Below are 72,089 nucleotides of genomic sequence, written 5' to 3' on the forward strand. Positions count from 1 at the left end.
AGTGTCTTAGTAAGATTGTAAGCCCAATTGGTAAATTCCTTATGCTTGATAGGCCTACATCAAAAAGAGAAACTTTGATGTATGCCAGAATGTTGATTGAAGTAGGTGTAGACCAGACCTACCCTGAAAAGGTTCAGTTTAAGAATGAAAGAGGTATTGTTGTGGATCAAGAAGTGTATTATCCTTGGAAGCCTGTGATGTGTAAGAGTTGTAATGGATGTGGGCATGTCCAATATGATTGTGTTAGACAGCCAAGAGCTAAGAAAGTGTAGCAGAGGTGGGTTGTTAAACAAGCTCCTCAACTACAGACTGTCAATGTGGTGTCTACTGCTGAGACTGGGAAAAGTGATGGAAATGCAGATGGTGCTGGACAGATACAAGGGTCTATTAGCAAGGTAGATATGTTGGGGGGTATGAAGGATACTCCAATGAGGAATAGGTTTGATGTTCTCACTAATGCCACAATAGAGGAGTTGTTTTTATGAAGTGGACACAGGTCAGAAGGGTGAGATGCAGGGGTTAAAGGCTCTGCTGTCCATGGATAGAATCTTAGCCTGGAATCAGGGGGTTAAATAGGGTGGTAAAGAAACATAATGTGAGGAAATTCATTAGTACTCACATAAACACCCTGTTTGGCCCTCATGGAGACTAAGGTAAAGATTGTCAAAATGGGCACTCTTTACCAGAATCTATGTCCTGGGTGGTGTTTCACTATCAATAGCAGTATTATGGATCAGGGGAGAATAGTACTTAGGTGGCTTCCTGGTGCTTTCTCCATTAATGTTGTTGTTATGACAGACCAAATGATAAACTGTAGAGTGGAGCCCCAAGGTCAGTTAGCTTCATTTATGTGTACCTTTGTGTATGGCTCGAATGATAAGAAGGAGAGATGTGCCTTGCAGACATGAAGTAAAATGGAAGATTCTTTACTTGGACAAACAAACAGAAGGGGACTCATAGGGTGTTTTTCAAGATTGATAGAGCCATGGTTAATGAAGGGTGGAAAGACATGTATGAGAATGCTTCAGTGTTCTATTTACCTGAAAGGGAAGCCTGTCAGATTTTTCATGTGGACTACAACTCCTAGGTATAAAACACTTGTTGAAAGAGCTAGGCAACATCCAATTAGAGGATGTATGATGTATAGAATCACTTAGAGGCTGAAATTGTTGAAAAAGGAGTTGAGAATATTCAATAAGTAGGGTTTTTCGGATGTTCATGCTGCTGCCATTCAAGTTGAACAAAGGTTGTTAAATGCACAAACACAAATGCATGCAAGACCTGATGATAGTGAGTTGGTTAGTATTGAGAAGCAGGCCCATAGGATGTATAAGCATGCCCAAGACATTTACACTAGCTTATTAAAGCAGAAAGCAAATGAGAGATGGATAAGCCTTAGTGATGATAATACCAAGCTTTTTCATCAATCTATTAGAGCTAGGAGGAATACTAATAGAATATATACAATTCTTGATGAAAGGGGACAATGGATGAAGGAAGAGAAGGATGTTAAGGATGCCTTTGTCAGATATTATACATCCTTACTAGGAGAAACAGTGGTAAATAGATGTGGGGTGAAACCTCAAATTATTAGTGAAGGAAGCATTCTCACTGAGGCCTAACAACAACTGCTTCATTGCTCTTTTTCAACTGATGAAATTAAGCAAGCTTTATGGTCAATACCTAATGACAAGGCTCCAGGCCTTGATGGGTACAATAGTTTCTTCTATAAAGACAGTTGGAATGTAGTAGGAACGAAGGGATATTATTGCTGCTATCCAAGACTTCTTCAGCACAGAGAAGCTCTTGAAATCAATCAATGTAACCACTCTCACTCTTATTCTTAAGGTGAAGAGTCCTACCAGTGTAGGTGACTTTAGGCCCATCTCTTGCTGCTCGGTCTTCTATAAATGCATCACTAAGCTTATTTGTACTAGGCTTAAGCTTGTGCTTCCTGAACTGGCATCACAATAACAAGGAGCTTTTGTCTCAAATAGGAGTATATTACATAACACTCTCATATGTCAGGATATCATTAGGATGTATAGGAAAAGCCAAAAACAGAAGGGATTCTTACTAAAAATATACCTTCAAAAGGCCTATGACACAGTTTGTTGAGAATTCTTGGAGGAAATGATGATAGCTTTGAAGTTGCCTAGTGCCTTTGTGAAGCTGGTTATGACTTGTATCTCAACCGCAACCTTCACCCTGTTGCTCAATGGTACTCCCACTGGTTTTTTTTTTTCACTCCAAGAGGGGGCTCAGACAAGGGGACCCCATGTCCCCTCTCCTGTTTGTGTTGTGCATGGAGTACCTATCCATAACTATGCAATACATAGGCAAACAACCTGAATTCAAGTTTCACCCCAGATGCAAGAGCCTTGGTATTAACCACCTATGCTTGGCAGATGATCTGATCATGTTCAGCAAGGGGGAGTATAGATCCATCAACATGATCTTGCAAGGCATTGAATTATTAGCTGCAACAACTGGCCTAAGGGAAAATAAGAATAAATATGCATTCTACTGATGTGGTATGGATTAACAGGAGAGTCAAAGAGTAAGTGACATGTCAGGGTTTTCCCAAGGTAACTCTGCCCTTTAACTACCTTGGGATTCCTATGTCCACAAGGAAGTTATTTACTGCTGATTGTGAGAAGTTGGTGGAAAAGATGGTGGGTCGAATTAGGTTATGGAGCACTAGGCACATCTCTTATGCTGGCAGAATGCAGTTGGTAAATTCAGTCCTCCTTAGTATGTGTGTGTATTGGTCACAGGTGTTCTTGTTACCTAAAGTTGTACTTAAACAAGTAAACTCTATTTGTAGAGCTTTTTTGTGGACTGGCACTTGTAAGTTGTAACAATAGTAAAACAGGGTATGTGAGCTGGTCTGAGGTTGGCAAGCCAAAGAGTCATGGTGGTCTTGGGTTTAGAAACATATTGGTGTGGAATGCTGCAATGATGGGTAAGCAAGCATGGAGTATAGAAATGAAAACTGACAACCTATGGGTGAAGTGGGTGCATTGCACGTATATTTAAGACACTTAGTGGGATACCTATGAGGCTCCATAATCTGCTAGTTGGGCTCTAAAGCACATATGTAACGCCAAAAGTCAGATTTCAAGGAAGTTAGGAGTAGGATGGCTGAGTACTCATACTTATACAGCTGGAGGATCATGGAGTGAAGATGGACTGGTGTGTTGCAATGTGGGATCATCAAAATGTGGCTAAGCATTGTGTTATTAGTTGGTTGGCAATGATTCACAGATTGTAAACTAGGGAGAAGCTGAATACAATTGGGATATGTGCAACAACTCAATGTCCTATATGTGACAGCACCACAAAAACTCGTGAGCATCTTTTTTTTGAATGTGAGTTCAGTAGGCACTGCATACAACAGATTAAAAGGTGGCTGGGTATTCATCCATTAACCATGAACTATTCCCAACTGTTTATTTGGATCCACAGGAGATCAAAAGCTATCAAATTCAGGAGATAAGTGATGCATTCAAGCATAGTGGCTACTATCTGTGCTATGTGGCAAGAAAGAAACAATGCTGTGTGGAATATGCAGATTAGGAGTGTACAAAGTTGTATAGAACAGGTCAAGTATAATGTAAAGAAAAGAACTCAGGGTAGATTGCCAAAGAAACCAAAAGCTGCTGATGGCTTGTGGTTTGAAAGGCTGTAATATGACTATATTGGTGTGGTTAGGATTTGGAGTTTCCAAAGGCCTTTGGCTGTTGATGTTGAGCTATTAATATTCTTACTTACTTACCAAAAAACTTCACCTACTAGAGGAATTGTGATGTAAAGTTTGTATTATTAAAAAATAATCAAAAGTTTGTACTATTGCAACAAGACGGGCAAAAGTTTATATTATTGTAGTTAAAAAATCCTTATATCTATAGTGAACACTATTTTTTTAAATAAAAATTAATAATTAAAAACAATAACATGACATATTTAGATGGAGCTCTCTATAATATTCTAAGGTTATTTCTAAAATCGGACTCTAATTTTTTTCATCATCCAACATTCTAATATATATGTAACTTTTATCGCTATAGATTTTAGTTTTTGTTGAAACAATAAATTTTACTTAATAAATTTTGTTGCAACACTAAACTGTTTCGGTTCAGTGGAGTAATTAAGGCTGAGGTTTTGAAAGATAATATGTAATTCTTTAAATTGGACCTGTTATAAAATGCTAGCATTATCCAATGATACAAAAATTAAAATATTCCCAATTACGTAGCAAAAGTTATACACAAATTATATAAAATAATAATTTAAGTTGTTAATTCAACCCGAAATTCCATTTCGCTTATCCAAAACTCCTTATATGTATTTAAATCTATGTAGACTCTATTTTTGCAAAAAACCAAATTGATGACATGGCAATCCTACATGGCGCGCTTTATTCATAAGTTGTAAACTATACTGTATATGGTTCTTATTTCGGAGAACATTTCAAGCACTATCCAATGGTACAAAAATTATAATATTTCGAATTACGTAGCAAAAGTAATACACAAATTACATAATATAATAATTTAAGTTGTTCATTCAACACAAAACTCTAATTTTCGCTTATTCAAAGCTCATTATATGTATTTAAATTTGTGAAGAACTCTATTTAAGCATCTAAATTTACTTATTTGATTCTTACTTCCCTAAAAAGAAACCTAAACCACCCCTAGCACCACCCCTCCTCTACCCTTCTTCTTCCACCACCCCCAGCTAAACCATCCTGCCCCACTGCACCCATCCTTAGCAGGCAAGCCCCATTGTACCCCACCCCCTTGCTATTGCCTCCCACCAATTACTTAAATTTGCAATAAAAATCAACCAAAATCGTACCCAAAAATACATCATCATCATCCCATTACTTAATTAACGACCCATGTATCCCCATCCCAGCAAACAACTCACTAGAACAACACTTGATCAATGGCGGAAAAGTGTACATATCTGGAGCACCATAAGCATTGGCGGATCCAGCAAATGACCTACGTGGGTTCTAAATTGTTCGAACATAAATACTAAATTAATTTTTACTATCTGGAGTTACAGTTTTTAAAGAAAAGGAAAACTTTCAACAATTATACTTAATGAAACTTCCATTCTTGATTACATTACAAAGCAATAACTATATATCTATGATATGAAACATGAAACAAAATGAAATATTACCAACTACTACAAATATGAAATCTAAAATGGCTACTTAACAACAAATCAACACGATGACAACACTAATAAGCTCTTTGCATTCTAGGTGATATTGAGCTCTGTCACGATTTTTTTTTTTAAAAGTGATGTATAAAATTCTTTTATGTAAAAAATTAATATCCACACTTTTAGTTTATAACATGCACATTTAGAAATTATAAAAATATATAACATAAATCCTTCACATTTTAACATACTTCTCATTGCATATCATATAAATATATGAGTAGTGAATCAAGTGATCTACATTAATTCGGCACAATGAAATTTTGACTAATTTTACTTAGTACATGTTTAATTTATTGCTTTTGCAAGGGAAATTGGAAGAGAATGGAAATTAAACCACATTCACTACCTACTACTATTTTAGTACTTTGTGGGAAGGAAAGATTTTATATATTAGATAAAAATGAGAGCTAAAAAATAAAAGAAGATAAAGTGTAAAATATTTAGCATGTTACTTTGCTTGCCTTTCTCATTGACTTTTATCAAGTTCATATACATTATAATAGTTGGGTGTGAATAGAAAGCTATCCTCAAATAATATCCCTAAATACTAGCAACAATATCAAAGGAAATCCTAAATATGCTAAACATAAGGAAGAAGATGAGCGAGAAAAACATAAGACAAAGGGAGGATTAAAAAGAAAAAAAGACAATGAAATAAAGCCCCCTTCAAAGAATCGAACCTACGACTCATAAACAAATATGCACGCACAAGGTTACCACTGAGCCACAATGGCATATGCCTAATACTATACACTTGTTTTTTTTATAAAAAGGTTATTTATTTTCCAATTTCTTCCTGTTCTTTTTGGGATCCGCGTGGGTTTAGTTGAACCCAGTGAAGCCACGCTGGATCCGCAACTGACCATAAGACACTCTCATGGCGGAGAAAACCGATAGCGAATATATGAGAGACAAGTAACCACAATGACCCTTTAAAAGAGACTTCCAAGGGAAAGTATTAGGGTAAGAAATAGAGTAAAAAAACCCATGTAGCGTAGAGGAGTAGATATAAATTATAAAGAGATGGAGCAACGAGAAATGAAGCTGAAAATTAATTAGTTTATCATTATCAAGACCCTATTGTATGATATGAGCATGAATTTGGTTGAAACATCACTGAGTCTTACAAGATTTTAGAAGGGTGATGAATTGATGATTGATGACGATGTAAATTCGACCACGGGTTGATCTTGTAATTTCGCCAAAGAGCTCGAATTCGATCTTATATTCACATAACTCGATCAATTCCAGCCAGAATCCGAATTCAAGTTCAAATTGAAACGCAAACTCGGCTCAACACCAATACTTCATGCACCAAACGAGGTAAAGCTTGGGAAGTGGATTGGCAAAAAAAACACCTCGTTAGAATTTTTTTGGAGAGAGAAAAAGAAGCCATAGATGGCGTGGATTGAGGAGAGATAAGTGAACTCCTAGGGATTTTGGAGGTGATTGATGATGATGATGAAGCTAAGGAAAAGAGCAATTTGTATTTTTAGTTGATGAGTTGAAAATTTACAAAGATGGGCTTGACGAGGCAAGACACATGTGAGGAAACTGGGTTCAGTGAGATAGAGATGTTAGGGGTTGATTTTGGATGGGGGATAACTTGTGGCGGAGGTGGGGATCATTTTCGCAGGGTGGTTTAGGAGGTAGGCCTGGTGGGGGGTTGGTGCAAGGGGAGGGAAGTTTTGGCCTTTTGGGGGGGGGGGGGGTTGGGGTGGAGGATTACATTTTTTTTGTTTTATTTTTGAAAAATTGACAAAAATACAACTATGGACATTTCGTCATTTCCAATCCCAACTAAAGATTATCTCTGAGTAGTCCCAACTTGTGGGTATGTTTTACAAAAATGGCCCCAGTTGATTGGTGACCCATTTTACCCATTAATCTTTATTTTTACTTGGTTTAATAACTTCTCACTCCCCTTTCTCTCTCCTTAATACCTTCTCCCAGCAAACTCCCTCCTTCATCCCTACCACCCCCCTCCTTACTCACCACTCACTCATAACTCTCCATTCTTAGTCTTTTCTGACCTTGACCCTGTTACGCTGCCACCCTCACCTTCTGTCATGGTGCCACCCTAACAACCCCCTCCCCTGCCTCCCCGAACAAAGAATATCCAACTTTACTAGATGATAATTGATCATCAAAGAGATTAACAAGAAGAAATGGTCAATTTGATCTTTTTTTTTTGTTATTTAATTGTGTTTTTTCTTAATTTCAAACGATCATTATTATAATCAGGTAATATCCAACCTCCATTTTCTTTGATTTTGCACAAGTTTTCTTATATAGATTTTGATTTGATTTCAATTGAATCATCTGTTTTTATATGAATTTGTAGACTTCGAAATTGGGGAGTATGATTTTGATGACTTTGTTTTCCAATTTGAAAATTGAGATTTTGTTGATTTTTGGTGCTGTTGATTGTTCCTTTATTTTAGAATTTTAGGGATGAATTGTACAGGATAAGATGTAGATGATAAGAATGATTAGAAGAATCGGAAGATTTGATGCGTACTTTTGTGTGGCTTCGACTTTGGAGTTAGATGAAAGGTTTAATTTCATGCATCTTCTATCACGTCGACCCGGTTGCGCTGCCACTTGGACCACTGCCCTGTATTCTCGATACGCCACCTTGCCTCCCAGACAGCGCGGTCGTCTGCTATGTCACCCTCACCTTCTATTGTGCGCCCTCCTTGTCTGTTTCCTTTGTTTTCCTCCAAGAGTCAGGGTTGGGGGTGGTGGGAGTTTTGAGGGTGGGGGGTGAGAGGGGTGGATGCCTACTAGAGGAGAGAGAAAATCAAATTTGGGGGAAAAAATAAAATAAAATTCATTTTACCTGTTGTAGCAGGTCATTACCTTGCTGGGACCAAATTTGCAAAACTGATACACAGATGGGACTACCCAGAATAATCTTTAGTTGGGACTGAAAATGGAGAACGCCCATAGTTGGGATTGCACCTGTCAATTTTTCCTTTATTTTTTAATATAATTGATAATTGCTTTTGGAAAGGAAACAAGAGTCACCAATTAATTTTCAAACAGGTCAATCAGGTAATCGGTTGAAGCGGCCCGATTTGGGAAGACAAAGGTCATAACTCATAAAGTGGGAGTATTCCCATATTTTAAAAAGGTTGGATTGTTATGAGAATACCGATAAAAGGTGAGATTATTCCTATCAATATTTCCTTTTAAAAAATGATAATCGAAAAGACCATGTCTAGATCTCAACCCGCATGATCTATTTGTCTAGTATTTGTGGACAAGACACTTGAGCGTAGGGGGATAAGCTAAGCTGAATCCTTACCTCGTATTGCAGTTAGAGAATTTGACCTTGTGATCTTAAGATTACATGGTGAATCCCAAACCAACTAAGGACCTGTTCTCCCCAGCTTATTTTCAGTTTAGTTCAGCTCGGTTCAGTTCAGCTCAATTCAGTTCAATTCAGCTCAATTCCATCCTTTTATAACCATTTTATTAAATATTATTATTATATTGGTCTAATTTATTTTACTAATTACACTTAATATTATTTATTTATTTATTTATATACCATTGTTATTAAGTATTATTATTATTATTTCTATATATTATTTTATTTATTATAGCTTTACTCATTATTATTACTATTATTTTTAGGAGGAACATGGTTTAGGTCAAAAGCACAAATAATCCCATGTTCCCATAAACCAATCAAATCGAGTCAAAATGGTTTATGATGCAATTTTGCGCGATCTGACCTAATTGTTGTTTTTATTACTAAATATTAATATACTATTAAATCTAATTATTAAAATAGTAATATTAATTTACTTCTTACATATTATTGTTATTATATAATCATCATCAAGTATTAATATATTAATACAAATAACATGAAATAGTAATTATTAATTATCATTAATTATTATTATTAAATTATGATTATTAATATCATTTATTTATAACTATCATTTAAAAATATCCAAAATACTATTATTATTATTCATTATTATTACTTATCATTATAATAATTATTTAATATTGGTATTATTATTGTTTAAATATTATTTATATATTTGTTACATCCAATTTAATTCAATTCAGTTTAATTCAATTTAATTTAATTTAATTCAGTTCAGTTTAGCTTCAATCAGTTCAGTTCAATTCAGTTTAGCTGTTTTATGCTGAAGAGAACAGTCCCTAAATCAAGCAAGCTTGGTATATGAACTACACTCCTAGTTGTACAAGCTTAACTATACACTTCATATTCTTGTAATATACTGCCAAATTAAAAAATGCTATCATTATTTTAATTTATGAATTTTATTGTAGGGGTTACTACAATATCATACTTGGAATTTCATTTCATTAATGAGCTCTATATTGCTTTGCATAATTGTTCGATAGTAGTAAGATTCATTTTTGATAGAGTATAAAACTATTCCTAGGACCTCAACCATTAAATTAAGCTTTTAGTTGAGTTGGTTATTTGACAATCTTCTTCATAGCAAATTGACAAAATAATAGAAGGCAAAAGCTTAATTAGGTATTTTGTTATTAATCCAACAATCCGTCTTGTGTGGACCCGGTTCACATTAAAAATAGTGTGGATCAGGCCTAGACATGTGCCCCACTACAAACTAGTCACTCCCGTTTTCCAAAATCCGCGCGATTTTCTCTCTCTTCAATAAGATTCTCTCACTCAAAAATTTTAACAAAAACAGTTATTTAGAACAAACATACACTATATCATGTCAAAATTCACTATCATGTCAAACACTATAACGATCGATTATGATAATTTTGTGTAATATACAAATAAACTACACTATAACATTTCAAAATACACTATATTATGTCAAAACACACTATATCATGCAACACTATCATGTCAAAAAACACAGCAAAAATACTATCATGTCAAAATACACTATATCATTTCAAAATACAATATATCTTATCAATATACACTATAACATGCAACACTATGATGCCAAAAAACTCAGAAAACACTATGATTTTAAAATACACTATATCATTTTAAAATACACTATATTGTTTCAAAATACACTATATTATTTTAAAAATACACTATCAGGAGAGTGAAGTTATCAAAGGAGAGAGAAGTTATCAGGAGAGAGAAAAGAGCAGAAGACTGAATGCGGCAAAAACGGAAAGTTGTATAATTAAAACTCACGTGAGATGGATAAGGTGTGTACACTAAGATAGTGTACACCGGATTCATATTAGTTTTTTTATTAATCCAAAGAGAATATTTATGAAACATCCAAATAAAACTAATTAAGGTAGGAATAAGAAATATATCATAAACTAAATACAATACGATGAAACAAGCATCACATAATCCGAGTCCATGCCGTGAAAAGCCAAAGTTGGATATTGATCGTGATTTGCGAAGGGCCCGTTCGGTATTACTATGGTTTTCTATTTTTTGGTATTCAAAGTCATATGATATATGTCATGTAATGAATAATAAATTAGTCAAATTTAGTGGGAACATAATGATTTTGAAAACTGACAACTAAAAATATAAACCACTTTTTTTGATTTCCCGTTTTTGGTTTTTAGTTTTCTACAAAAATAAAACTGAAAACATAAAACGATAACGGACAGACCTAAGAAAAAAAAAATTACTTCCAAAAAGTCTTTAACTTAGAGAGGATAGATCTGGACATCTGGTTAATGTCTTGATAGAATAATGAGTTAAGCAAACAATAAGGACCCCAAGTTTGCTTTTTTTCACCGTTTGGGACCTGTCCTTTTTTTTTTACACCGTTTGGGACCCAAAACGGAATTCTGAGCATAAATGTTAACCTTGGTTAACTTGTGGGCCCAGTTGACAATTAAATAACTATGAAAACCCCAAAAACTATCATTTGTTGTTTTTCCCAAAAAAAAATTTGTCAGTTGAGAGACAAAAAAAAAAGGCGAAAGAAAAGAGGATTACCTGTACTTTGCGCCATTCCATCTTCCACTACACTCCCCTGTTCCAGAACTCTCTTTCATTTCTCTCAAAGGCGAAAAGAAGGGCTTAGAAGAAGAAGCTTCATCTCCAAAAAATTCGGCTTAAAATTGCTTATAACTTTGTGGTAATAATCTAAACTCTCTATTTTTTGTCTGTTTTAGCGAAATTCAGTGTTTTTGTTGGGTCAATTGGAGGGGTTTTGGATGTTGTAATTTTGGAAATTCAAAATTCTGAATTTTTTTTGTTCATGTTTGTTGTTTTTTTGTTCGGATTATACTTTGTGTGGTGGTTTTATTTTGTTTTGTATGTGTATCTGCTATAAATTATGATGAACACTTAGGGTTTGTTTGATTTTTGTTATGAAATGAAGTAACTACAACAGAGGGTATTAGGTTTATTTTTATGTAGTCATTATTTAACTTTAGATGTTATTTTTTAAAGGAAAAAATGGCTGAAGAAACTGAAACTCCCCACCCAGTGTTGTTCATGAGTGAGATAATGACTATGCATGTGTTCCCAAAGCTGAACAGACATGACAAGGGGGTAGTCTCACTTGTATGTAAGGATTGGAGGGACATGTGGAATTGGAAGTGGTGGATCCCTAAAAGGGCTGCAATTTGGGCTAACCGTTTTCGCAATTGGATATGCTGGGACATTATTCACAACAATTCTGCTTATTTGTATGATTGGTTGGCTGATTATGATGCTGATTTTTTTGCTGAAGATTATGAGTGATTGGTTCAAGTCCCCTGCTTGCAAGTAGTACATTTAGGCATTTTTTTTAGGTAATTTGGTTGTTGTAGGAGGGGTTTGGGTTGGTAGTATAGGGATTCTTGTTGTTTTTTGGTGATAGATATCCCTAATTTAGTGTATGTAATGTTAATATCAGAATGATTTGAAGTTGCACTTGATGATGGAAATGGATTCCTTTTGTAATTGTAAGAATCCATTTCCAAGACTAAGTGAATTGATATGTAATCTAACTTCTATTTGAATGGAATTACTTTATTGAAAATCTCATATTGTGTTAAATTATTACTTATTTTGTTCATTTGTTTTGTTAATTTGTAGTTTTGTGGACTGAAAACATGGAAATAAGTATGTGCATTGTGGTCCATCATGGTGGAAGATGGATGCATAAACCAGATTTGGCATATGAAGGGGGTGAGGTGAAGATTATAAATGATTTACCACCTGATCTAGATGTTAATTATCTTAGGTCCCTGATCAACTCTCTAGGACATAAGAATGTGATAAAGTTACACTATTGTGATCCATTTAGGGAACTATAGCTTGGTGTTAGATTCTTGGACTATGATAGTACAACTTTTGGCATGTTCTTAAGTTTATTGGAGAAGTGTAGGATGATTGATCTTTTCGCAGAGCATGAGGATCTTCCCACTGAAGTCATAAATGTTGATGAAAGTGACAAACATAATAGTGAGTTAATTGATTTGGATGAAAATGATGTAGTTTGGAATGCTTATGTGGAAACTTGTCATGTGTCGAAAGATGTTGATGAAAATGAGCAAAGGATGGATGATGCAAATATGAGTCAATCACTTACCTTAGGGTCTGTTGAATCTAATGATATAGACTATGATGATCAAGGAACTGACAATGAGGATGATGAAGTGATAGAGGCAAGGCACATCATTTTATTTGAAAAAAAGAAAGAAATGGCATACAATCAGGAGCTTCAGTCACTTGACAGAGTGGCTGAGAGGAAGGGTATAAGTGATGATCATGGCTCTGACTATGAAGGTGAGTCATCTGACTTTGATAGCCCTCCTAATTCAGAGGATGAGGGTGATTGTGGCCATCTTCTACCACCCCCTGCCCCTAAAAACAAGAAGAACAAGCATCCAACTACTAAGAAAGTTGGTTTGTTGCAGCAGGAATGCCCTTTCTTTTTGGGACAACAGTTTGAGAATGCAAATGAGTTTAGGGATGCAGTAACCAACTATTGTTTAAATGTTGGAAGAGACACATATTTTAGCAAAAATGATGCAAAGAAGGTAGGGGCTAGGTGCAAATCACAGAAGTGTCCTTTTATGTTTGGTGTTCACTTGAAAGGGGAAAAGGCCACCTAGTTGTTAAGACCCTGGTTCCCACACACAATTGTGGAAGATTAGCCACTGTGAAGAAAATTAGGGCAACTTGGATTGCTAAAACCTACCATCAGAAGTTCAAAATTAACCCTTACATGAAATGTCAGGAGATAGTAGATACATTGTGGGCTGAAAGAGGAATTAAAGCTTCATTGTGGCTTGCTCTTAAGGCCAGAAGAAAGGCACAAGCACTTATACTAGGTGAGTATGAGGAGCAGTATGGTCTACTACATAGATATGCACAAGAGTTGCTAAAGTCAAACAGAAATAACACAATAAAGTTTAAACTGACCCAAGGTGTGTTTGAAAGATTGTATGTGTGTTTTGATGCACTTAAAAGAGGGTTTCTTGCTGGTTGCAGACCATTCTTTGGTATTGATGGTTGTTTTTTGAAAGGTCCATTTGGTGGGCAATTACTTGTAGCTGTTGGAAGGGATGGGAACAACCAAATGTTCCCAGGGCATGTGTTGAGGTGGAGTCCACAGACAGTTGGGGATGGTTTTTACAGCTTTTGGCAGATGATTTAGGGACAAGTGATGGTCATGGTTACACAATCATGTCTGACCAACAAAAAGGTTTGTTAATGTTGTGTCCCAAATATGGCCAAAAGCAGACACAAGGTGCTGTGCAAGACATGTTTACTGCAATTTCAGGCAAGTCTTTTGTGGTGGCTTAGAATATAGAAGAGGGTTTTGGAAGGTTGCTAAAAGCACAACAGAAGCTGACTTCAACAGACACATGGAGCTTTTTAGTGATATATCAAAGGCTGCTGCAGCAGATTTGAAGAAAAGGAACACAAAAAAATGGGTCAGGGCCTTCTTGACCACAACTTCGATGTGTGATAGCATTGATAACAACATGAATGAGTTGTTCAATGCATACATCTTATCTTCAAGGCACAAACCTATAATAACAATGCTGGAAGACATTAGAGAAGGTTTGATGGAGAGGTTGCACAAGAAGAGAGACTTCATCTCAAAGAAGGAAGTTGAAATCTGCCCTAGGATTCAATTAAAGCTGGAAAAATCTAAGGTTTATGCAAGAGGTTGGTCTGCATATTGGGATGGACACTTCTCTTATGGAGTTAGAGAATGAGCTAAACAAACAAGGTATGTTGTGAGCTTGATAGACAAAACCTGCAGTTGCTATGCTTGGCAACTCAGTGGTGTTCCATGCAACCATGCAGTAGCTGCAATATGGAAAACACATGAGCTGCCTGAACACTATGTGTCCCATTATTTCTCTAAAGAAACCTACCTCAAAGCTTACCAATTCCCACTAGAGCCACTAAATGGACCTCGACAATGGCCTACATCACCCTACCAACCTATCATTGCACCACCACTGAAAAAAATCACAACAGACGCACAACTAAAAGAAAGCCATCCTTAGGAGAGGTCACTAGTTGTGGCACAAAGTTGTCAAAGAAAAGGAGTGATTAATAGGTGCAGTAATTGTGGGGAACAAGGGCACAATAAGAGAAAGTGTCAAGGCACACCTAAGGAACCAGCAACCCCTCAACCACCAAAACAGCCTAAGGCACCAACTCAACAGAAGAAACAAAAGCTAAGTGGAAATGCAATTCCTAGGCCACCTCAGGGAGTTGGTATGTACACATACCCAAATGGATTCCAGACAGAAGCAAGGGTAAGAACTGTATGCTTGTGTTAATTTTTTTTTTTTTTTTTTTGCAAGAGAATATTTTTTTAAAATTTGCAACATACTAATTAGTTATCATTTGGCAGGTGTTTAATTTAAGTCAATCACAATCACAGTCAAATGCATCAAACATAACTCAATCACAGTCAAGCAATGCAAGGACATTTGGCTCATTATACAAAGGACCAAGTCAGTTATTTTGAAAGATAAGCTTACAAGGTAATCACTACATTTCTACTTCACATTTTCTTAACAAAAACTGCAATTATCAACACTAACACTACAATAAACACTCTCATTTTCTTAATCTTTGTTTTCAGTTCTTGCACTTCATCCTCAAGCTGCATCCTCTTCCTTATATATGCCACCATTTCGTTGCTTAATTCAATATGGTGAGGCCTGTCTATCCATTCAAAGAAATCACAACCATGTCTTGTTCTAAAATTCTCACAATTATAAAACCTCATGAATGAATTTCTGAGTGTTTTGGACACCCTTTTTTTTGGCATCCTTAGCACAGTAGCATAATACTTGACTGTGATTCATCTTCTTCACTGCAGGACTGCCAATACTAATTAAGAGATGCTGCAATGGAGTTCCTGAACTGAATTGTGGTTTTTTTTTTGGGTTATAGATTATACAGTTTTTTTTGGGAAGAATTGACATGGTGTTTTTGCTTTTTTTGGATGAAGAAAACTGGTTCATTTGTTCCATGTTCCATGGAACCCATGTATTTATGCATTGATGAAGTAACGGTTACTTTTTTGGATTTTACTGAATATTTAATGCTTTTGTTTTTTTATTATTATTATACCTCCGGCGTGGTTAAAGTGTGATTAGGTTACCGGATTTCCTAACCCAGGTTCCAAATGATGCATAAAAAAAGGATAGGTCCCAAAGGGTGAAAAAAAAGCAAACTTGGGGTCCTTATTGTTTGCTTTCGTAGAATAATATTTATAACAGGATCCAATCGGCAGCCCCATAATTACATCGCCCACCATCATAATAATGGAAACGTGTAATACTCTAATTTTATTTATGATAGCTTTGAACCTCAGAGAGGTCATTTTTGATTCGTTGCTAGGGCATGGCTCCCGTCATCTGCTTGTTAATACTTATTATTAACTCAATCAAGTGCATATACGGCATACTACAGCGCGGCAGTATTTTCGATAATCTAAGATAATGACACTATTGTTGGCTGTTGCTAGTGTGAAATCTTAATGGTGGTCTTAACCTATTACGAGGTAACATAGTCCTAGAATCTAGATAATCGGGACTCTGGAGTATTTGATCCATCCTAGATTATATTAAGGAGATCAGGTCGTGTTCGGGTTCGAATTAATAATAAACAGGTTGAACATGTCCCAATTCAAAACAAACCAACTTTTTTATTAAATAAGTTGAAAAACTCATTTTTGACCCGACTAGTTTATTAAACAGATTGCCCATATAACCCGTTTAACCCATTTACATATTTATTACTAGTAAATTTTGATTAAAATTTATTAGTTTTCAACAATAATTCACATAAGAGAAAAGCTAATTATATGCATACTTTTATGTGAAATTATTGCTGAAAACTAATAAATTTTAATAAAAATTTAATAGTAATAAATATTTAAATGGAATAAATGGGTTATATGAGCAACCCGTTTAATAAACATGTCGGGTCAAGGTTGAGTTTTTTTAAATTTTAACTTATTTAATAAAATGGGTTCGGTTTGAATTGGAACATGTTCAATCCGTTTATCATTAACACGAACCCGAACACGACCCAAATTGATCTGTTAATCATCCCTAATACTTCCTCCGTTTCTTTTTACTTGCAACGGTTTGACTTTTACACTATTCACCAACTCTACTTAGTTTATGTTTGATGATTTATAGTTAAGGAAAAACATATTCATGTGGGATCTTGTTAGATTCGTCTGAATGTATATTTTTCCAAATATATACTTTTTATAACTTTTATTTAACGGTAATTAACCTATTGGTGATTAAAAATATGCATCGACAAGCGTGAAAGTCAAACTGTTGCAAGTTAAAAAAAAACAGAGGAAGTATAATCTAGTACGGATCAAATACTCCCGATTATCTCGATTCTAGGACTATGTTACCTCGTATCAGGTTAAGGCCACCAGGAAGATTTCATACTACCAACAATAGTGTCATTATATTAGATTATATATAAAATTGCCGCGCTGTAGTATGCTGTATGCATGTGATGGTAATTTATAAAATAATAATTGCCTTTACTTTTGTAACGTTAAATTAGATATACAATATGCATTAGAGAGATCTTATCTTTCATAAGTTGTGTGTGTTAAGTATCCGCCATCGTTAAGAAAAGAGATTTAATAACTGCTGTGACACCCAGTTTGAGTCTCTTCCCTTCGAAACAAGCAAGAACTTCTGATCATACTGTAAGTTTCTCACACCCTTGTTATCTCTCTCTTTCTTATGAGTCATGTTTATTCATCGGTTTATGACTTTATGTATGCTTGAATGGGTCTTGTACCAATTTAAAGGTTTATAGATTTGCCAACACCCCAAAAACTTAGATAAGCAAATATTATCATCTCTTTCTCATCCTCTACAACTCAACTACTCAACTATTACAACTTCTATAGATTTCACATGATATATAAACTTTTAATCATCTTTTCCTTATGACATTGTTCATGCTACTAATATGTTAAATACTATGTCTTGGAGTTTTGTTCGTAGGAATGGTAATAAAGTTGCTCACGAGCTAGCCCGTTATTTACCTTAGGTTATAGGTAGAAAAGTTTGGTTAATTAATTTTTGTTAGGAGTATTGGGCCATAGCCCATTAGATTAAGTTGTGTTAGGTTAAATTTATGTTATGTTTCTCTATATAAAGGGTTGTAATCTTTATGATATTAATTATTAAAACAAGCAATAATACATCTCTTCTCTAATTTATCATGGTATCAAGAGCAGGTTAAGTTCTTGGGATCTCTCAATTTTTTTTCTTCTTTCTCCCGCCAGTGGGTGGTGGCTGATTAATTAACCCCACCGGGTGGTGACTGATTAATTAACCCCACCGGCAGGATATTCCGCAGTGCTCTTCTGCTGTGCTTTTAAATCTGACCTTCTTAATCTTTTTTTTTCAAAAAAAAAAAAAAAAAAAAAAAACAAGAACTTCATACGGAATTCCTTCTATGTCACTCATACGGAATTCCCAAGGCAAGGCTCGAATTGCTGTAGCTTGTGGTACGCCGTGATGTAGCGGTAAGAAAAAAAAAATAAAATAAATAAAAAAAAAACAAAAATCAAGGAAAAAGAGAAGAGCACCTGAAGATGATGCTATAGTGGATTCTTCAAATCTTCATTCTTTTGTCTCCTGTGAGACTTATAATGGATCAATTAAAATATTGATGTTGGTTTATTTTTTTTCCTAGGATGTGTTATTATTCTTCTTTTCTTCAAAAATTTGGTGTATTTTTATTTGGTAGTATGTTCAGATCTGTTTCAAAACAGATCTGTCGATGACGTTCATTCCATCGAAAAATTTGTTCTTTTGTTTCTGTGATGATGAGCATTCCATCACAACTTCCACAAAAATTGGTTCTTTGGTCTCAATTTCAGATCTGTTTCAAAACAGATTGTGAGACATGTTTTGGCTCTCCTATTGGGCCATAGCCCATTAGATTAAGTTGTGTTAGGTTAAATTTATGTTATGTTTCTCTATATAAAGGGTTGTAATCTTTATGATATTAATTATTAAAACAAGCAATAATACATCTCTTCTCTAATTTATCAATTTTCCTTATTGTATAGACTCTTTGTTAACTTTCGATAATTCTTTAGATGATATTTAGTTAGTTGTCCATATGGGCCTTTCTATATATAAAATCTTTAATCCAAATACTGAAAAATGATATATCAATCAGCCTGAAAAATGTGGCATATATGAGTAAATCTTTACGGACTAACTAAGCTCGAACTCGGCTGACCATGCTTTTGATAGTGAAGGGTAAGTTGTACCTCAAGACTATAGTTTCTCATGTTTTTAGTTACATCATTTGACATTTGAGCATTATTCACAAATCAACTTAGGCAAGATTTCTCTTACGAGTCTCACCATTATATAAGAAATAAAAGGTCAAGTGGAATCTTGTTAAATTCGCAGCTAAGATTTTGAATATCAACTTTTTTAAATTTTTACAAATTCGAAAATCGAGATATTAATATTCAAAGAAACATGTTATAGCACCTGAAAAAGCAAACGATGCAACTAAATATAAATAGTGAGGTAGCTGGTAGGAGTCAAATATGTCTTCTAGCTCACAAGGTAGAAGATATACAAAGTGCATCACCAATAACTGATTTAAGGCCCTTTTTTCCTTTTTGTTGAATTAACTATTTACAATGATTATAAAAATTATATTTTTTTAAAAAAGCATATCTTTTTTTTTTTTTGAGTGGAAAAAAAACATATCTCATAATGTATAATTTTGCAATGATCACCTTATGAAAACTTTTTCTTGAATGAATATTGTATATTATTCTATTTTCTTCTAGAACACCACTGATAGACAGTTTAATTTCCACCAAAGTTGGAGGGCCTATTCTGTTTTCTTTCCCAATTTCCTACCAAATCTCTTGCACTCTTAATCGTCCATGATAAAGCAGTAACAACAATGGTCAAAACTCATGTCTTACGGGTCAATGTGTTGGTATTTCCTATAGGCTAGTAGCCTTATAGGAGTTAGCCCTTGGGCTGACTTGATTTCCTAATAAAAAACAAAAAAAAAAAATTTAAATTCACATCATCCATGACCGTTCAAAAAAATTGAGTTAGGGTTTTCTCTAGTGAGTATCTTGCAATTTAAAGCACCAAGAAGGACTTTCAACGCCTTGAGAAGAAATATAAAATGGATGCATAAATTACGATTTATATAATTGGGGGAAAAAAGTTTTTGATCAATGTGTTTTGTAAAATTCGTTTTATTGTTTAAACCTAAAAATATCAAGAATGAAACTAATTTGAAATTCAATTAGATTTCTTAAGGAAATAAGTGTCATTTAATTAAACTTGACATAATTTTTTTCCCCACCGCATAAAGCTTGATTTTAGATCCTTAAGTATTACCTTCTCACATTGCCCTAATTCATTGACATTTTCGAATTGATAATACCAGCTTTCTAATTAAGTACATACCCTAACCTAATTTCAAATAAGTTGTGTATTTTAGGTTTTGAAGATTTTTTTGCCATCTTTGTTCATGTTATATGTTAAAATCCATTAAATGTCCACTTGTAAGTGTCTCACATTGAAAAAAGAGGAGAGAATAAATCACTTTGTAAGATTAGGAGTTACTCTTCCTATCACCAATTGGTTTTAGGATGAAACCTTATAGGATGCAGAATAAGGAAGCTTCATGGAGATATGAGAGTAATTGGGGGAGAATTGAGAAAGAGAGGATGGGCCCATAAATGGTTATTAAAAAAACTATAGATTATTTATTCGCAAAAAAATTCATTTCAAGATGGTTAAAGTCAATACATCTTCAAAATAAAAAATGAAATTATTCAACATTGTTTCTATTATTGTATGAAGTTTTAAATATTGATCAAACACTTACGTATTAACTATTAACGTATGTTTGAATGGAACTATACCCAAAAAAAAAAAAAAAAAAAAAAAAAAAAAAACGTTGTTAACAATAACATCTAAATTGTTTAGTTGGTAGAACTTATCTGTAGTAGTGGTAGAGGTGATTCTCTATTAGTATATGAAAAGCATGTAATAGGATATGAAAATGTGTCGGAGTCACTTTTATAAAAAAAATATTCAATGAACTAATCTAACAATATACAATAGACAATAATGACTGCGTGTAATATATATAGTATATCCCCCCGTTGGCGTTACAAGTTGAACATACACTAGCACACGAAAAAAAGCAAGTTAAATATATACGGTTAACTTGTTGACTTCATACTTGAAACAGATAAACATCTTGACGAGGCTATGGATGAAAACGAGATCAGCTCATCCATATCCATTAGTGAGCAAATCCCAGCGATTAAAGCTAGATTTTCAAATAATAGCATCCTGATTGATATCTACTGCCATACACAAAAGGGTCTTTTGGCCAAAATTATCACTGAAATTGAGAAGCGTCACCTCTTCGTCAGCGACATCAATGCTTCATCAATCAATGGTGGAACTTTACAAATAATCATCGTGTCGCAGGTAAGAATATTATTGAAGGGGTGATCTATCAATAGTAACTATCCTTGTCTGATCTCTACTTATATGATTAGGAGAAGGGTTTTTCTTTCTAAGATTAAATCCTAGTTTGACTCTGATTAGATTCTTAGTGTGCAAGCTTTCAAGTAATTAAGCGAGCTATACCCATGCATTAATCTGATTTGAACTTACTTATCTAACGTTAATTTGTTTTTGTCTGAAATTATTTCATACAATCTCATCTAAACTTATAATTTATGTTCTTATCTTGTATAAACTTCAAATATTATTAAAAAAGACGATCTAATTTCATTATAGAAGTAGGCCTACTTATTAAATGGTTTAATCTTGTCACCGGAAGAAATTAACCTAGTTAATATTGGGCTAATTCTCTTTTTAATATTGGACTTACCATTGCCTAATTTTAATTTAAAAGTAGACGGTAGCTTACAAGACAAACTCTATAAACTTATCTCATATGATCTGAAAATTTTAAGATAATTAGAATATAAATCACTGTTATTGTTGTTACTACTACTATCTTTTCAAGGTCAGTCTATATAGCGCTCTCATAGAATACTAGAAAAGAATCGTCTTATTTTAAGGCTATGTTTGAATAGAGATGGTCGTGGGTAATGGACCCTACCCGAATACGTGGACGTAGATCCATTTTATAAGGATATGGGTCCTCAAATTTTGGACCATATAGATCGGGGTAGGATAAGGATCCTCCTTTAAAAACGGATCTGGACCAGATCCTAAACTATTACCCGGATCCATATCCGTTTACCTAGTTTACATAATAATAATAATATTATTATTATTTAATATTATATTATCATAATATTATAATATTAGTTATTACATGTAAAAAAGAATTTTTGCTTGAATTTCGAATTATTGTTCAAATGAATGTTCTATCTTTCGAATTTACTGGATAGTTGAGTTCGAAATTCGGTTGATAATTGTTAATTTTTCAGAATTAGTTGATTAATCTAGAGTTTGATAATTGAATAGTTGTAAATAGCTGCAATGGTTCTTTCTAAGAAATTAAATGCAACTATTGGTTGATATTGGATGAATTTATTGTTTAAAATCTTTAATTATTGTGAAAATTAGGGGTAGTTTGAAGAAAATAGGCAAGGATCCATTTTGGATTTGTTTAGGACCCGTATCCGTAGGATGCATACGGCCTGGATCCTCATTTTTGTTACCCAATGAATCTAGGGTCCGGATCCTCTAGAGTTTTATGAAAACTCTACGAAGTAGAGTTGAATCTTGACCATATATTGTAAAATCAAGGGCTCATGATTAGTGGGAAAAGAAAAGATATAGGTAGGATATTCGCGGGAAAATAGGGGGGATTTTTGGGAAAGAAAATACAAGCCTTTGATTTCTTAATCAACGATTGATATTTAACAAACTCTACCGTGTAGAGTTATTTTGAAACTTTAGAGGATCTCAACACATGAATCTAGGTAGCATCCGGATCATTGCCTAAAAAACAAATATGGATATCTGGATCCTAGAGTACCCTATCGAGATACTATCCATTGTCATCTCTATGTTTGATTCAATGGAAAACATTATTAATTTTATTGAAAATGACTCCATAGAGAAGAAATTTTTAACATTAGATCCAATTGTGAATTTTATAGTTTTTTCCTTTGTTTGCTTTGTAAATATGAAAACTAGCGAAAAGGGAAAACAAAAATTTGAGAGAACTGCACAATAGGATGCATAGATGGGAAAAGAGAAATATGAAGGTAAACAATAGGGATGAAGTAATTCTTTCCTTTTAAAAGAAAACTGGTTATTAAGTTCGGGTTATGTCCCGTGTAAGAAAAAATTTCATTTATTAGTATTATTTTTTAAAATGATAAAATTAAATACAACTTGGTTTAGTGGTTAACGCTTTAAGGCATGTTCTTTTCGTAATAAAATAACTAATTGAACTGATTGCAACTGAACTTAACTTAACTGAATTGAAGTGAACTAGACTGGACTAATTGAAATTGAACCGAACTTAACTGAATTGAATTAAATTATAACTAATTAATAGTAATGATGATGTTCTTCCCAGCTTATTTTCAGTTCAGTCCCATTCAGTCCTGTTGTATAATATGAGCACTATAAGAGGGGGGTGAATTATAGTGAGAGAATAAGCTATACTTTTTGCGGAATTAAAAGTAAACTTGGGAACAAACAATGGGAACACGAGAGATTTTACGAGGAAAAACTTCCTAGGCCTAGTAGGAAGAAACAACCTCGACCACAAGGGATTTTAAACAACTTTCCACTATAATAGGCCAAAACAACTCTGATTACAACCTATTACTTTTCTCTCGATTCTCAACTTAAGTCACTCAACTCAAGTTCCCAACGACAGTTCCCAACAACTGACGTTTTCTCTCAAACTTCACTCGAAGTTCCTTTCTCTTTCTCTTTTCTTTCTCTTGCTTCACTCAAAGCTTTCTCACACTTACAAGAGTTCACTCAAACCCTTTTTCTCAAAAATACACTTTGTAAAAAATGGAAGAGTAATAAACTCGATTAATGTAAGTATGAATTCTCTTAAGGAAAGGCACTGACACTTTAGATAACTTAAGACAAATTAACTAAGTCAGACACAATTTTCTCAAATGAATTAGGCGCCTATTTATAGACATTAAGACAAGACATGTTTCCACTAATTAACCATTATCACATGTTCTCCATGATTTAATTAATTAATTAAATTAAATTAATTATTCCATGTCATGTAAGCATTCCACTAATCCACTACTTCACTTCATAGAAGCAGTAACAATTACGTGGTTTTGCAAACTTGGAGAATAAAACTTATTTAATTAATTAAATACTTGGAGGATAATTAACTTAAGCCACTAAATCCACTAACTACATATAAACTGTAGCAGTGTTTAGGCGTGAATCTAGTTTAGGAAATAAATAAATAAAATCTTTAGCTAGTTTTTAGGAAAAATATCTTTTTCAAATATTTTTAAAAACCGGAAAACAGTTTTATATTTAAAAATCCGAAACATTTTAAAAACCGGAAATATAATTTTCGAAAACTAAATCTTTTAAATAAAATAAAAGATAAAATAATATTTTAAAAAGATAAATTTGAAAATCAGTTAATTTTAAAATCAGAAAATCTTTTAAAATCTTTTCCTAACAAACTTAAACTAACTTCCTAAAATATGGATCTTAGTCAAATATCCCTAAAAACTCTAACAACTATATTGGGCACATATTACTTAGGCGCACAATATTAGTCTACTTAGAGTTCCTAAATTAGTTTTAAAGTCTTGTTCCCTAATTTTAAGTCTTGTTCCTAAGCCTTGTTCCTATAGTGTCAGGTCTGTTCCTTTCATGGGAACAGAACCAAGTTCCTTTGAGAATTCACCACGAACTTAATAAAGCTTTACTCAACCTTAACAAGAAGATTAATAAATACCCTAATGTATTCTAATCTTCATTCCATGCTTGATTCTTCATTCTTTCGAACATCTTTACTTCGATCTTGATTAATTCTCCGCTTTAATCTTCAATCAAGTATTCTCTTAGCTCGAGCATGAATTACCTTGCAACAACATAAATAAAATATACTATGTCTTTTGTGGTTAGGTCATCTTCAAAACTCAAGGGTCAACAATTTCCCCCTTTTTGAAGATGCAACAAAAGGCATATACTAAAAATAATACACATAAGTCATATAAAAATAATTTTAACAAAGTATGTAACCAAGTTAAATTAAGTATTATAGACTCGTTATTTTATTTTGTAAAGAAGAATATGAGAACATAATTCATGACAAAAAAAATTTACTCTGATTTGCCTTATCTTTCCCCCTTTGGCATCTTCAAAAACATAGTCCACGATTTCAAAAGATGAATATTATTCACTAAACACATCACACCACCAAACTTGAAGAAAATGTTGGTTAGTATAAGCAAATAAAGCATTCAACTCTCAAAAACCGCAATCCAAGAATATTAGCCATTCATTTAGACGCACACATGCAAAAAGATCAAACTTAGAATTACAAATAACAAGATTCCATTGTAGCATGATTAAAGGAGAAGGATAGAAAAGACAAATATTAAACAAAGTTCATGTTCCCACACAAAAACAAACTAAAGAGAAAAGTTTATGATTTAGGAGAGGGAGGTTGTTCTACTTCTTCCACCACATCATGAAGCTTTGCCATCACTTCTTGATGATTTTCGGCCAATGTATCATTTCCCTTGAGCACAATGTCTTCCAACTTCAACAATCTAGAGTTCATGCTTGAAGGAGGAAGAAAGTTCACCAAGCCGAGCCATATCTCTTGTTGTCCATCCAAGGCTTTGTCAACTTTGTCATAACCCCTTTTACCAACCCATTTAAATCCTTAGCTTCCGTAGCAAACTCCATCATTGCTTCCGAATGACCCATAACCAAGAGAAAAAAAGAATCCAACCTTCTAGCATGAGCTAGAGTATATGTAGAACCAATGGTAGGATTTTGAGAAGACGAGGGAGCTTGAGAAGGATTGGGTTGCGCTGTTTGTTCCTTAGGTTTGGGAACAGCAGGTTGTTCCTCTAGAATGGGAAACACCACTGTTTCCTTAGCTTTAGGAACAGAACAGGAGGGTTTTGAGGTAGAGGGAGGGATAGAGATCATTTGTGGTGCTAGGGTAGAGGTGAGGCAGATTTTTGTGGAGATGGAGGAAAAGGAGGATTGGTTTCCATGGGAACAGGAGTCGGTTCCCTAGAAGGAGGTAGGTTAGATTCATAATCTTCCCTATCAATCACCTTTACTTCATCTTCCTCAAACTTTCTCGCATCAAGAAAGGAAAATTAAGCACTTTCATTTTGAACCCTTTGACTAGCTCTAGTGCTTTCAACCGGTTTCACCACCTCATCAACCACCTTCTTCCCTTTCTTCTTAGTTCTTCTTTTCTTTTCATTTTCTTTTCTTTTATTTTTCTTTTCTTTTCTTTTTCGCTTTTATTTTCTTCTTCTTTCAACTTCTTTTTCTTCTTCTTCTTCCACTTCATCATCCACATCATCATCCTCATCATCATCAAGATTAGCCTCCCTTATAACTTCTCCATTCACAACACAAACATTAAGTTATTCAAGGCACGCACATTCAACATATTTCCCGTGGAACACCAATGGACTGAGTTCCCGAAATTTTCACTTTAAACTTAAGTAGAATTTCGGTTACTAAGCTCCATACCAACAACAAATCCATTTTCAATGCAATGACTAAATGTTGAATCATTAAAGAGGAAAGTTTATGTGTTTTGAGAGAGCTAAACAATGAATGTAAATTAAATCCAACATGCTAACTTGAGCACGTTTGGAAAGACGAGGCAATAAAGCTTTCTTGAGGATGTGAAAAAAATTTTGTGATAAGGGAGAAAGAAGTTATGATCAAGAAATGTTTTTCCCTTTTGACCACCATACTTAACAATCAATTGATCAAAGAATGTCCGAAAATGGATAGGACCACGTTGTTTCTTGAAATAAACATCGTTCCTCTCACGGGAACACCAAGCATTTACCCAAATTTTAGCATTAAAATCATATTTGAGTTCCTTTACCAAGTGGAACAATTTCCTTCTTCATCCATGGAAAAGTTTTCACAAAATTCATCCATCAATTTAGGAATAAACTATTTCCATAACATTTCACAAAAGATTTTCCCAACCTTGAAACTTAATCATATTAAGCAATTGACGAAATTTACTCTTTTGCACCAAGAAACATCAATAAAAAGTCCATGCACATACCTAGATGCCGTGGAATTTTTTCGAACAACACGTGTTGTTCCTCTCTCGGGAACATCTGATTCCCCCTCACTTGTTGCATGAGCTTCTTCAACCTCCATTTCAACCGTTCTTCTTTTCTTCCTTTTCCTTAGAATTCTTGATGAAGAATTGGAGAAATATCCATGGGTGGGTGATTCAATTTTAGTAGAGAAGGAGAGGGTTTTTCGGCTTTGTGGGAGGAGAGAGAGTGAGAAGTGTTTTTGGTTCATATTTGTGGAGTAATTTTCGGTTTTATGAGAAGGAAAGAAAAATTTGTTTTGTTTAAGGAAAGAATAATATAAAACCGTGTATTACACGTTTTTAAAAAAAAATCTATCTAAAAAAATATCTTCAACTAACTTGAGAGATATAAGGAAAAATCAGATTTTTAGGAAATAAAATCTGAACAGAATATTTTTGGTTTTTCGAATTTTGAAAGAAAAAATATCTAATTACGACGCTGGGAACAGCGTTTGGGAACAATGAATGGAAACAATGAAATTTTGCTACTTTGGAACCATTAATTCTTTTAATCCTTTGTATCACTTAAGGCATAGAATTGTCTATGAACAATAAGGGGAATATTATTGGACATTGGTGAGCAGTTTTCAGACATTTTTACTTATACATATGAAATAATCATATAAGAATTGTGATGTATTTAAGCAAATAAAAACATCAAAATGCACATCCAGACATAATGCCAAAGAATTAACACAAAGGGGAATATGTAGCAATCATTTCAATTGATTAAGCCAAGTTCAAGTCTCAATTTCTCAAACCTATCTCTATTTAAGGGTTTTGTCAAGATGTCTGCAATTTGACGTTCAGTCTCACAGAATTCCATTTTAATAAGACCCTTTTCAACATTATCTTTCAGAAAGTGATGCCTAATATGGATGTGTTTGACTCTTGAATGATGACGGGATCTTTAGAAATACTAATAGCACTAGTATTATCACAATAGATGGGAACACATTCAAAGTAGATTCCATAGTCACGTAGTTGTTGTTTTATCCATAGCATTTGGGAACAACATGCTGCTGCTGCAACATATTCAGCCTCTGCTGTAGATAAAGCAACTGTGTTTTGCTTCTTGGTGCTCCAAGAAACTAAACTATGACTAAGGAACTGAACCATACCTGATGTACTCTTCTATTGACCAGATCTCCTGCATAGTCAGCATCCGCAAATCCTTTCAATTCAAAGGTATCACTCTCGAATAGAATAGGCTTAAATCATCTGTTCCCTTGAGGTATCTTAGGATTCTCTTACAGCTGTGAGATGAGATTCCTTTGGATTGGCTTGAAACCTTGCACATAACCTACACTGAAAGCAATATCAGGACGACTTGCAGTTAGATATAGTAATGAGCCAATCATACCTCGATATTGGTTTGATCCACACTTTTCCTATAGAATCTTCATCCAATCTGGTTGAATTCCCATAGGTGTATGATTACTTTGGATGCTTCCAAACCATACTTTTTCAATAGTTCCTTTATGTACTTTTGTTGATGGATGTAGATTCCTTCTTCTGTTTGCTTGATTTGCAACCCCAAGAAGAAGTTGAGCTCACCCATCATACTCATTTCAAATTCTTTACTCATGAGATTAGCAAAGTCCTTGCACAAAGATTCATTAGTGCACCAAATATAATATCATCAACATATATTTGAACAACTAATAAATGTTTTCCTTTTGATTTTAAAAACAAGGTTCGATCCAATTTTCCTCTTTTAAACTCATTTTCAAGAAGGAACTTAGAAAGTCTTTCATACCATGCTCTTGGAGCTTGCTTTAACCCATAAAGAGCTTTGTCAAGCTTAAAGACATGATTAGGAAATTCTTTATTTTCAAAACCTGGAGGTTGTTCTACAAATACCTCCTCATTAAGATAACCATTTAGAAAAGCACATTTTACATCCATTTGATACAATTTAAACCCATGAAGGCAGCAAAAGCTATGAAGATTCTAATTGCTTCCAATCTTGCAACTGGAGCAAAAGTTTCTTCATAATCAATGCCTTCCTGTTGATTGTATCCTTTCACAACTAACCTGGCCTTGTTTCTTATGATAGTTCCGAACTCATCTAATTTGTTTCAAACACCCACTTTAAACCAATAACCTTGTTATGTTTAGGCTTAGGTTCAAGGTGCCAAACTTTGTTTCTTTCAAATTGATGAAGTTCATCCTGCATTGCTACGATCCAATCAGCATCAGTGAGAGCTTCTTCATGATTCCTAGGTTCCAACATAGAAAGAAAAGCATGAAAAGCAAAAAGTTTTTCAATTGAGATCTCGTTTGAGTTCCCTTATTTATGTCACTGATTATTAGTTCCACAGGATGGGAACGATGAGTTTTCCAAGGCTTTGGTTGGAAATCCTGGATGGAAACTTGGTTTCCTTGATCATCTTCATTTCCTGTACTTGGGAACCAGGTTCAACAATAGTGGATTCATTCACTAGTGCATCATCACTTAGTTCCTCTTCTTCCTCATTGGGAACAGGAACAGGATGTTGTTCCCTTGGCTTTGTTCCCATGACTTCGTCTTCCAAAGTCTCATCAATAAGACTTAGATCTTTTGTCAATCCTATTTCGAAGTCATCTTCAACCTGTGTGCTTGCATCAAATTTATCTGTTTCATCAAAAATAACATGCACACTTTCTTCTACACACATAGACCTTTTATTATACACTCTATAAGCCTTGCTACTAGAAGAATATCCTAAGAATACAGCTTCTTCACTTCTAGCATCAAATTTTCCAATATTTTGTTTCCCATTATTATGAACAAAACATTTACATCCAAATGTTCTGAAATATGTAATATTGGGCTTTTTACCAAAATAAGCTCATAGGCGTTTTATTTAATAAAGGTCTTACCATGGCTCGATTTATAATTGACAAGCAGTATTCACAGCTTCTGCCCAAAAGTTTTTAGGAAGCCACTAGCTATCAACATAGTCCTAGCCATCTCTTCTAGTGTTCTATTCTTCCTTTCAACAACACCATTTTGTTGAGGTGTTCTAGGGGCTGAGAAATTGTGATCTAATCCATTGTCTCTGAAAGTCATCGAACTTAAATTTTCAAACTCTTTACCATGGTCGGATCTAAGGTGAAGTAACTTATGACCACTCAAATTTTGTACTTTCTTTGCAAAGACAAGGAACTCATCATAAGTCTCGTCCTTGCTAGAAAGAAAAATAACCCAAGTAAATCTAGAGAAGTCATCTACAATTACTAACACATATTTCTTTCCACTCCTACTTTGTATCCTCATAGGTCCACATAAATCCATATGATTAACTCTAAAGGTCTTGTGGTACTACCACATTCTTGGACTTGAAAGAGGACCTAACATGCTTCCTTTTGCGCATGCATCACAACATGATCTAAATGAAACTTAGTAGAGGGTAAACCTAAAACTAGTTCTTTAGAACGCAGTTTGTCAAGCAAGGAAAAGCTAGCATGACCTAGACGCTTGTGCCATAAGAATGAATCATCATCAATAACACTAAGGCATGTGAATTTTTTTGGGAACAAGGTTGAGATCCACAACATATGTGTTCCCTTTCCTTGTTCCTTCCAAAATGATATCCTTTGTGCTATTGTTGACATTAAACATTTTTCACTATTAAACTTCACACAGTTCCCTCTATCACAGAATTGGGAAATACTTAACAAGTTATGCTTTAATCCATCAACTAGAAACACATTTCTATGGAATGTGACGATGACTTACCAACTTTGCCCATGGCAACTATGTTACCTTTCTTGTTGTCACCAAAAGTCACACTTCCACCATTTAGGCTGAGAGTGAGAGAAATCTTGATTTATCTCCAGTCATATGCTTAGAACAACCACTGTCTAGGTACCATGTGTTGTTCCCCCTCACTCCAACCTGCAAGAAAACTAATTGTTAGAGTTAGGAACCCAATCTTTCTTGGGTTCCTTTCCTTCAGGAACAATAGATTTCTTTTTCCAAATTACTTACTTGTTTCCAAGTTCTCATTGATGCGACCAAGTCTTTTAGGACAAGAGTTCCTAAAATGACCAGTGTTCCCACAAAACATACAAACTTTATCACTTGGTAAATCAACTCTCTTTTTAGGTTTTTCAAATTTCTTTTTGTGATTAAAACCAAGACCTTCAGTTCGTTTTGTTTGAGGGTTCTTAATCCAGTTTGGAATAGGTAGCATTTTCTTTTCATTTCTCATTTGGTGCAGTTCCCCTACAAGTTCCTTATTTTCAATTTCCAAAAATGAAACATTATTTCAATTCGTTTATTTCAGATTTGAAACTTTGCAAGGGAACTGACTTAATGTCAAATGAACTTACTTCAGGAACAAACTCTTTTAGTTGTGATAATAACTCAAGACTTAACAAGTAGTTCTCATTTTTAAGATTTTCGAAATCCTCTTTTAATTTAAGATTTTTGTCAAACAATTCGAAAAATCTTTTCTCAATATCAATCGAACACTTTAAGCCAAGAGGTATGTTCCTTTGTACACTTAAAGCATTTGACATTGTTTTAGTTTAATGGTTCTCATCTTTGCAATCATTTACAGCGTCAACAATAAACTCAAATAATTTTTCTTTACTTAAAGAATTAAGACGAGTTTTGATGGTGTCTAGACTTGCCTCAAGAGATTCAATCTCTTCATCAGATTCGGAATTGTCAAGAGCCATAAGACAGAAGTTTGCAGTCTCCTCATTTGGTTGAGGATCATCTTCTTCCTCGAGTCAGAGTCTCCCCATGCAGCAACCATAGCTTTCTTCATGTCAGATCGAGTATAGGAGTTTTTGTATTTTTGTTCCTATCTCTGCTCTTTTCCCTTCCTTTGCCTTTTTCTTGTTCCCATTGGGGACAATCCTTGATGAAGTGCTCAGAACTGCCACACTTATGACAAACAAGTTTGTTAGAATATTTCTTATTCTTACCTTTGTAATCATTCTTCATGTTCCTAAACATTCTTTTGAATTTTCGGACCATGAGAGCGATTCTTCTTCATCGTTTCTGAGCCTTCACTTTCATCAGCTTTTAAGGCAATCGATTTTGCTTGGACATGTCTCCATTCTCATTGTCCAATTGCAACTCATGAGTCATAGGGAACCAGCAAGTTGTTCCAAATTGAACTTAGTAAAGTCCTTAGTTTCCTTAAGGCAGTTACCTTAGCCATCCAACGATCCCTAGGAAGGCTCCTTAGGACCTTTCGTACCTGTTCCTCAGATGTAATCACTTTACCAAGAGATGTTAGCTCATTAATTATATTAGTAAAGCGTGTAAACATGTCTTGGATAGACTCTTTTGATTTCATTTGAAAAAGTTCATATTGGTTCATCAAAAGATCTATTTTTGATCTCTTAACTTCACTCGTACCTTCATGAGTGACTTCAAGAAGATCCCAAATTTGTTTTGCGGTTTTACATCCCATGACACGATTGTGTTCATGAGGCCCAAGACCACAATGAAGCAATTTTATAGCAAGAGCATTAATTTCCATCTTTTCGAAATCAGCTTTATCAAAATCAGATATAGATTTAGGAATTACCTCATTCTTGTCATTAGTGGTAGTGACTTCAAAATCACCTACCTCTATGACTCTCCATACCTGGTAATTGTCGGCTTTGATAAAGATCTCCATTCTGTTCTTCCAGTAAGTGTAAAACTTACCATTGAACATTGGTGGCCTCTGCGTAGAGTACCCTTCTTCCAGTTTCTCTCTAGTATTCATATTTTTCAAGATCTTGAACTCAACAGGGTTTCCTGAATATTAGAGTTCCCGCTCTGATACCAATTGTTGTATAATATGAGCACTATAAGAGGGGGGTGAATTATAGTGAGAGAATAAGCTATACTTTTTGCGGAATTAAAAGTAAACTTGGGAACAAACAATGGGAACACGAGAGATTTTACGAGGAAAAACTTCCTAGGCCTAGTAGGAAGAAACAACCTCGACCACAAGGGATTTTAAACAACTTTCCACTATAATAGGCCAAAACAACTCTGATTACAACCTATTACTTTTCTCTCGATTCTCAACTTAAGTCACTCAACTCAAGTTCCCAACGACAGTTCCCAACAACTGACGTTTTCTCTCAAACTTCACTCGAAGTTCCTTTCTCTTTCTCTTTCTTTTCTTCTCTTCTCTTCTCTTCTACTTACAGTGTTCACTCAAACCCTTTTTCTCAAAAATACACTTTGTAAAAAATGGAAGAGTAATAAAACTCGATTAATGTAAGTATGAATTCTCTTAAGGAAAGGCACTGACACTTTAGATAACTTAAGACAAATTAACTAAGTCAGACACAATTTTCTCAAATGAATTAGGCGCCTATTTATAGACATTAAGACAAGACATGTTTCCACTAATTAGACCATTATCACATATTCTCCATGATGTTTAATTAATTAATTAAATTAAATTAATTATTCCATGTCATGTAAGCATCCACTAATCCCTACTTCACTTCATAGAAGCAGTAACAATTACGTGGTTTTGCAAACTTGGAGATAATTAATATTTAATTAATTAAATACTTGGAGGATAATTAACTTAAGCCACTAAATCCACTAACTCATAAAGATGTAGCAGTATTTAGGCGTGAATCTAGTTTAGGAAATAAATAAATAAATCTTTAGCTAGTTTTTAGGAAAAATATCTTTTTCAAAATTATATTACAAACCGGAAAAACAGTTTTTATAATAAAATCCGAAACATTTAAAAACCGGAAATATAAATTTTCGAAAACTAAATCTTTTAAAAAAATAAAAGATAAAAATATATTTAAAAAGATAAATTTGAAAATCAGTTATTTAAAATCAGAAAATCTTTTAAAATCTTTTCCTAACAAACTTAAACTAACTTCCTAAAATATGGATCTTAGTCAAAATATCCCTAAAAACTCTAACAACTATATTGGGCACAATTACTTAGGCGACAATATTAGTCTACTTAGAGTTCCTAAATTAGTTTTAAGTCTTGTTCCCTAATTTTAAGTCTTGTTCCTAACCTTGTTCCTATAGTGCCAGGTCTGTTCCTTTCATGGGAACAGAACCAAGTTCCTTTGAGAATTCACCACGAACTTAATAAAGCTTTACTCAACCTTAACAAGAAGATTAATAAATACCCTAATGTATTCTAATCTTCATTCCATGCTTGATTCTTCATCTCTCGAACATCTTTACTTCGATCTTGATTAATTCTCCGCTTTAATCTTCAATCAAGTATTCTCTTAGCTCGAGCATGAATTACCTTGCAACAACATAAATAAAATATACTATTTCTTTTGTGGTTAGGTCATCTTCAAAACTCAAGGGTCAACAAATCCAGTTCAATTGCAATCATTTCAGTTCTATTCAATTCAGTCCAGTTCCAATCAGTTCATGTCCTAATTTATTTATTATCATTTTTACTATTAGTTATAATTTAATTGAGTTTAGTTGAGTTCAGTTCGATTGCAATCAGTTCAGTTGCAACTGAATTAAACTTAACTGAATCAAACTGAACTGAACTGATTGCAACTGAACTGAACTTAACTGAATTAAACTGAACTAAATTGAATCAAATTATAACTAATTAATAGTAATGATAATCAGCTCAAATACCCCACAGGAATTCATAAAAATCATGAGAAAAACACTAGGAGTTCAAAACAAAGCAAAAATACGTGATTATCTAGGTTGTCCCATGGAAGTGGATGGAAGATCTTCTACTACCTTCAACCCAATCGTGAATAAAAGTTTAGACAGAATTCTATCTCGGAAGTTCATCAACATCTCCCAAATGGGTAAACTTCTACTCATCAACTCCATTCTAATTTGCTTAGCCTCACACATTATGTCAATCTATCTTTTGCCAAAGAAAATTTACAATAAACTAACTTCCATTTTCCTAAAATTTTGGTAGTCTTCCTCTATCCCAAAACCCTAATATATTGGAGGAAAAAGAAACTTTATTCTCTCACAAATTGACAGAAGGCATAGGTCTTAGAAATATCCCAAACCTAAATAAATCCCTCTTCTTCAATCATGCCTGGAGAATTTTCAACAAACCATCCTCCCTTATTCATAAAATATACACTGCAAAATATGGGAGAGTTCCTCTTTCATTGGCTATGGATAACAAACACCCTCGCATCAGTTCCTATACTTTCAGGAGCTTGCTAAAAGTGAGTGTAGCAATGAAAGGAGGAATCAATAGGAAATTGAGTAATGGGAGGAAAATTAGCCTTAGGAGAGACATTTGGATTTCAGATCATCCCACAATCCCAAAATCCAACAATACCAATAATTCTGGCTTTCCAACCACTGTCACATACCTTATTAATGAAAGAGGAAATTGGAAACCAAATTTAATATGGAAAAACTTTACAACCAGAGACGCAAAACTCATCCTTTTTACCGACATACCCTTAGAGTCGACTGAAGATGGTTTCGAATGGCAACTAACAAAAAGTGGAAACTACACAGTAAAATCAGGTTATTGGCTCCTCTAATCAAATTTTAGAGAAGAGATTACAAAAGACAGTTTATGGAAATTCATCTGGAAATCCAATAATTTTCTAAAATGGAAACACTTCCTATGGAAAATCATCAATAACATTCTCCCTACAATGAGCAATCTAGCAAAAAGAAATGTGGAGGTCCCTCCTAGCTATCATCTTTGCAAGGAAAAACTAGAAACCCAAGCACACTTACTTGAAGACTGTCCAGTCCCTAAGCATATATGGCTAGCATTGATGGGCATCAGAACCGAAAGCCAAGTTAAACCTAGTTTGGCTGACTGGATAAAAAAACTTTATTAATCTCTTCAAAAAGAAGAAAGAGGGATAGTCTAAGCCTGGTTGTGGAATTTATCTCTATTCTTCGGGGTATTTGGATACACAGAAACGAAATAATCTTGAAGGAGGAGAAAGCAAATCCAGAAAGAATCATGTCTATCATTAAGGATCATCGCAATAGACATGAGATTTCATATGAAACTATCCAAGCAAATAAAGTCACACCCTACCCTTCGAGAAGCAAGATGGAATGGATTGTAGGTAACAAAGATCACTCTTCTCATTTCGTTATACAGGTAGATGGTTCATGGAAAAGAAATGGTAGGAGAGAGAATGGGAAAGCAAGCGTTGCTTGGGTAAGCGAAAGCTTACACTTTCAAGAACAAAACGGAAGGAAAATCCTTGCGATGTCTCCTCTACAAACAAAAGCCTATGCCATTCTAACCGCGTTAACTAACTTACAAGGCAAGAGTCAATCGATCATCAGCAAATCAGATTGTGAGGAACTAATAAAGTCTCTAAAAATAGCAAGAGTTGTAACAAAGATATCTCATTAATCGTTGAAGACATCAAACTATAAGCCAGTAAACTCAAGTACTTAGCTTGTATGAAAGTTAGTAGAAATGAAGTAAGAAAATACCATTATCTTGCCGCTTGATCAAGAAGGGTCTAGTTTTTCTTTTATTGTTTCAACGGCAATAAATAAAATAGTAATGATAATCCTATTCTCTCCAGCTTATTTTCAGTTTTGTTCAATTCCATTCAGTTCATTTTAGTTGCAATCAGTTCAGTTCCAATAAATTCAGTTCAGTTCCTAATTTATTTATCATCATTACTATTAGTTATAATTTAATTCAGTTTAGTTCAGTTGCAATCAGTTCAGTTCAATTGCAATCAGTTCAGTTCAATTGCAATCAGTTTAGTTCAGTTATGTTCAATTCAGTTAAGTTGTTTTATGCCGAAGAGAACAAACCCTAAACAAATTAGGAACTGAACTGAATTAATTGAACTGATTGGAACTGAACTGAACTGAAGTGAACTAAATTAAACTGAATTGAATTGAACTGAACTAAATTGATTGCAACTAAACTGAAATGAATTGAAAATAAGATGGGGGGAGAACATGCCCTTAGTATATGAACTTGAGATCACGAGATCAAAACCTATACTATGAAATTTCTAATTTTTTTATTGTACATGGATTACATGAACTAAAACTCCCTATTAAGAATACCACTTGGCACAGTTTCTTGTTTAGGAAAGCCTCTTAATATATTTATATAGATTATTGGTCATCCTTCGTAGTTCGAAGTACTATATTCCAACCTTAATTAGCTTGGAAAAACTATTCGCCCTTTACAAGCCAAATATAAGAAAATGATAAATCTAATTTACTCAGAGGATATATATTTTGTCAACCGAATACTAACTCTTTTTTTTCTTTCCTCCCATATGGTTGTAATTTAATTGGAAAAGATAAATAAATTAATCCCTCTAGTTCTTCTATTCTCTCCCTATGTTAAATCTTAATGGGCATATATACAAGCCCATGCAAAACAGAGTCCTGAGTACATAAAATATCCAATGAAATTTCATCCTGAATTAAATTGCAATAATAAGTAGATTAGCCTATTAAAGCGTAGCTTATGTCTTAGATAGTACTAGCCTTATATGCACGCTATACGTACAAAATCATTGTTAAATTTAAATGGATTGCGTAATATATTAATATAACTATATTAATTTGCTAGAAAAACTATTTTCCAATTTTTGTTAAAAGAAAAATATCTTCATAATAATGCAACATATTAAGTACCATAGTTAACACTCCCATCCATCTCACTACATCACAATTTATGTTCGTCCTTACCAACCCAAAATCTGATCTTTACCTCCCCTTCCAATTTTCCAGATTTACTTTCACTTCTTTATCATACATCAATGTTTGTAATTAATGTCAATTTGTTGGTCAATAAACTATTTCATAAGGTATATTCATCACCAATTTCTACTCTGATTTAATTTATCTTTCTAACCAGCGTACCAAAAACATTAATTCAGTCAATGTAATCCAAAAATAAAGAAATTAGTTTTGCACATCCTACTTAGACTGACTCTGTTTGGCATTACTAGCTGAAAATACACTGAAAATAATAAGTTAATTGAAACTGATAAGATATAGCTAAAACTGATAAGATACTAGAACTGATAACGTAACTGATTAGTTTAACTGTTTGGCAAAATTAGTTGATTAAGTTGATAAATTATTTTAGCAAAATTAGTTGTCAAAATTTTGGAAAGATTTTCCGAAATTTCAGTCAGCTGATTTTGAAAAGGTAAATTTTTTAACTTATCATTTAAGTCATTTTAGCCACCTAAAATTTTATTTTAGGTGCTTTCCAAACACTACTAATCATTTTAGCACCTAAAATATGTTAGCACCACTAGCGAATTATAAGAGGGGCGGGCAAGGGCCTGGCCCCTCTTAATTTATTAAATAAAGACGATTAAACTGCAAAGTATTACATAAAAGTGTGGTTGACACAGTGGCGCGTGAAGCAATAAGATGCTCATAGTAAATGTGGTCTCGTGTTCGATCTTGACATAAAGCATGCTTTAATCCTTTCATTTTTTTTCTTTCTGTTTTCTGTTTCCTTTTCTTTTTCCCCTTATCTTTGACTTATTATTTTTCCAATTTTTGAAAAATCTTTTCTATTTGTTGTAAGTATTTCTTTTTTTTTTTCCTATATCTTTGGCTTATAATTTACCTAATTTTGCAAAATCTTTTATTTATTGTTAGTATCTTCTTTTTTTTCAAAAAAAAATTGCTAAATAAATCAGAACTTTTTTTCTCAAATTATTCCTAACAATCATAAACGATAGATGTACCTTTTCTTTTTGTCGTGCATTAAGAAAACAATTTGATAATGGATTTAGTTACTAATAATAGTATAATACTAATAGTCACTTGTAAACTACTCTTTCAATATCTTGAAATTTCGATATTGGTCAAGCAAATAATTAAATGGATAAAGCTGCTTAAAAATTGAAGGATAAGGATTTAGAACAATTACATTAGTTACAAGTTTTTTGTAACCAATGCTAATAATATATGATGATGTGCTTTTGTTAGTGTTTTTATTCATCATTTAAATTTTACAATTAAGCTTTAGTTTGCCTACTCGGCCCCCTGTAAAATTGTTGGTCAAGATCTGCCACTAGTTAGTACCTTATCATTTAAGATAGCTAAAATGCTTCCCCAAACAGAGCCATTATGTTGAAAATCATTGTTACCTTTAATTTTTCGTAACACATAGAAATCATTAGTACAAACTTAAAGCAGTAAAAATGCTAAAATAATCGGAATCAAAAAATATAATTTGGTCAGAGGAGAGAGAAATCAAACCGAAAACGGTGTGGGTATAGTTCATGGTGGCTTGGTAATTTGCGGGTTCACCAATTAAACGTTCATCGTCGGTGAAAGCGACCTAAGACGACATCGTAATGTTCCTTTGGTCGTTGGTGATGATTTCAAACCGGGCATGCATCCATATTCCCACACATGAGTTTGTAGTCTCGAGATCGATTCCCGTCAACGGTGACCTGCCATTCATCTTCATTTTTCTGTCTTTCTTAAAGGTGACAAGGATGAGGCCATGAAGGGGAAGCATTAAGCAGTATCATCAGATAACATAATCTGATGCGCTTTCCCAAATCTGGAAATATTTGTTTAACATTGAAAAGATGAAGAACTCATAAATATCTTGAAGTAGTTGAAATGGAACCATGAGTGATGAGAATCTCTCTTATATAAGACAATACATGGAGGACACCAAAAAATAGAAAAAGGAAAAAAAAAAAAAAAAAGTAGGGAGATAACTAACTGTTTCATTTTGAATGAAAAAAGGGGGAAAGTAATGACATTTAAACTAAACATCAGTTTTTTGATAAAACAAAATGTAAAAACAGTTTTTCTACCTATTAATTTTATTTTCTACTTCATATGCTATCACACATTATCGCACGTATTGCGACTGTCGTTTTTTTTAGAATGATAATGGAAGTAAGAATTTTAGATAAATTTAGGAAGCACTGTTATTTTTTAAATAACTGCTATTCAGTTTATTAACTATTTTTTTCTTTTAATTGTTTGTTCAAATATAGTAGTTAATTATTCTTCTTTTTTTCTCTTTTTTTCCCTTTTATTATTTTCGGTATCATACCCCTCATGACATATAATTCCTCCGTTTCACAATAAGTGAAGCACTTTCCTTATTTGGAATAATCACAATAAGAGAAACCAAGCTCCAAATGGTAAAAAAAAGTTCACTCTTATTACAAATATACCACCAAAAAGTAAGAGGGGACCGTAACTTCAATACTTCTTCGCTCTACTTTATTGTGGTCCCAACTTTCTCTCTCTATATTCCTTGATAACTCCCCAGTTTCTCTATTTTTCACTTATTGTGAAATGGAAGAAGTATGATAGAGATTAGCTGTAATTTTCTTAATTTAATGAGGGCAAAAAAAGGGTTTTTATATTTTGTTGTCCCCCACAGTTGCCTTATATAATAGAGATATGTTAGTTTTGAGTCATCTCTATGCGTAACAATGTAGGCTCCTCTTAACACCTCGCTTGATCGCTTCCTTTTCTTTTTTCTTTTTTTAAGGATAATATGCTGATATATATTTTGAACTTTCATCATAATCTAAGTACTATTGTACTCCTTGATAGTAATCATCTTTATCTCATATATTGTTAAAACCCTATCCTCTCCAATCTCAACAAAAAAACCCCTAAGTCAAGTACCACCCAGGCTTGTTGGTAGCCGGCCTGAGCGCGCGCTGCTCACCCGGTCGCCGGCGAGCCTTTCTTCTTCCCTGCTACCCCCTCCCCCTATCCGCGGTTCTCTGAGTCACCTTTTCCATTTATGTGGTCCTGTGTGTTCCCCTCCCCTGTGCGTGCTCGTCGACTACTCTAGTTTTCCTAGGTTCCTTTCCTCGGTTCCATTTCCCCCTCCCATTATTGGTATGCGTTGAGCCATGTGTCATGTTTTATGTTTTTCTGCCTGAGTCTTTCTCCCTCTCCTGGTGGTTTCGTGTCCCCCCCCCCTTGATTGTGTCGTGTCTCCCCTCCCCCTTCCCCTAGTTGTATCGAGTCTCCTCTTCCCCTCGGTTTATGTTTGAGTTTTCTGGTTTAAGGTGTGGTGTTATGAATCTAGTGATGGTGTTATTAGTTTGTTTAATCTATGTTTCTTCCAGATCCAATACCCCTTGCCTTTCGTGTATGGTTGTGCACGGGTGTTTGTTAGTGGCGATCGGTGGGTAGTTCAAGGTTCTTGGTTTCCTATGACAAAGAAAAAGTTAGGAAACCTGGTGAATAAAGTCAATGATCCTGCAGTTGGCCATGGGGTTTATGCTGCTTTAGAAATTCGAGTTTTGGTTAATATGCATGAGAGGATGTTCTCAATTCAAATATGTTGTGCGTCGTTCTTCTAGGTTTTCGATTGTGAGGTAGGACCTTCGGATCCATAAGTGGGGCGAAGTTCATCAATGTAACTCGCTCAATTTCTCGTGATGGCTTCATGTGTCATCACACCTAAAAAATGCATCTTGTGCGAGGCCCTCCAATTTGATTTGGAGCAAGTTTCGACCTCCACATCTTTCGAGTTTCAGTCTAATGAGACTAAACTCCGGATACCCTCGCAGCAGGGTCAGAAGTCACCAAAGGACGTGACTTCATTGTTAGTTGATTCAGTAGAATCCCAAGAAGATGTTTCTTTTCAAGGACCTTGAGATTTAGCGTCTAGTGGACATTGGGGTCTACTAGCTGTCGTACGACAATCAGGTCCATTTCATCAAGACATCACATAACCCAACCCCACTTGCTATTTCTCAAGACAAACTTCTTTTGGAATGGACACACAATAATTAGTTTTTTCTTCATAAAGTATGTACGAGCTACGACCTAATAAAGCTCTTAAAACTGTTAGTTTATTTCTGTTTGGTTGTATTAGCATTAGCCTTTACTTCAATTTTAATTAATGTAAATTTTTTCGATGTCAAAAAAAAATAAAAAGGAAAAGATAGTTTTCATCTTTTATATTATATATCTGCAGATGGAGCCGAATTTCAATATGAGCCAACAAGATTTTCTCAATGATCTTCATTCGATCTTTCAAGCACATATACTCCGTTCGTAGCTCAACCAATATCAATCATGAGATGCCACCGTGTTATTACGTTAATTAGTAATATGTACTTAAATTGTAATTGTGTTAATTATCCAGCGTGGGACGAATTGGAGTCGCATACTCAAGTATCTATATGTCCTTGTTGCTCCATGCATCTAGTTTGAGCTTTTGCAGTTGTGTTATGAATTTTTTATTAGTTGATTGTGGTGTTTCATACATTTTTTGTAACACCCCCACAATTTTCTATTTTTCAAATACCTTTCTAATATAAAACTTAGAGAATTATCAAAGTATTATCGCCCGTGTGATAACGTATCGGTTTATCAGAATTTTTGCAGAGGAAAACATAATAAATAAACTCTAGAAATAAAACTTGGTAAACCAAAAAGTCAACTCTAAAAAGTCAAACCAACCTAAGTCAAAGTCAACCTCAAAAGTGAAAGTCAACTATGAAAAATATAAAGTCAAATATAATAATCAGTCAACACAAGTTCTCCAATCCTGAACCCATGATGGACCATCTTCAAACATATAATGGACAATGCTCTATTGATCACGAGAGAATGCTCGCCAAATGGGTAATCACAGCATCAATAAGGCATAGCCATGATCAACACATACACATGAAGCACGCAATCAACAAAGTTAAGTACTACATAATACACAAATAAATAAAACCTAACATGATACTAATAATTATTAAGCAAGAATAAATAATAATATAATAACACTGCGGACTACCTTTACAGAACTAAACTCCACAATTAATAGATTAATTAATTTAGATGGAATAATCAATGAAACGAGTTGTCTAAACCAAAACCAGTCTTCAATCTAGAAGACGAAATACAATTGCGACTCCGTATTCTCATGATCACCTACGATATTGAGGAACCTTTAAAATAAAAATAGGACACGGTAATAAATCCGGTCCCAAGAAAAGAAAAGGACTACCACCATGTACTCCAACTCATACTTGTTCAGCAACACTTCAGACGTGTACAAATCTAAAGCTATTGCTATCCACGTTTCACTTTACATGATTAATAATTTATTCACTTATTATGACCCACAAGTAGGAGAATTAATATATATCATCAAACAATCATAAACTTCCATTTTTATCTTAGGATTAGATAAGGTGATCATCAAATTAACAACCCAAGATTAATTCCAATATTTAATCCATAACCTTCCTTTATTTGTTAAACCAAGTCAACAACCAACCAGCCTTTCATAGGTATAATAATCAACTTACTAAATCAGGCTCTCGGTCCTCATAAAGTAATTAAATAATCCAAAGGGAACAACCTGATTCAATCATGATTCAATACCAACATAAATATTAATCCCTCATGTGAATAAATAAAATAAAGTTTCCAAATCCCATTTGCTTGCATCAATCTTCCATACAAACATACTACCAACATCATAATCAACATGCTTCACACAAAGGCATAAAACATGCAAATCCAATTGAATAGAAATCACATATGAACTAAAATTGGTTCCCTGTACATGACACTACATGATTCAAATCCTTAGGAAATTATATTAATCCAATCAACACATAGGTATGTGTGTACCTTGTGTAGACAAATCGAGCGGCCACTTTCACAACCTTAAAAGTCGCCTAAAGAGAATTCTCAGCATATGCAAAACAACCAATATAAATCCACCATCAATACTTTATAAATTCACAGCAATAATAAAATACTTTAAATCCTTCTTAGAAATTTTTAAAAACCTCTTCCATCATTAAGACTTAGTTATTACAACCTCCTAGTATAGTATTACTACACTAGTTGTTAAAAACCCTTAAAAACTCCAACATCAACATTCTTTTAAAATTTCCAATAACATATTTAATACTAAAACTCCTTTTAAACAATACTAAACATACTTAAAATCATAAGAATACTCAATTTCATAAACTCGCTAGTAGAATAATTGTTTATTGTTGCGGTTTTACCCATACGCACAATATATCACGTAAAAAGAAAAAGAAAAATATAAATAACCATATTGCTGCGGTTTCCGCCGACAATCGCAACAATATGGTTTTAGAGAAAAAAAAATTTATCATTTGACCAAACATATTGATGTGGTTTCTGTCAAAAACTGCAGCAATATATTAAAATAATATTGAAAAAATATTATTTAGACCTGTTACTGCGGTTCCTACCAAAAATCGCAGCAATAGGCTTTTAAATTATTATAAAAAAGAGTTAACTTAGGGTTTCAGCCTCATTTCACTCCTTTCCCTCTCATCAGTACACCATCACGCCTCTCCCTCTCATCAGTTCACCCTCACGCCTCTCCCTCTCATTTCTTTCACGCCTCTCCCTCTCCCTCACTCTCCACTCTCACGCTCCATTCCCCTCTAAACCCTCTTCATCTCCTTTGTGGATTTTCAGATCTGGATGTACACTGAAACTCCTTCGTGCTCTCTCCCTCTCATTCGCACCTCTTCATCTCCGGTGAGGTTTTCGTTGTCCGATGATTCAGTCGTTCACTCCTCTGCTCTCTCTCTCTCCTTCGCGCGAGGTTTTCCGGTGAGGTTTTCGTTGTCTCCCTCTTCAACTCCGGCGCGAGTTCATTTTATCATTTTTGTTTTCGAATTTTCTCAATTTTGGTTGGATTTTCATATCTGGACGATTATCAACGATGATTGGTTGCCGGCGATTTTGTTGGTGCGATTGTCAACGACGATTTTCAGATTTGGACGCGCGACGGTTTTGGACGACATTTGTTCCCTGCGACAACTTCTCTTTTTTTTCACTTAAATTTCAGAGTTAAATTTTATAGAGGTTGATATTTTAGTCAGAGCTGCTCATGGAAATTTTTTGTTTTATTTTTGTTTTTATTGTTTCAAATTTGTTTGTTCAGTGTAGTTATGTTCAGTATAGTGTAATTCTCATTTCTTATAATTCTTCTATATCTGTGATTTTTTTTCATCATTAGTTTCAGTTTTCTAATTAAATAAATAAACATATTACAAACACGATAATAGCCCTGTTTTTAAGAACGTTTATTTAAAAGCTAATTATAATTATTAAGTTAATTATATTTTAAAAATTATTATTTTATTTGAGTTATGGAGTGTGATTTTTATATTATCGTGTTTGTAATATATTTACTTATTTAATTATATGACATTACTTTTATTATTATTATTATTATTAAAATTATTTTGGGTCTTATGTGCGACTAAATTGTGTGGTATTTGGTAAAATAGGAAGTCAAAGTTGATTTTCCCTTCATCTCTTATACCCTTTGTCGGTTTGATTTAGTTGATGAAAACCCAAAACCCATCAATTCTATTTTATTCTCTGTCTCGTGGATTCCAGAACTTCAAACCCCAAACTAAAAACTAAACCCTTTCCTCTATTCTTTTGCTCGACAAAACCGAAACCCCAAAACCCAAATACTCAATCTCTCTCGCTCACCCGCATCTCCTAGCGCTGCCGCGTCGTCGGCAGTGGCGGATCTTAACTAACTATTTAACAGGGGCCAAGTTGATAAAAATAAAAGTTTTAGTGTAAAATTTTAAATGATGAATAAAAACACTAATACACACCAATATATTAATATATTATTATTAATGGCTACAAAGTGCTTGTAGCTAATGTAATAAATTAAAATCTCAAAGGTGCAATTTTAAAGAAATTGTTTCAATTTATTTGTTTGACCATTATGAAATGTTCAAGAAAATGACTAATTTTTTAAGAAATTGAAGGTATAGTTCATTAGCAAGTAAATAAATTACTCCAGTTAAAAAAAAACTAAATAAATTACCAAATTGCTTTTTTAAGTCACAAAAAAAGAGATAAACTTATATTTTATGATGGTTAGGAATGAGTTTGAGAAAATAAGAAGTACTATTATAGTTAAGTAAAAAAGAAAGTTTTTTAGAGACGAAAAATAAAAGATAGTGCAATCAATGAATTTCTTTTTTTTAAATTAGGCAAATTGATATAAGCCAAAGATAAATGGGAATAAGAAAGAAAGAAGTAAAAAAAGAAAGAAGGAAAAGAAAAAAAGAAAAAAGAGAAGCATTTAAAATGAAGAAAAAGAAAAAAGTCCAAATGTGTTGATGCAAGGTTTGAACTTGCAACCTCTAGGGCTCAAACTTCCTTTTATACCTTGTTTCAAGACCACTGTGCCATAGTTTGTTTTGTGCATAAATTACAATTTACTTAATTTATCTCATATATTTATGAGGGGCCAAGCCCCCACCCGCCCCAACCAAAACCCACCCCTGGTCGTCGGCCCTTTCTCGCCGGTGTTCTTGCTGCGCCTGTGGTGCTGCTCGCAAGCCACCATACCGCTGCTGTTTGTTGCAGCCTTGTTTCTCTCTCCCCGTGTCTTCCAAACCCCAAAACCCCAATTGAGGAAACCTGAAAACCCCAGACTCGTGAAACTCTCTCGCTCACCTTTGCCTGCGCATCGCCGGCGATTCTTCCAGGCTCGTCGAAGTTTTCCCCTTGTCGGCGCCGTTGATGTTCTCGTTTTCTCTCTCCTCCTCTATTTCATGCTGCTGTTGTTATTCGTGGTGGTTGTTGTGGTTTTGCTGCTGCTGCTCTGAGTTGTTGCTCGACGAAAAACCACCGGAACCTTGTCGATGGTGTCGTGTTGCTGCGGTTTAGCCTCGCCGGCTCTGCATCACCACTCCCCGGAGCTCAGCTCCCCTCCTATGCTTTGTTTTCGTCCCTGCTCAAGTAAAGCAGAGGTATACACCTCTTGTTTCTTTTCCTTTGAATTTTAGATTATGGAATTATTTATCCAAGCTCAAGTTGTTATTTGTTGTTATTGCTATTGCTTGTTGTTGTCGTTGTTGTATTCTTGTTGTTATTGGGATTATGGTTGTGGTGGCTGTTGTTTTGTTGTAGTGGTGGTGTTGAGTTGTTGTTGTTATTGTTGTAGTTGTGGAGAAGTTGTGGTAATTGTGGTGGATGTTGTTGGAATGTTGGGTGGTTGTTGTTATTGGTTGGTGCTATTGTTGGTGGTGGAGTGTTGTTGTTGTTTTGTTATTGTGTTGATGTAGTGTTGTTGGAGTTGATATATTTGGAGATAAATGTAGAAGTTATATAATTGCTTAGTTTCTATTTCGCAGATTTAGTTTAGGTTAGTTAGAGTTTTTTTTTAGAAGTGTTATGGCTAGTATGATGCTTATATATTCTCTAAGAATGGATATTGATTATTGTTATTGTTATGAGATGATTATTGGAGGATGACTAGGAATGGAGTATCATTCGAAATTATGAAGGGGATTGTGTTGTTGGAACTATTATTCGGTTGGTTAAGGATTTGAGTGCAAGATGGAAATCAGTTTATTGAGGTTTATTTATGCGTCGAGTTAGCTTTATATTCTCAATATATTTGTTGGTAGCCAAATTATGTTCTTGATTTAGGTAAGGTTGTGAGTTATGTTTAGTTGGTTTAGTTATATAATCTAGAATTATGATTATGAATTGGGATGCTAGTCGATGTAGCTAATATCATCGAAGTTATAGTTATTAATTAAGGATTAAGGAAATTAGAATGTTAAAGGTTAATGATTTATGGAATTGGGATGTTCAAGGTTGATAATTTCTTCTTTTTTTTTTTGGCAATTCAAAGTTATTATTGATAATCAAAAAAAATAAGGTGAAGCCAAATAAGCTTCTTACAACCTATCCTCCATCACAACTCAAAACTTCCACCCCCATTAAAGGTTACAGCCTAATCAACTAGCATAGTTCTTTCATTCTCGGGACAATTACATGCAATCCTAAATATAATCTCTTTAACTAATTCATTAGCAGGAACTACAGCATCATTAAACACTTTATTGTTCCTTTGAAGCCATATTGCATAAACAGTCTCTGTGAATAGCCTAACGTAAAGCCTAGCTTGACAGCTTTTCCCATGAGCTTTGATCCTGGCCTTCCTAACCTCTTCACAAAAAGAACGAGCCTGGTATTCCCAATGCATCTTGCTATGAATAGCCTTCCAGATTGTTGTAGCATAATTACAGGTGAAAAACAAATGCTGAATGGTTTCATCTTCAGCTTCACATAATTTGCACCTAATAGAGCAGGGAATGTTCCATTTACAGAGCCTATCTGCTGTAGGAAGTCTGTTCTGTAATACCATCCAGAGAGTAAGAAGGTTGATAATTTCTAAATCGGGAATTAGTTATGATTATGTTTTCTAGTTCAGATTAGTCTAAGTTTGGTTATTGATTATTGATGTTATTGTGAGGTGATTGTTGGAGGATGGCTATGTAAACGTATATAATTCAAGATGATATGAGAAATCAAGTGTTGATGGTTGGAGGTTTCGTATAATTGTTATCGAGTTGAGGTAACCTTTATGTTCAGCAAAATATGTTTAAATGCTCCTGTATGTGTGCGTTATACTAAATTTTAGATATCATATATCGTTTATAGTAATGGTCATGATTATAGATGCATCTCTATGAGTTAGTTGTGAATTGCTATTGGATTGTTATAAAAGTATCCTTTTATTCAATTATTGGAATTGTTCGAAAATACTATGTTTCTCAAAATATGATTTGGTATGATAATGAGGAAATGATTCAGATATGAGTTAAGACCAGATAAGGCCGAATATGGTGTTATGCTATGAGTATTGAGGATTCAAGTATGAATCATTAAATATCTTATATTATAAATATGAAAGTGAGGCTTGAACATGCACCCGGGTTAGGGCGGGTAGAGTCCCTGACTGTTGCCTTCTAGGATGGGCGAATTCCTGGCGTTATAGGACATGTCCGGTTAAGTCTTGCAAGCAGAACAATAAAAGGTGGGGTGACGACCCTCAACAGTTTGGAGATAGCTGGTACTGCGTGATACCCCTCTCCATTCGCGTTCATGCCAAACGATTGATTTTGTCAAACTATAGTAACTAAGTTAAGGGTGATTATCTGTTATTATAACTATGTGTTAGTTTTCAAAATACACCTAAACTTGTATTTTCTATTACACAGTGTGTACTCAGCTTTCCTGATAGTGTTGTAATTTTTGTGGCCTGTCACTTGGTGGGTGGCAGAGTCAAACATTGTTGCAGGTTTGGTATTGTGAGCTCGGAATTGGAAGTGAAGCAAGATAAAGATGTCGGCGTAGCTTATGGATTGAGTTTGTTTCTAGATAGTGTATTTGAGAACAGTTATTCATTGTTCCTTTGTATATAACTTTTGGGAATTATAGTGGAGTTATTTGTGTAATGGAAGTCTTATATAAAGGATTTTGTTTTGTGGGCCATAACCCACAAGTCCAGGATCGATTTGTAAGGTTATGTTTCTACTGCGAGTAAATATTTAATTCGAGGCTTATTAAGCATTGATTGTGATTAGTGAATCTTAAGTGTATTTAGCTAGCAGCTCGGGAATCGGGCTATTATATTTTATTTCATGGCGGAAGTTTATGAATTTTGCTATTTTTCTGAAATTTTTTAATCTTTCGAATTTAATGGCAAAATGCAAAAAAGAAAAACAAAAAAAAATTCTTACACCTGTAATATTGCTGCGGTTTTTCCAAGAAACCGCAGCAATATGCCTATTTTTTATTATTAAATTCAGCATATTGCTGCGGTTTTTCGTAGAAATCGCAGCAATATACTTTATGAATATGATATAAAATATATATATTGTTGCGGTTTTACTAAGAAACCGCAGCAATATGTTCAAATATTGCTGCGATTTAAAACCGCAGCGATATATTTATTACCTATTGATGCCCCTTTAATTGTTGCGCCGCCAAAATCGCCGCAATAGGCCACTTAATGACCGCAGCAATAAGCATTTATTCTACTAGTGACTATAATATGCTACTAAGATTTTCCAACTTCCAAACCCCTAAAAATCCATGATTTACTACTTAAAACCCTATTTTAAATAAAATAAGTAAATCTGAAATTTTTTACTTCATTAAACAATTTACATAATCTTAGATTCATAATCAAATCATCAAACTATAACTTTTTAAACATAAACATATTTAAAAGAAATCTTAAAAATACAAACCTTGCATTAAAATAACTTGAGGAGGAAGAAAAATAACCAAACAAAGAAGAGGAGGAAGACACGCCGGAGAGAACGGAGGCGTGACTGGTGGCGGTGGCTGCCGGTGGCGTTGCTGGCGGTTGTCGTGGCCGAGTGAGGAAGAAACCGAAGAAAGAGAGATAGAGAGAGGATAGAGAACTGAAATTTTGGGGAGGAAAAGAGAGAAAATAAAATGTGTTTTAATGTGTAGGAATTTGGGGGGTTTTGGGGGTTTATATAGCTAGGTTTCCTTTTTGGGCTTAGGAAAGAGTGATTTGGCTAAAGGTATTATTTAATGGTTGATGATTTGAGTGGTTGGGTTCCTCATACCCACTTTGAAATCTTTTTTGCCAATCCAAAAGTTTTTTATGCTATCCATATATGTTTCAAAGTATGACCAAATAAAATATTTGACTTCTTCAAATCATGAAATAATTTCTTTGACTTTTACATATTCAACCCTTCAAGAAAAAATCGTTTAAATACTAAAATATTAATATATATAAATTTATAAAATTCATAGATTTACGAGGGCATTTTTCTATAATATGTTATTGGAAATTTTGTTAAAAATAAGTCAGCCTTTGGCTTGTCTTCTTAAAATGAGTTACTTAATCATTATTTTTTATAAGTCTAACTTTCATACTCCTAAATTATAAACAAGTCTAATGACCTATGATTGGTTCTACAAGTCACAACATGATATTTTTGTGTACTTTTGTTCGTATTTTCATATATTTTTTGTATTTTTATATTGTTTTTGTATTTTTATATGTTGATTTTTTTGTATATCTGTACGTTGATATTTTAACAATTTTTACAAATTTTTATTTTCTTTTTCTCCCCCCTCCACCCCTCTCACTCCACCATTAACTACATCACCCTCCTCCACCCCTCTCTCACTAGTCACTGCACTACAACCAGACAAACCAGATCGACTTTCCATCTCTTTCTCCTCCTTCCCCTGCCCACCACAACCCGATATCCCAGCCACCTTCTCTACCTTTCTCTCACCAAATTCAATAAAACAAAAAACGTCATCATTCATCACAACCCACAACCCCCATTTTCTCTCTCGGACACCAAAAATGTCATCCTCCCTATAATCTACCAAATGTTCACGGCTCTACCTCCCTCCTCTCCTTAGGTATTTACCACCTAATCTCCACTACCTCCAACTTCCTGAAATCCCCTCAATCCTTCTTTGCCAAACCCTTCAACAAAGCCTAACGTCACCAAAGATGCAGCCATGCAACATGCGGCAGGTGACACATGCAACATATCCAACATGTGTAGAAGTTATCAACGACATCCAATCACTTCTCAGCTGCCACATATGACTCCATAAGGCACATAAAGTGGAGGAGAGAGATAAAGAAAAGAAGAGAGAGAAGAGTTTCATTGGTGGTAGGAGGGAGAAGGGAGGAAGGAGGAAAGGGTTAATAACCATAAAAGAAAATAAGAAATCATAATAACCAATGAAGGAATTGCACATGGTACATATGAGTGTATGACTGGTTAAATAAGCTAACAACAAGTCATAACTTTTTGTTATCTATATGAGCCACGAATGCAGTAGAAAGTACAACAACCGGTCATAATTTGTTAAAGACATATTGGTGTTAAAGATGTATTTAAGAATAATCAAAAGGATAACTTGTTTTTAGCATACGGGTTAAGGTTGATTTATTCTTGACAATTCTTCCTATATATATGACTATGACTTTACACTTTAATCCATAATTCTTGGCGATTTCAATCTTAATCACACACCTTCATATGTATTTTTGGGCTTTGCTGACTTATATACTCTTGGAAATCTACTATTTATTTTTTCTATAATTCATCTAGTCAGAACAGAACTATATGCCTTTAGCGCAATATATTTATTCCGTAGATATGATCTCACAAGTAAATATATATATTGACTTACTCGCGTACATGGCTATGACCATATGGTATTCCTTTAATGACAACTTTAGAAAATATTAATATAAGACAAACGATTTCTTATGCCCAGTTTGTCAGTGAGACTAAGTCATTTATATTAGAGATAAGTGTTAAACTAACTCTAGCATTATCTCGTATGAGTTGTACCTAAGCTATACTATAGGCACTTGTTATTATCTTAGATAAGTTTGTTCGTCAAAGTTTTATCTTTTATTCTCTCTGTAATTCTCCTCCTTTATTCTCTTTGTAATTATCACTTGTAACTACTTTGTATTGTAGTGTACGTAGCTTTATCTCAATAACTTCCTAAGTTGTATAAATACAAAGCATGATTAATATATAAACTCAGGCTTTTCATAAACTCTAACATGCTATCATGAGCTATACATCCATTTTTCTGTTTTCTCATCATCTCCTTCCTTTCTTTCCCCGCATATAAACTACTCCTTCCATGGCTACACCATCGAAATTCTTTGCCGACATCGACAAATGATGGTGACATTGATCTCCTTTCCTCTTCATGCCTCTTCTATATCTCCTTCTATATCACCCTTGCAACTTTCCTTCAAATCTTTTGGCACTCCGTAGTTCGACTACCACGTATTGCCACATCAAAAATACAAAAACTCCTCTCCAATCCTCTGGAACTCTTTGGCCATGGAAGTCGACACCTATACTACACATCCCTACTCTGAAACCGGGAACACTTCAACTCCAACTAAAATCAGACTTAACTCCTTCCACACCCTCATAGTTTGAATACCAAGATCATTGCCGAACATGAAACTCCTTTCTCCAAACTTTTATGGAGAAACATTAACAATCTCTACAATTATCACTATTCTATCATGGATATCCTCCTCTCCTACAATGGTGATAACTGATAATATGAAACCTCCTATTGCAAAATTAGCTATGAATGCCAACCATGCGACCATGCAACCATGCAAACACTCTTCTCCTTATCCTAATTCCCCCTCCCTAAAACTCCATGAAGAAATTGAGCATTTTTTTATTTTCAATCTGAGAGGAATATATATTGTTAGAGGAAAGTTTCCTTTAACAATATATATCTAATGATATTTTTATTCATGATTTCACAACATATATATATATATATATATATATATATATATATATAGAGGCAAGATCGCATGAGAATGCTCCTTACATGAGAAATGAGAATGAATCTCAACCACACGATTGGTTTAGAATTACAACACTTATTCATTAGAGTTATATCCCTCTAACAAAATTTGAATTCAAATTTTTTTTGTTTTTTTTGAATTTTGAAAATTCAAATATTTTGTTTTTGGAGTTACATCACTTTTTCATTAGAGTTACATCACTTATTCATAAGAGTTATAGCGTGTAAAGTTCATTCTCATTTCTCATATAAGTATGCATTCTCATATGAACTCACTTCTATATATATATATATATATATATATATATATATATATATATATATATATATATATATATATATATATGTATATATATATATATGTATATATATATATGTATATATATATGTATATATATATATATAAGTTCATATGAGAACCACCCTTATGGTGAGAACCGTGAGAAACACTCATTTTTTCTCATTTTACGAAGATTTTGATCATTTCATAACATTTTTGCTAATTTTTTGTTTCACTTATTTTATGGTTTTGCTCATTTAACAATTTTATGCTCATTTATCAACGTTTTTGCTTACTTTATGTTTTGCTGATTTTACTTTTTTTTCTCATTTAACTTTTTCATGCTTATATTACGTTTTTCTTCTTTTACATTTTTGTTCATTTTACGTTTTTGATAACTTAATGTTTTCTACTCATTTTATGTTTCTGCTCATTTGTTACTTTTTTTGCTCATTTTAGGAAGTTTTTGCTTATTTTAAGTGGTTCTCACCGTTCTCACCATAAGAGGGTTCTCACTAGAACCCAACCCTATATATATATATATATATATATATATATATATAAATATATATTATATATATATATATATATATATATATATATATATATATATATATATACTCCCTCCGTTTCCTAAAGATCTTCCCACTTACTGTTCCTACAGATACCAAGGAAAATTAAGTTGTGTGGGGCATGGTGTGAGTAAAGTAGGAGAGAGAAAGGGGTTAAAATAAATAAACAAATAAAAGGGGTTAAAGTAGGAGAGAGAAAGGGAGTAAAATTGAATTAATAATGTAATGGTGGACCATATGATAGTGACATGAGAGGGTAAATAGGGAAATTTGTTTTGCCAAATAAGGAATAAAGCAAAAGAGGGAAGATCTTTTAGAAACACCCTTAAACGGAAAGAGGGAAGATCTTTAGGAAACGGAGGGAGTATACATATATATATATATATATATATATATATATATATATATATATATATATATATATATATATATATATATATATATATATAATGAGTGTACAATAGGAAACCTTAACAATATATATTCCTATCAATATCCCTCCTCTATCATGTACCAAAATTTTTGTTGCCTTTTCACCCAAAAGGCCAAAGCCCCAATTTTTTTTTCTCCCAACATATACCACTTATCTCTATCATAAAGCTCTCATATTCTCCTCCACATTTGCTTATTATTTATACAACAAAACTTGTTTACTTGCTATTGTACGTTGTAACCCTTTTTTGTCACACTCTTTTAGTTCCATTAACCTTAACGCCTTTAATAGAAAAAACAAAAAAACAAAAGACTCTCCTCTCTTCCACTATCAATGGCAGCTTGACGGGGGCACACTCTACTCATTATACTCGTTGTTACTCGTCCTCACTCCACCTCATGTTGGGACTCCAATGCAACAACTTCTCGTATATCGCAAACCACTGCATCTATGGTGTTTGCCACTTCCTCTACTTTTGTCCAAGACTTGTTTCTCATCCTAGATGTCCGTCTTGCGAGGGAATATTAGAGATAAGTGTTAGACTAAGTCTAACATTATCTCGTATGATTTGTACCTAAGTTATACTATAGGCACTTGTTATTATCTTAGATGAATTTGTTAGTCAAAGTTTTGTCTTTATTCTATCTGTAATTCTCCTCCTTTAATTTATTCTTTCTGTCATATCACTTGTAACTACTTGCAATTATAATGTACGTAACTTTATCTCATTAGCTTCCTAAGTTGTATAAATACACAGCATGATAAATATACAAACTCAAGCTTTCTCATAAACTTTAATAATTTATTCTCTAGTCTTAGTACTTATTGTCCGTCTTCTTTGGACCTCTCTTATAATCTTTAGGAACTGACTCATATTGTTCCAACTGATCCTGAACATTCTCTTTTTCTTCATCCAAAGGCTACTAGGTTAAAACGTAATTTTGAAGTTTTTGATCATAGACTTCTTAATATTGACAACATCTATTATATAGTTTCACACCCGCATTAGGAATGGATTTCCCTTACCTAGATTATGAAGGCATCTCTAGCTATCATATATGTTCAATGGCATCACCTGCCTCCCGACTATACTAACTAAATTTTGATGGCTCTATCATTGGTTCATCTGCCTCCACTAGAGTTATCCTTCAAAATTGTTCTCACGATCTTGTGTTAGCCCTAGCAACATATCAATTTGCTTCTACGCCATCCTTTGGGCCCTCGAAGAATGGCCTCCTGCTAGCACAATGCCAATAAGTAGATTCAGAATAACTACATTGAAGGCGATAATTCTAGTGGTGATTCGAATATTTCAAGACAAACAACTCTTGTCCATGGATTATTCAAACCATTTTTGATGATATCAGATCTCCGCTTGCTTAACTTTCTTTTTAATCAATGACCCACATTTTCCAAGAAGCCAACAAAGTAGCAGAATTCCGCTCCACAAAAAGGTAACACTAATTCTTGTACGAAGGTTGACCTCGTTGTTGATATTTATTTACATAAGATCATTTTGTTCTCCTTGGTCGATTCATTAGTTTTTGTAATTAGCGTTGAGGCTTGATCAGTGAGGTATCCATGAATCCTACCATAAGAGTTACATTTATTTAAAAAAAAAATTCAATGCATTAATTCAAATGTAAAATTATAATAGGTCAACAGGATGTTAATTCATTAAATTACATCGCTAAAAAAGCATTCTAACCCTGCACGGTTTAGGCCCTTCATAGTTACAAAACAACTTCACGTTCAATGTATCAATTATTTATATAATATAAACAAAAAAAATTAACTTAATGCTCAAATAATTAACAAAATCTAACTATTAATAAAAAAAATTAGAAATTCTGAGCAATAGAAAAGAAAAAAAAAGATTTGGTTTTATTGAAGATATCAAAGAGATCAGAGAGTTTTGTATAGAGAGAGAAAGAGAGGATGAGAGAATTTTATTATGTAAGAGAATGATTTACAAAGTTAGAATGAGGTCACTTTATATAGTGCCTTTTTACATTGCTCTCTAACAACTTGTTTCTTTAACTAACTTTGCTATAACAAACTAATAACAGAAATAACAGAATGTTACACATCAGCATCAGCAGCAGGATGATCATGAGTATCATGATCACCAACACCCCCCCTCAAGCTAGGGAGTGGATGAGAAGACATCCCTAGCTTGGACATAAGCTTGGAGTGTTGAGCAGTAGGCAAGGCCTTAGTCATTATATCAGCTAGTTGCTCAGATGTAGAGACATGATGTAAGGAAATCAGACCATCTAGAACCTTCTCGCGAGTAAAATGACAGTCAATTTCTATGTGCTTTGTTCGTTCATGGAAGACAGGGTTCTTCCCTATATGAATAGCACTCATGTTATCACAGTTAAGAGCCACTGGTTGAAGGTGAGAGACACTTAACTCTTGAAGCAATCTGACAAGCCAAGTGGTCTCTGAAGCTGTGGCTGCCATAGCCCTGTATTCAGCTTCACTTGAGCTCTTAGAAATGGTTGATTGCTTCTTTAATTTCCAGGAGACTGGAGAATTGCCAAGCATAAGTACATAGCCTGTGATGGACCTTCTAGTATTAGGGCAAGAAGCCCAGTCAAAATCAGAATAGGCTTGCAATGTGAGCTGGTCAGTGGCCTTGAAAAGTATACCTTGACCTTGGGTGTGAGAAATATAACTTAAAACATGGGTTAAGGCTTGAATGTGAGGAAGAAGAGGGTGATGCATAAACTGACTTAAAGCTTGTACTGCAAAAGACAAGTCAGGTCTGGTATGAGACAAAAAATTCAATTTGCCAACAAGGCATCTGTAAAGTTCAGGGTCAGGATAAGGTTCACTAGGGGTGTTCAATGTCGGATATCGGATCCGATCCGATTCGAAAATTCGGATATCCGAAATTTTCGGATCGGGGAAATTGCGATCCGAATCCGATCCGAAATTTTCGGATATCCGAACTTTTCGGATCGGATCACCGGGTTTTCGGATCGGATCACCGGATTTTCGGATCGGGTCCGTTGAAATTTTTGAAAAATCCCTATCCGTATCCGATCCGAAAACCCAAAATTTTTTCCGGATACCCGATCCGAAATGTCCGAAATCTTAAAATTGGATCGGATATCCGAAATTTCGGATCGGACCGGCGGATTTTCGAATCGGATATTTCGGATCGGATATTTTTGCACACCCCTAAGGTTCACCAACATCCACATGAAGTTTTAAAGTAGTAGGAAGAGGAGTTTTAGCAAGCTTTGTAAAAGTGAGGGGGCAATCTTGGAGGAGTTCCCTGGTGAACTTCTTCTGAGTCATCAAGATACCAGTAGGGAGATGACTGATTTCAATGCCCAAGAAATAATTAAGTAAGCCAAGATCCTTAATGTTGAAAGTGGAATGAAGATGCTCCTTGAAATGTGTAATAGTGTAATACCATCCTCATCTGAACCAGTGACAATAATGTCATCAACATAAATTGCAACAATGATAATGTGATCAAGAGTCTTTTTAAGGAACAAGGAGTAGTCATTCTTTGATTGTTCATAACCAAGCAACTTCAGCTCTTCATTAAGTCTAGCAAACCACATCCTAGAAGCCTGTTTTAACTCGTATAGAGATCTTAAAAGCTTACAGACTAGATGACTAGGATTAGAGAGACCTTGTGGTGCTTGCATATAAACCTCTTCATCAAGATTTCCATGTAAGAAAGCATTATTTATATCCAACTGGTGCAAGAGCCAATTATTATGAGCAGCAACAGATAGTAAACACCTCACTATTGCCATTTTAACAACAGGAGAAAAGGTTTCCATATAGTCAGTACCATACTTCTGTGTGAAACCCTTTGCAACCAACCTGACCTTCAACCTCTCTATAGAACCATCTGCTTTCAGTTTCACCTTTAAAACCCACTTGCACCCTATTGCTTTCTTTCCCTTAGGTAGAGACACTAGTTCCCAAGTATTATTGGCTTGCAAAGCATCTAACTCCTTCTGCATAGCTTCAATCCAATCAGGGTGTTGAGAAGCTTCAAAATAACTTACTGGTTCAGAAATCTGAGAAGTATGTGTGATAGGAGCTTTCAATGTAGTGGGAAGGTCATTAAAACTGACCATATTGCACCAGTGATGAGCATCAGTATCAGCAACACATACATAATCAGTAAGGTAAGATGGCTTGATGTGAGGCCTAGCAGATTGTCTAGGGGGGATAGAAGAAGAAGAAGTTGTGATGTTAGGGGTAGAAGAGAGTGGGATAAGGTCTGGTGTAGATGATGGTTGTGGTGCTGAATTAGGAATATCAGAAGAAGGTGGGTTAGAATAAGTGTGAGAAGGGTTTTCTGAGGAAAAAATAAAAGGTTCAAGAATATCAAATGAAGTATCCAGATCAAATGGAGTATCAACAGGTAAGAAAATAGGATGTTTAGAGTGAGTTGTGGTGGAGGTGTTTCTCATAAAATTGAACATCCCTAGAGATGACAATTTTATTTGTTTCCAAATCAAGAACTCTGTAAGCCTTCTGATGAGAAGGATATCCCAACAACACACAAGCTTTAGCTCTGGGATCAAATTTGTGCCTATCTACTTTCAAAGTGGAGATGTAACAAAGGGAGCCAAATACCCTTAAATGATCCAAACTAGGTTTAGAACCATTTAATAATTCATAAGGAGTAGAATAATGAGCACTTTTCAGAGGCATTCTGTTGATGAGGTGAGTGGCACACAACAAACATTCACCCCAAAACCTCACAGGAACTCTAGAGTGAAAGTATAGGGCCCTTGCAGTTTCTAAGAGGTGCCTATGCTTTCTCTCCTCAACACCATTCTGTTGTGGTGTGTCTGCACAAGTCTTCTGGTGTAAAACACCTTTGTTATTAAAAAAAACACATCAGATTTCCTTCACAAAGTTCTGTAGCATTATCTGTCCTCACACTCATAACCCTGCTGTTATATTGAGTCTCAACCATAGCAAAGAAATCAATGAGAATAGTAACAGCATCAGATTAATTCTTCATCAAAAATATCCATGTACTTCTGGAAAAGTCATCTACAACAGTAAGGAAGTAGCTAAATCCATCATGTGTCTTAAGTCTATAGGGTCCCCAAGTGTCAATATGTAACAATTCAAATCACTTAGAAGCTCTAGATAGACTTTTAGGAAAAGACAATCTAGGTTGTTTAGCTTTATGGCAGATTTGACAAACTGTATCACAGCATATAGAACCAGAAAAACAGTTATGAAGGAGGTGCAACTTATTAAAAAGGAGATGGCCTAATCTCAAGTGCCAAAGTTTTGCATCTTCAGTATTATTCTGAGAAGTATTTGCTACTGCAACTTGCTGTAATTTCACATCATGATCACCAACAGCATAGAGTCCAGAACACAAGCTACCAAGAACCAAGGAATGAGGTAAAGTTGGACCCTGATGTAAGCACTTGTCATGAGTGAAAGTAATTTCACAATTCAAATCCTTACACAACTTGTGAGTGGAAATCAAATTGAACTTAAAACCAGGAACATATAGCACATTCTTCAGAATTATCCCATTATCAAATTTTACTATCCCTGTGCTTTTTACCACTACTTGTTTACCATCAGCTATTGTAATGGTATTAGGTGTAGTTTAAGCTCTGTAATGTTATCAAATAAGTACATGTCCCTGCCACATGAGCATTAGGAGATGGTAAGGAAGAATTTGTTGCTGTGTCTGAGTCAAGATTCTGAGCTTGAAGAAGTTGTAACAAATTATTATACTGGTCTTCAGATAGATGAGTAATCTGAGAAGCATCAGCATCATCATCAGTTCCTTGTGCCATAGCAGCTACTTTCTTACCCTTCCCTTTATGAACAAAATTGGGTAGATATCCATGAAGCCTAAAGCACTTGTCCATAGTATGACCAGTATACTTGCAATGATCACAAACTAATGGTTTCTTCCCAGTTATGACCATTCTTTGTGAACCAGATTGCAAAGTTATTTGAGAACCATGTCCTTGCTGCTTGAAACCTCCAAAATGACCAGTTCTCTTGTCGTCTACAGCAAATGCCATGAGCTTATTCTTGCTGTCTTCATCAATCATTGAAGATTGTCTTTGTTTCTCTTCTTGAATTAACAACTTATAAGCAAGAGAAATAGTTGGTAAAGGTTGCATCATCAGAATATTAGTTCTGACATTAGCAAACTTGTTATGTATCTTGATGAGAAGGAAAACAAGTCTTTCTTCTTGTTGCTGCTGCAAGAAGGTTTTAATACAAGTACAACCAGTACTTGTACAAGTAGGAAGAGGATTCATTTGACTAATTTGGTCCCAGATAGCCTTAATCTGAGTGAAGAACTCAGTAATGGAAGTATTATCATCTTGCTTTAAATCTGCCAATGCTTGCTGCAATGTATATAACTGAGGACCAGAAGTTTGAGAATATCTCTCCTCAAGATCTTGCCATATTTCTCTTGCAGTTGTAAGAAACAGAACACTCCTAGCTATAGAAGGTTCAAGAGATCTGAGTATATAGGAAATGATAATTGCATCACATCTTTTCCAGGCATTAAACTTAGGATCAGTTAATGCAGGTGGAACAATAGTTCCATCTACAAATCCTAGTTTATTCTTAGTAGCAAGAACAATTATCATGCTTCTTTTCCATTCACCAAAAGCTTCACCATCGAATTTCTCAGAAACAATAGGTAAAGATGTGTTTTCAGAAGAATTTATGAAGTATGGACTAGAAGGATCCTAAGTAACTGGAATTTCAGTTTCAGGCATTTTCAATTTGAAGAAAATTTCAGCTGAATTTTCAAGAAAGAAACAAAGAATCTAAAAGATTCGAAAAATTGTGATAACAAATCACAAAAAAAACGTTCACAGTTTGCACAATCAACCACAGAACTTTGAACAGAATTATTCAAATTTCAGATGACAGAAATTTGATTTGTAAAGAATTGTAGAATTTGCACATAAAAATGCAAAAGAAAGAAGAAATCAGAGTTTACGTAATTGCGGAATCATCAGAATTAATCTCCAGAATTCATTTTGCTCTTCAACTTGATGAATAATTCAAGCTGATTTAAGCAGGATAACTTCCTGCTCTGATACCATATTGAAGATATCTGAGAGATCAGAGAGTTTTGTATAGAGAGAGAAAGAGAGGATGAGAGAATTTTATTATGTAAGAGAATGATTTACAAAGTTAGAATGAGGTCACTTTATATAGTGCCTTTTTACATTGCTCTCTAACAACTTGTTTCTTTAACTAACTTTGCTGTAACAAACTAATAACAGAAATAACAGAATGTTACACATCAGCATCAGCAGCAGGATGATCATGAGTATCATGATCACCAACAGGTTTTGCTCGAATCGATCGCGCGCACGCATCCAAGGTTAGTGAATTCAACTGAAGCCCAAAACCACCTTGCCACCGTTAGCTTTCATGATCTATTTTACACACGAAAGATTTATAACAAATTGCTAAATGTTTTTATTTTAAAAAATAAAAATCGCACAATTTTTTTCCAAAAATCACTGAAATGCTAAATATCTCCCTAAAATTACTTAATATTGCCTCGATCCCACCAAATATTTCCAACTTTACCCTTCCGTTTTTTTTCCCGAACCACCACTTCCTTTCCCACAGCCACCCCCTCCACCACCCACCAACAGGCCCTCCATCCATCCCCCCTCAACCTCCACTAGCAGCCCGCCACCACGACCCCCCGCAACCACCACGAGCAAGCCATAGAAACCAAAAAAGTTGGGGCGACCACCATGGAAACGTCCAGGTCGGATGTTTCCGCGGTGGTTGCCCCAATTTTTTTTGTTTCGTTGGTGGTTGTGCGTAGTTTAGTTGTTCGTGTGCGTGGCCTTGATGGTGGTTTGCGTCGTTTCAATGGTGGTCGCGGGGATGGAGGTGGTGGTTGTGGAAAAGAAAAATAAAGGGAACGGTAAAGTTGGAAATGTTTGATGGGACTGGGGTGATTTTAATTAATTTTGAGGCGATGTTTAACATTCCAATAATCATTGGGTTCATTTGAACCCAGTGAACCATGGTAAATCCACGTACATGTTTTACGAAATTAAACTATGAACATTGTTTTAACGCTAAAACGCTTCCGTTCAATAAGTATAGTCAAACTTCTCACTCGAAAAGCTTTCTACACTGTGACATATTGACCAAATTATCGAGTAAAATATTGGTCAGAAGATAACGAAACCCCCACTATACACTAGTAGATCAAAGAATATTTTTGCGGTTTCTGAGGAAAATCGCAGCAATATGATGTAGTTAATAATAAAAAATAGGCATATTATTGCGGTTCCTAGCAAAAACCGCAGCAATAGGTACTAGTACAAGTAAAAAAAAAATCTTTTTTGCATTTTGTCATCAAATTCAAAGTAATGATAAACAAAACTTTCTCAAATAATTGCAATACCAATTTCAAACACAGATTTCTTATGTAAAAAATGCAAACATCACTCAATCGTTCATAAAAAAAAATGTAACAATGACTTCAAGATAAACACAAATAAAGCAACACAACATATATTAAGTAGACAACATAAACCATGTAGAACTGAACGAACGAACGAACGAGGGAGGGAGGGTTGCAACGATCGTCGGTGGATTTGTTACGTTGAGCGAGGGTTGTGACAACCGCCGGTGGATTTATTGTGTCGAGCGAGGGTTGCGACGAGGAGATCTGGAGGGATAGAGGAGGAAGGGTGATGGTGAGGAGGGAGGTAACGCCGCTTGGAGTGGTCGGTGAGATGATGAGAGCAGAGTGAAATCACGTTTGCAACTCAAAAGTCATAAATCCCAGATGTGGGTATCCTCATTTTCAACTTAAAATTAATAATCATACAAGCGGGTACTCTCAATTTCAACTCAAAATGGCTACAACTCAAAACGCATAACGCAAATAATTTCAATTCACATAATAATAACAACAATAATCCTAAAAGTATACTAAAAAATTAGACAAAAAACCAAACATAAATACAATGGAAGAAAAAGAAACGTACGATAATTGAGTGAAAAAACAAAGGAACTCAAAATTATTATTTTTCGTCTTCTTCCTCGCCTTCTTCCTTCTTCGTCTTCTTTCTTCGCCCTTTCGTCTTTGCCTCTTCGTCTTCTTCCTTCTTTGTTGTCTTCTTTCTTTTTGGTGGTTGCGGGTTTTGGTTGACAGAAAAATCGAAGAGATGGGTTGAGTGGAAAAGGGGTTGACAGAGAAAAGAGGAAGAAAGAGAGAGAGAGACAGGGTAGGGAAGAGGATGAGTAAGAGAGAAATGATTAAAAATGCAAGGCCTATTAGGGAATTGGGCATGAGGGACTAGGCTAGGACATGATAGAATTGGGCCATGAGGATTGACGCGGGATTTTTAGGAGGCATAAAACGGATTTTCTTATGCGGTCCACCAAACCGCATCAGTTTTTTTAATTTGATGCGGTCCACAAGAGGACCGCATCAGATTATACTCTCAACTTTCCCTCCCATTTTTAATGTCCATTTTTGGATGCGGATTTACAAAAACCGCATCTGTTATAAAGTGATATATAAGGTTTTTTCCAGTAGTGTTTTTTCTTTAATGAAGCCTGATATAGGTCTACCAAATGTTTGGCAGTACGACATGTACAACCCCAGTGCCTAGTTATGCGGCATCTGTGGCAAGTGTCATTTCCCTTATAGGACGTCTGCCTCTAATTTCCAAATGATTGTCTCCAATTTTTATCAGACTTTTTAAAGTTATTATTTCTTGGGAAAAATCGGCCTCTACCATGTCCACGCCCTCGGCCACGGTAATTACCACGTCCTCTCCCACGACCATTGTAATTACCGCGTTCACCCCTATGCATAACATTTGCTTTTGGTGGATCAGAGCTTTCTATTGCATTTATCTCATGGGTGGCTGAAGACCTCGTAGGTCTAAAATTATGATTTTTCAACAGAAGATCATCATTTTGTTCAGCCCCAAGTAGTACTAAGATTAGCTCAGTTTACTTTTTGAAAGCTTTGGACCTGTATTGTTCTGCCAATATTATATTAGAAGCGTGGAAAGTGGAGAGCATATTTATCAGTTGCTCTTCTGTGATGGGATGATCACGTCATCTCAATAGTGATACAATTCTAAACAATGTTGAATTGTAATCACTTGCTATTTTAAAATTTTGGAACCTCATATTGGTCCAGTCATAATGTGTCTTTAGGAGGAGCACATTTTTGTGATGCCCATATTTTTCATTTAGGTTATCCTATATTTCTTTTGGATCCTCCACAAGTAGATATTCAGTTTTTAAACATTCATGTAAATGATGTCTGAGGAGGACTAAGGCTTTTACCTTTTTCTTGTACAGTCGCAATTTTAACTGATGCGGCTGATGTAATTGCATCCCCTTGTTGGGTTGTCACATCTTTAATTGTATGTTCCATCCCTTGAGCCTTTAAATTCATTTTGTCGTCCATTGTCCATTCTAAAAACTTTTGACTAGATAGATCTAGTATGTAAAATTGTCTTTTCACTAGATCTCCCATTCTTTGACTACAAACATGTCAATATCTGAAATTAGTAAATGATCACATATATTATCTCCCCCTGATTTATATCACTATAATTATACATAAAGAATAAAAACAAAAAATTACTAAAATAGCGTACAATATTAATGAAGCAAGAAAAAAAATACCAAAAATAGAAGGAGATGAGGAGGAAAAAGAAAGTGGCTAAAAGGAATAAGTAGAGTCTTATTTTCCTAAAATCCTCCTCAAAAGAAGAAGATGAGCGTGAAGGACGGTTGTCGTCGGCGTGGAACATGGTGGCCGAAAGGTTGAGGAATGAAGAAGAGAAAAAAAAATCGGAAGAAGATAAGCGATGTATGGTGAAACTGGGGATGGATAATCCGCTTTTATAGAGGGTTATCCCTAACTGTGCAGTTCATCTACATTTAAAAATATACAATGCAATAAAATTATAAGATTGGCAAATATATATTAGAGCATGTTGGTAAAATGGTAATATAATATATGTAACTACAAATGTAAAAAAAAAAAAAAATAGAAGATTAGAGACAATTATATATAATAGTATTCTGAATGCTTGTTCCTTGCATACATATAACATTATTGCACATATAAGAGATAATAACATTATTACTTTACTAGGTCGTCCACATAGGCGGCAATTTTTTAAAAAAAAAATTATCTTGTCCATATAGGCAATTCAAGAGCAAAAAAAAAAAAAAAAAGGTAAATAAAATGTCTTTGCCCTCCATGAAGGTGGTGTTATTATCAAATTCTTTATTTTCTGGGTTAGCGGCATGGTGACGTTTACTACTTTTCTTCCGGTTCATCTCTATCTCTTTTATTACTTGGTGGGGGTTGATTTTCAGTTGGTTGTATAAGAGGGTTATTATTGGTTTTGGGAATAGGCCGGGGTTTGTGGTTTTCTCTGATATAAGTATTTGTACCGTCGTTAAGGTTACTAGGTCGGGGGTGTCTTACATATCCCCTTGCTGGGTTGGTAGTGAAAGGTTTCACTATATCCAAAAATAAACACCCGAGATATATAGAGACATTGTGCAAAACAATGTTAATCCCATTACTTTGTTGATTCATGTTCGGATAGTAAAGGGTTGGGCTTGGAGAAAAAAATTTAGAACTTAATTGAAACATAATGGATGCATGTAAAGATTTCAGAGATATCTTTATTTATTTTTTTGGTAGCAAACTCGTGTCGATAACATGTTGTGAAACAAAGAGAACAGAAAGACTATACAGTGAGAAATAGCAGAGAAGTGATTCTTTCTTCCCGTTTTGATGTATTACCATTTATGGCAAAAACCATATTTATATACTATAAAAAAAAATATGTTTCAAGTCAATATATGTACATTACCCCAATATATAGGTTTACGAAAAACTGAACATACATTAAATACATGAAATTCAATTTTTGACTTGAAAACAAATATCAATATATCATTATATAATTAAGTCAATTCATTAGTACGAGTGCTACCTTTTCTCTTGGGTGACAACTGCGCGCATACAATAATACTTCATTCAGAGGACAGTTTGGTCAAGCTGGAAATAGTTGACTGATTTCTTTTATTCCACAAACAAAGAGAAGTGTAGGCAAACACTCATACATATATAAGTTTTTTAGATATTATATTGTTAACATGTCCATAGAACAGGTATGAACAACATATTTATTTAACCATAAAGTCCACAACTCAAACTTTCTTCTTTCTAAGAAATAACCCAAACAAAAAAGACAGGCATGCATAGCATGCATGTGCAGCTAGTAATAAACAAATGAACTCTGAAATGCATTTTTAATTGATTAGTAAATAATGCACTTAATGATTAATTAATTAGTCAAACTACAATCATCTAAGGGGGCAGTAATATTATAAGTACTAGAGATGTATTGTGTAATATCATAGTAAATTCGCGCAAATTAGATCCTACACCGAAGTGTAGGATGAGCATCTTACACCTTGCCCATGTGGTTGGCTTTTGGCAGTATTTTTGAAAGTGGGTCAGCTCTTTCTCTCTCATCACTTGAAACAATTTTTTTAATGTACAAATGCATATGGTTTGGTGTACAATAATATACGAGTGTACATTTGGGGATTTTTAGTGATCAAAGCAATGACCATCAGTGTACATTGTGATTTTATTGAATTTCGATATGAGATTGTAATTGTACATATTGAATTTCATTAGTGAACAAACATCAAACACACCAGTGTACAAAGATTGCAAATTATTCACTTGACATATTTCGGTATAGGACTGTAATTGTATATATTGAATTTCATTAGTGAACAAACATCAACACACCCAGTGTACAAAGATTGCAAATTACTCACTTGACATCAGCTTCAGGAATTGGATTACTTTCAGCTGGGGGGTTGTCATTGTACATTTTGATTTTATTAATGAACAACCACGAAGCCAAGAATGTACAAGAAGGTTCAGTGTGGAAAAGAGAGAAGTGGTGAATTTCGATATGAGACTGTAATTGTACATATTGAATTTCGTTAGTGAACAAACATCAACACACCAGTGTACAAAGATTGCAAATTACTCACTTGACATCAGCTTCAGGAATTGGGTTACTTTCAGCTGGGGGCTGTCATTGTACATTTTGATTTTGTTAATGAACACTTACAAAGCCAATAATGTACAAGGAGGTTGAGTGTGGAAAAGAGAGAAGTGGTGAACAGTATATGGGGGAAATGATGGCGGTTAACATCAAATCAGTTATTAAATGGTGAACAGTAAATGCCAAATCAATTACTTTTTGATTTCGACGTGTACACTGGATGTAATGGGAATGTACATTAGCTGTCAAATCAATTACTTTTTTGCATGTTGAATGGTGCGTTTGCCTTGCGTTTTGGAGCTGGTGTAGGATGCTCATCCTACACCTTGGTCCAGGATCTACCTATTGGAGAGAGAGGAGAAGAAAAACAATACATTGGAAATAGTTAGTATTGAATTGGTCTTAGGACCATAACAAAATTTGCATTCCAAATTCAAAAAATTTAGATTTATGGTTTGAAATTCAAATGAAAATTTAAAGATAATAGATTTTGGACCCCATCACTATTACTCTATTAGCAAATGCGAACACTTGTGTAGCCTTTTTTGGATGCTAGCTCGGGTGCAAGAAAGGTGATCCATTTTTTTTTTCAATATTAGGCTTGAGTCCTAATTTCAAATTAAAAGTAAGCAGTTTCTTAAAGTAACTAAAGAAAATATTCCAACTATATATATACTATAGATAAATAAACCCTCCAATAATTCCTCTAAAAATTCACAATATATCAATATAATCAAGTACTTCATTTTCTCTCGAATGACACTGCATATATGATGATAGATCATAAGACAGTTTGTGAAGTTGCAGATCCTTGACTAAAATCTTTTGATATATAACAAACAAAGAGAAACGTAGGCAAACAAGTGAAGTTAGGTGTATACTCATAAAACATGTATGAACAATGTATTAGCTCGGTATTTTTTAGTTGCACCATTGTTTTTTCACATTTGTTTAGATGTTTCTTTTAACGTTAATATCTCTTATTCAGTGTGAGTAAAAATTATAAACATTTGATATTCGAAATCCTCGTATTGAGACAAATCTAGCAAGACTCCACCCGATTATGTTTTTTTCTTATATAATGATGCGAAATAGTTTAACAAAGTTGATTGATTAATAAATAGTACCACAAAAACAAATGGTGCAACTAAAGAAATATTATTTATTTAACCATTACATCCAATATCCATTTTTTTCAATGGAGTCTATCCACAACTCCACAAGACCACAACTTGATTTATATTTTTTTTTTTTAAATTAAAAAAAAAAGTCATCCATAGCACGCATGTGCAGCTAGTAATAAACAAATGAACACTGAAATGCGTGTGTAATTGATTAGTCAAACTACAACAATCATTTCGGGGCCAAGTAATATTATAAGTAGAGGTGTATCCGTCGGTTCTATCATAGTGAATCATAAATTCTAGGCTTCTAGCTTGCTAAGAGATCAAAGGTACCACCGCCATTGTTATTTGTTGAGGAAAAAAAAAGAGAGATCAAGAAAAAGGGAGAAAAAGAAAAAATGAATAGTCAAAAGGAGCGCTCTCAAACAAAAAAACCTACCTCCAATGTCGTCGCTCCACTTTCAGTCACAAAGCAGGAACTTGTCGTCACAACTGTAAGTTTTTCCCACTATCTCATTATATGATTTGAGTTGGTAAAGTCTATTTTTTTTTTTTTTTTAACAAGCGATAGCATTAGATTAAGAAGTCATGGCAAATAGCCTATTACAATCCGAGTCTAAAAGCTCCATACAATAGTCAGGTGGTGCGATAATATGATGAATTACATTAAGATCACTTCCTCCACTCCTACATCTATGTGATAATGCATCTGCAACCTGATTATCTTTCCTTCTAACGAACAATAACCTCGTCTCGTGGAAATACCGCAACAGCTCCCTGCAATCCATAACAATATCACTATAAAAATCGTCATGATCCAAATTGTTATTAATCAGGTCCACAGCTTGCTTGCAGTCGGTGCGGATGACAATGTGTGTATAGTTTTCTTCACTTGCAACATGTAAACCCTGGCGAATTGCTAACAACTCTGCATGTAAAGCATTAGAAGCATATGACAAACAATAAAACCCACTACATCATTTCCCTTGTTTATCCCGAATAACACCTGCTATGCATATTTTGGTTTCAATGTCAATAAAGGATGCACGTTGGTAAAGTCTATATTACTTGATTGTTTGTAGATAATATTATGAGAATGAAAGCTTAGCTGCCCTCCGCCCAGATATGAGAATTAAAGCTTAATATTCAACTTTAACTAATCTAACAATACCTAAAAACTACCCTTTTAGTTTTTTTTAATCATTCTCACTCAAAATCTTGACACTATTCATACTTGGAGAAAATCTTCTTAATTTTTTTTAATTCATGAGAAAAAATATAGTCACATGGGGTCTTATTTAATTCTGCTCAATCAGTACATCATTAATATTCAATCATCATAATTTTCACTACTCCCTCCGTCCCATAGTATAGTGTTTGCATTCCTTTTTGGGTGTCCCAATATGTTGTGCTTATTTTCCTTTTTATCAATTTGTTTGGACTGAATTATCCTTCATTTCTACATAAAACTTTCCAAAATACCCCTACATTTCTTTTAAAATATGTGCCTGTATTTATTGTTTTACACCATTTCAAAAAACATTTATTGCTCTTTCATTTTGTTTTAAAGGAAAAGGAAGAAAAAAAACTAGTTCCAAGACAAAAGTACCCAATAAACATTTAATTAAATATAAGTTTTTGTAAAATCCTAAAACTCCTTTCATTTTCCTTAATTCTTGTGAAAAATGAGAAGTGATCATTATATTATGGGACGGAGGGAGTAATATATAATGAAAGATATTTAAGTTCAAAAATGTGTATTGAAAGATGTGGACAAGAAGGTGAGGAAGATAAAAAAAACAGAGGGAGTACTATACTTGATAGATTGATATTTATGTCTTTTATTTGTTACAAACTAGTTTTCACCACTGTTTATATCTTATATCTCAAAATTTTGAATCAAATCTCCTTACATTAACTTAAATTTAAGAGAGTAGCTATATATTATTTTAGGGCAAGGAACAAAAAGAAACAAATTATTAAAATTGAATCAAATAATTTTGCTAACCAATTATTTATGTTTCAGGTTGAAGTTGTGTATACTGAGAGGACATTGCGGGAGATGAAAGCCAAACCTACAAAACCACCTATTAAATCAGGAAAGAGTGGCCAAAAACACTAATCAAATCATAAACATATATATGTTGCAAGCTACACTTCAATAGATCAACTTTGTTATTCAATAAGTCTAGTTATCGTTTGTTTTAATTAGTATACTTGTTAAGTAAATAAATACTACATGCTTAGCATGGCATATATACATTGGTTTGTAATTAGTATTTGGTAATTGCTTAATATTATTTTCATTTTCACTTTTTGTGTGTTAGCACTGAATTAGCTTGTTTACTCTTAGATTGCCTCTCTTATGGCCTTGATCTCTATTATTTTTGTGCTTCTTTCATTCTTACATTTCTTATGTTGTACTTATTAGGGCTCTCATAGATACATGTTTGTAATTTAGGGCTCTTAATTATGACCATACTTTTTTTATGTTATACTCTCAACGCTTATGGGTTACCCTTAGCTTTGATTAACCTTCTTCATCAGTGTATGTATTTCAACAGACTCTTACAAAGTGTTGTCCAGTGGTTGTATGTCATTAGGATTCAATCCTAGCCTAAGTCTTAGACAGGAGACCCTCTTTCTCCCTATCTATTTATTATAGTTATTAGGGGTGAGCAGAAATTCCGGGTACCCGGACCCAGACCCGGACTCGGCATGGACCCGCCGGGTCCGGACCTGGACCCGGTCCAACTGGGTCCGGGTCTGGGTCCAAAAAAGTGGACCCAGTTGCATCTGGTTCCAATTCTGGGTAGTATTTTTTTGGACCCGGTACCTGGTGGGTACCCGGTTTGACCGGTCCCGGCTCTGGATACCCGGTTGGAGCGGGTATAAGTCCGAGTACCCAGTACTTAGAATTGATTTTTTTTCATATACTCATATAGAATTGGTAATAGGATAATAGTTGTTAAGTAAAAAATTTGTATTTAGTAGGCCTTTAGGCCCATTTATTTTTTTAAAAAATTTTATAACTCAATTGGCCCATTTTAGTATGTTGTTAAACTTACAACTGAGTACCCAGTTAGGGACCTGGTACCCACCGGTTCCGGGTCTGGGTCCAAAAATTTAGGACCCGGTTGGACCAATTCCAATTCCAATTCCAGATTTTCAATACCCAGTGGGTCCGGGTCTGGGTCCGGGTATATGAAATTCTACCGGGTACCCGGTTGTGCTCACCTCTAATAGTTATGGATGTTTTTTTCTAAAATGTTGCCCTTGGCTCAAGATATTAGTTCTTTCAAAGGTATTTTATTATCTCGACGTAGTCCTTTAGTTTCACATATGTTTTTCATAGACGATGTTATGATCTTTTTCCATGCAACTCCTATTGCTGCTCTCAATTTGAGAAATGTTACCGATCAATTTAGCTCCATTTCTG

At 34.4% G+C, this 72,089-nt stretch overlaps 2 long non-coding RNA genes across 3 annotated transcripts; both read left to right on the forward strand.

Annotated features, from left to right (window-relative positions):
* Positions 1-17,292: 17,292 nt before the first annotated feature.
* On the forward strand, positions 17,293-42,290 carry LOC125498163 (uncharacterized). Of its 2 annotated transcripts, XR_007274921.2 has the most exons (3): positions 17,293-17,411; positions 20,969-21,213; positions 41,920-42,290. It is a non-coding gene; the product is annotated as an uncharacterized LOC125498163 (long non-coding RNA). The 2 variants fall into 2 exon arrangements; XR_007274920.2 differs by lacking the exon at positions 17,293-17,411 and having other exon boundaries at positions 19,735-21,213.
* Positions 42,291-68,711: 26,421 nt separating this feature from the next.
* LOC104896107 (uncharacterized) lies at positions 68,712-70,962 on the forward strand. Its single transcript, XR_790399.3, has 2 exons — positions 68,712-69,144; positions 70,677-70,962. It is a non-coding gene; the product is annotated as an uncharacterized LOC104896107 (long non-coding RNA).
* Positions 70,963-72,089: the final 1,127 nt, after the last annotated feature.

The sequence above is a fragment of the Beta vulgaris genome, chromosome 6 (assembly GCF_026745355.1).
Source record: "Beta vulgaris subsp. vulgaris cultivar EL10 chromosome 6, EL10.2, whole genome shotgun sequence".
NCBI classification, from domain to species: Eukaryota; Viridiplantae; Streptophyta; class Magnoliopsida; order Caryophyllales; family Amaranthaceae; genus Beta; species Beta vulgaris.